The sequence below is a fragment of the Oncorhynchus clarkii genome, chromosome 8 (assembly GCF_045791955.1).
Source record: "Oncorhynchus clarkii lewisi isolate Uvic-CL-2024 chromosome 8, UVic_Ocla_1.0, whole genome shotgun sequence".
Taxonomy (NCBI): Eukaryota; Metazoa; Chordata; class Actinopteri; order Salmoniformes; family Salmonidae; genus Oncorhynchus; species Oncorhynchus clarkii.
This window is the reverse complement of record NC_092154.1, coordinates 4,995,927-5,056,874: the sequence shown is the minus strand read 5'-3', so window position 1 is coordinate 5,056,874 and position 60,948 is coordinate 4,995,927. Positions and strand designations below refer to the sequence as shown.

At 43.9% G+C, this 60,948-nt stretch overlaps 2 protein-coding genes across 2 annotated transcripts in view; one reads left to right on the top strand and one right to left on the bottom strand.

Annotated features, from left to right (window-relative positions):
* Nucleotides 1-2,272: 2,272 nt before the first annotated feature.
* LOC139415474 (zinc finger protein 513-like) lies at nucleotides 2,273-33,860 on the bottom strand. The gene is made up of 5 exons (XM_071163568.1): nucleotides 33,741-33,860; nucleotides 32,898-33,035; nucleotides 30,404-30,541; nucleotides 7,630-8,430; nucleotides 2,273-3,705 (listed from the first exon to the last, which is right to left on the bottom strand). Exons 2-5 carry the CDS (start codon nucleotides 32,935-32,937, stop codon nucleotides 2,783-2,785), a joined length of 1,902 nt encoding a protein of 633 aa, XP_071019669.1. The 5' UTR covers nucleotides 32,938-33,035; nucleotides 33,741-33,860; the 3' UTR covers nucleotides 2,273-2,782.
* Nucleotides 33,861-47,202: 13,342 nt separating this feature from the next.
* Nucleotides 47,203-60,948, top strand: part of LOC139415681 (low density lipoprotein receptor adapter protein 1-like) — an 80,499-nt gene continuing 66,753 nt past the window's right edge. The window contains exon 1 of the mRNA XM_071163801.1: nucleotides 47,203-47,287. Within this exon, the coding sequence (XP_071019902.1) occupies nucleotides 47,203-47,287 (85 nt within the window). The remainder of the gene's footprint in view (nucleotides 47,288-60,948) is intronic.

The following is a 60,948-nucleotide window of genomic DNA, read 5'->3' as shown; positions in this document are numbered from 1 at the left end:
GGTTATTATGGAGAGGGGGGAGGTTGAGGGTTATTATGGAGAGGGGGGGGGGGGGTTGAGGGTTATTATGGAGGGGGGGGGGGGTTGAGGGTTATTATGGAGGGGGGGGTTGAGGGTTATTATGGAGGGGGGGGGGTTTGAGGGTTATTATGGAGGGGGTTGAGGAGGGTTATGGGGAGAGAGGGGGGAGTTGAGGAGGGTTATGGGGAGAGAGGGGGGAGTTGAGGAGGGTTATGGGAGAGAGGGGTGGTTGAGGAGGGTTATGGGAGAGAGGGGTGGTTGAGGAGGGTTATGGGGAGAGAGGGGGGGTTGAGGAGGGTTATGGGGAGAGGGGGGGGTTGAGGAGGGTTATGGAGGGTTATGGGGAGAGGGGGGGGGGGGGGTTGAGGAGGGTTATGGGGAGAGGGGGGGTTGAGGAGGGTTATAGGGAGAGGGGGGGGGTTGAGGAGGGTTATGGGGGGAGAGGGGGGGGTTGAGGAGGGTTATGGGGGGAGAGGGGGGGGTTGAGGAGGGTTATGGGGAGAGAGGGGGGGTTGAGGAGGGTTATGGGGGGAGAGGGGGGGGTTGAGGAGGGTTATGGGGGGAGAGGGGGGGGTTGAGGAGGGTTATGGGGAGAGAGGGGGGGTTGAGGAGGGTTATGGGGAGAGGGGGGGGTTGAGGAAGATATAAGCTATGGAGGATGAAGTGGAGACTATAGAGGAGATTGAATAGGAGACTATAGAGGAGATGGAATAGCAGACTGGTAAGTGGAGACTATAGAGGAGATGGAATAGCAGACTGGTTAGAGGAGATGGAATAGCAGACTGGTAGGTGGAGACTATAGAGGAGATGGAATAGCAGACTGGTTAGAGGAGACTATAGAGGAGATGGAATAGCAGACTGGTTAGAGGAGATGGAATAGCAGACTGGTTAGAGGAGATGGAATAGCAGACTGGTTAGAGGAGACTATAGAGGAGATGGAATAGCAGACTGGTTAGAGGAGATGGAATAGCAGACTGGTTAGAGGAGACTATAGAGGAGATGGAATAGCAGACTGGTAGGTGGAGAGTATAGAGGAGATGGAATAGCAGACTGGTTAGAGGAGATGGAATAGCAGACTGGTTAGAGGAGACTATAGAGGAGATGGAATAGCAGACTGGTTAGAGGAGATGGAATAGCAGACTGGTTAGAGGAGGTGGAATAGCAGACTGGTTAGAGGAGATGGAATAGCAGACTGGTTAGAGGAGATGGAATAGCAGACTGGTTAGATTAGACTATAGAGGAGATGGAATAGCAGACTGGTAAGTGGAGAGTATAGAGGAGATGGAATAGCAGACTGGTAGGTGGAGACTATAGAGGAGATGGAATAGCAGACTGGTTAGAGGAGATGGAATAGCAGACTGGTTAGAGGAGACTATAGAGGAGATGGAATAGCAGACTGGTTAGAGGAGATGGAATAGCAGACTGGTTAGAGGAGACTATAGAGGAGATGGAATAGCAGACTGGTTAGAGGAGACTATAGAGGAGATGGAATAGCAGACTGGTTAGAGGAGACTATAGAGGAGATGGAATAGCAGACTGGTTAGAGGAGACTATAGAGGAGATGAAATAGCAGACTGGTTAGAGGAGACTATAGAGGAGATGGAATAGCAGACTGGTTAGAGGAGACGGAATAGCAGATTGGTTAGAGGAGACTATAGAGGAGATGGAATAGCAGACTGGTAGGTGGAGAGTATAGAGGAGATGGAATAGCAGACTGGTAGGTGGAGAGTATAGAGGAGATGGAATAGGAGACTATAGAGGAGATGGAATAGCAGACTGGTTAGAGGAGATGGAATAGCAGACTGGTTATAGGAGATGGAATAGCAGACTGGTTAGAGGAGACTATAGAGGAGATGGAATAGCAGACTGGTTAGAGGAGACTATAGAGGAGATGGAATAGCAGACTGGTAGGTGGAGACTATAGAGGAGATGGAATAGCAGACTGGTTAGAGGAGATGGAATAGCAGACTGGTTAGAGGAGACTATAGAGGAGATGGAATAGCAGACTGGTTAGAGGAGACTATAGAGGAGATGGAATAGCAGACTGGTTAGAGGAGACTATAGAGGAGATGGAATAGCAGACTGGTAGGTGGAGAGTATAGAGGAGATGGAATAGCAGACTGGTAGGTGGAGACTATAGAGGAGATGGAATAGCAGACTGGTTAGAGGAGATGGAATAGCAGACTGGTTAGAGGAGATGGAATAGCAGACTGGTTAGAGGAGACTATAGAGGAGATGGAATAGCAGACTGGTTAGAGGAGACTATAGAGGAGATGGAATAGCAGACTGGTTAGAGGAGACTATAGAGGAGATGGAATAGCAGACTGGTTAGAGGAGACTATAGAGGAGATGGAATAGCAGAGATGCATACCTAGTTAATAGAACAACTGAAATGTGGGTTGTAAGGCATAATGTAAATGAAGTTAGGATATATACGGCACTGTTGGTATGTGTTGGGGGGGAAAGAACAGCATATGGTGGACAATGCAGGCAGCATTTAGTTACGGACGTTAAAGTAGAACCCTCATCCCAGTCCATTCATCTGGCAACACAGCAGCAACCTTCCTTCACCCTCCTTACTTTCTGTCCAAAAGGCATCAAACATGTCCACTAATAATCACCATGTTCTAGAATTGTGCATGATTCTACATAGCAGCTGCAGAGAAATCATTGACAAAAACAACAAACAAAAAAATCTAGGATTTTGCTGGTAGTTTTAGCTGTCATTTCCCATGTTCTGTGGTACAGCTCTGTTCCTCTTCTATCTGGACATATACTGCATCACCGCCTCTTCCTCTTTCCTCTGCGGCTGTCCCGCCACCCTTTCTTCCTCATCCTCTTCCTCACCCCCCTCTTCCTCACCCCCGCCGGACATCTGAACTTTGACCCAGCCGTCGGTGGCGAGGCCATGTTTCTTCTGGTGTCGTTTGTAGTTGTCCCAGTGTCCCGTGGTGTATCCACACTGCTGGCACTTATAAGGCTTCTCTCCCGTGTGTCTCAGCATGTGTCTCTTCAGATTCATACTCTGGTTACAGCTGTAGCTACACACCGCGCACTGGAACGGCTTGGCGCCCGAGTGGACCCGCTGGTGACGTTTTAAGTTAGCCAGGTTCCCACAGGCGTAGTCACACAGGTGGCACTTGTACGGCTTCTCGCCCGTGTGCACGCGGTGATGGCGTTTCAGGTTGTCGAAGTGGGCGGAGGCGTAGTCGCACTGAGGGCACTTGTACGGCTTCTCTCCGCTGTGTGTCTTCATGTGTCGCGCCAGGTGGTTGGGGTAGTGGGTGAGGAAGGGACAGGCACTGCAGGTGTAGACCTTGTCCCCACGCTCTCCGGGGCTGTTGGGGCCAGATGACTCCTTGGTCAGCATGTCCAGGGTGCATTTGGCACAGATCTGTGCAGTGGAACCGTCCTCGTCCTCCAGGGGGGTACCACAGAGACGACAGGTAAAGGGGAAGAGCAGAGGAAGGAGAGAGTCTCTGTGTGTCTCCTCTGACTTCACTCCCACCACAGGTCTGACTCCAGACCTAGACCCAGTCAAACACCTTCCTAAAGTCCCAGCCCCAAGTCCAGGCCCCTCAAGAAGTCTTGGGGGCTGTTGCTCCAGTGGTGGTTGTAACCTTAGTCTGCTGTAGCGTGGCAGGTAGTCTCTGTTGTGGAGGTTTAGATCAGACCTCACCACTTCTGAAATCAGAGCAGAGGTGGGCCAAATTAGTCATCACACACACAGGGTTTTGGTTTAGTTTTACTATTTTCCACATTGTAGAATAATAGTGAAGACATAAATGATGGAATCATGTTGTAACCCCCCCTCAAAAAAGTGTTCGACAAAATCTAAATATATTTTATGAGATTCTTCAAAGTAGCCACCCTTTGCCTTGATAACAGCTTTGCATTCTCTCAACCAGCTTCATGAGATAGTCACCTGGAATGCATTTTAATTAACAGGTGTGCCTTGTTAAAAGTTCATTTCTTTCCTTCTGATTGGCTCAAACGCATTAAGTTGTGTTGTGACAAGGTAGGGGTGGTATACAGAAGAATGCCCTATTTGGTAAAAGACCAAGTCCATATTATGGCAAGAACAGCTCAAATAAGCAAAGAGAAACAACAGTCCATCATTATTTTAAGACATGAAGGTCTGTCAATGCGGAAGACTAAGAACGTCTCTTCAAGTGCAGTCGCAAAAACCACCAAGTGCTATGATGAAACTGGCTCTGAGGACCGCCACAGGAAAGGAAGACCCAGAGTTACCTCTGCTGCAGAGGATTAGTTAGAGTTTACCAGCCTCAGAAATCTGCAATTAACTGCACCTCAGACTGGCAGCTTCATAAAATAGTACCCGCAAAACACCAGTCTCAACGTCAACAGTGAAGAGGCGACTCCGGGATGCTGGCCTTCTAGGCAGAATACCAGTCTCAACGTCAACAGTGAAGAGGCGACTCCGGGATGCTGGCCTTCTAGGCAGAATACCAGTCTCAACGTCAACAGTGAAGAGGCGACTCCGGGATGCTGGCCTTCTAGGCAGAATACCAGTCTCAACGTCAACAGTGAAGAGGCGACTCCGGGATGCTGGCCTTCTAGGTAGAGTTCCTCTGTCCAGTCTCAACGTCAACAGTGAAGAGGCGACTCCGGGATGCTGGCCTTCTAGGCAGAGTTCCTCTGTCCAGTCTCAACGTCAACAGTGAAGAGGCGACTCCGGGATGCTGGCCTTCTAGGCAGAGTTGCAAAGAAAAGGCCATATCTCAGACTGGCCAATAGAATTCAAAGATTAAGATGGGCAAACGAACAGAGTCACCTCTTCACTGTTGACGTTGAGACTGGACAGAGGAACTCTGCCTAGAAGGCCAGCATCCCGGAGTCACCTCTTCACTGTTGACGTTGAGACTGGTATTCTGCCTAGAAGGCCAGCATCCCGGAGTCGCCTCTTCACTGTTGACGTTGAGACTGGACAGAGGAACTCTGCCTAGAAGGCCAGCATCCCGGCAGTCACCTCTTCACTGTTGATGTTGAGACTGGAAAGAGGAACTCTGCCTAGAAGGCCAGCATCCCGGAGTCACCTCTTCACTGTTGACGTTGAGACTGGACAGAGGAACTCTGCCTAGAAGACCAGCATCCCAGAGTCACCTCTTCACTGTTGACGGAGAGACTGGAAAGAGGAACTCTGCCTAGAAGACCAGCATCCCGGAGTCACCTCTTCACTGTTGACGGAGAGACTGGACAGAGGAACTCTGCCTAGAAGACCAGCATCCCGGAGTCACCTCTTCACTGTTGACGGAGAGACTGGACAGAGGAACTCTGCCTAGAAGACCAGCATCCCAGAGTCGCCTCTTCACTGTTGACGGAGAGACTGGACAGAGGAACTCTGCCTAGAAGACCAGCATCCCGGAGTCGCCTCTTCACTGTTGACGGAGAGACTGGACAGAGGAACTCTGCCTAGAAGACCAGCATCCCAGAGTCGCCTCTTCACTGTTGACGTTGAGACTGGACAGAGGAACTCTACCTAGAAGGCCAGCATCCCGGAGTCGCCTCTTCACTGTTGAAGTTGAGACTGGTGTTTTGAAGGGTACTATTTAATGAAGCTGCCAGTTGAGGACTTGTGAGGAGTCTGTTTCTCAAACGAGACACTCTAATGTACTTGTCCTCTTGCTCAGTTGTGCACCGGGGCCTCCCACTCCTCTTTCTATTCTCGTTAGAGACAGTTTGCGCTGTTTCATGAAGGGAGTAGTACACAGCGTTGTACGAGATCTTCCGTTTCTTGGCAATTTCTCGCATGGAATAGACTGACAAGTTTCAGAAGAAAGGTCTTTGTTTCTGGCCATTTTGATCCTGTAAACGAACCCACAAATGCTGACGCTCCAGATACTCAACTAGTCTAAAGAAGGCCAGTTTTATTGCTTCTTTAAATCAGCACAACAGTTTTCAGCTGTGCTAACATAATTGCAAACGGGTTTTCTAATGATCAATTAGCCTTTTAAAATTATAAACTTGGATTAGCTAACACAACACAGGAGTGATGGTTGCTGATAATGGGCCTCTGTACATCTATGTAGATAATCCTTTTTTTTTATCTGCCATTTCCAGCAACAATAGTCATTTACAACATTAACAATGTCTACACTGTATTTCTGATCAATTTGATGTTATTGTAAATGGACAATTAAAAAAAAAAAGGGCATTTCTAAGTGACCCTAAACTTTTGAACGGTAGTGTAATTGTATGAAAATTTACATGAACACATCTTTAAAGTATTCCAAATGGTGAAACTGAAGAACAGGCCTAAATCTTTCGTTCATGAGCTGACATAAAAGATCCCAGAAATGTTCCACACACACAAAAAGCTTATTTCTCTCAAATGTTGTGCACACATTTGTTTACATCCCTGTTAGTGAGCCTTCGCCAAGATAATCCATCCACCTGACAGGTGTGGCATATCAAGAAGCTGATTAAACAGCATGATCATTACACAGGTGCACCTTGTGCTGGGGACAATAAAAGGCCACTGTAAAATGTGCAGATGTCTCAAGTCGAGGCAGTGTGCAATTGTCATACTAATTGCAGGAATGCCCGCCAGAGAATTGAATGTTCATTTCTCTACCATAAGCCGCCTCCGTCGTTTCAGAGGATTTGGCAGTACGTCCAACCGGCCTCAGAACCGCAGACCACGTGTAACCATGCCAGCCCAGGACCTCCACATCTAGCTTCTTCACCTGCGGGATCGTCTGAGACCAGCCACCTGGACAGCTGATGAAACTGTGGGTTTGCACAAACTGTCAGAAACCGTCTCAGAGAAGCTCAACTGCGTGCTATTCTTCCTCACCAGGGGTCTTGACCTGACTGCAGTTTGGCCTCGTAACAGACTTCAGTGGGCAAAATGCTCACCTTCGATGGCCACTGGCACGCTAGAAACAGTGTGCTCTTGATGGAGGAATCATGGTTTTAACTCTACCGGGCAGATGGCGTCATGTGGGCGAGCGGTTTGCTGATGTTAGTGTTGTGAAAAGCCTTATTGAGGGGTTATGGTATAAGCTACGGACAACGAACACAATTGCATTTTATCGATGGCCATTTGAATGCACAGAGATGCCGTGATGAAATCCTGAGGCCCGTTGTGGTGCCACTCGTCCGCCGCCATCACCTCATGTTTCAGCATGATAACGCACGGCCGCATTAAGCAAAGTTCTGTACACACATCCTGGAAGCTGAAAATGTCCCAGTTCTTCCATGGCATGCATACTCACCAGACATGTCACCCATTGAGCATGTTTGGGATGCTCCGGATTGACGTGTACACGGAAGCCTGTTCCAGTTCCCGCCAATATCCAGCAACTGCGCAGAGCCATTGAAGAGGAGTGAGACAACATTCCACAATCAAGAGTCTGATCAACTCTATGTGAAGATGTGTCACTGCATGAGGCAAATGGTGATCACACCAGATATTGACTGGTTCTCTGAGACCAACAGATGCTTATCTGTATCCCCAGTCGTGTGAAATCCATAGATTAGAGCCTAATGAATTTATTTACATTGACTGATTTCCCTCTATGAACTAACTCAGTGAAATCTTTTAAACTGTTGTGTTTTATATTTTTCTGTGTAATTGAAAAATACCTTCAGCTGAAGCACTGGGCTCCTCCTTCCTCTTAAGACCATGCCCACTAGCAGGAGGACCAACAGCAGGAGGGCCATTAGCAGGAGGACCAACAGTAGAGGGATCAATAGGAGATCCGCAGGCAGGTCTCACTGCTTCCTGTCCCGCCCCCTGTCCCGGCTGTCCAGCCACATGCATCCTCTGATGCCTCTTCAGGTTGCCTAGGGAACTGCAGGCGAAGGAGCAGCAGTCACACCTGTATGGTTTCTCCCCAGTGTGAATCCTCAGGTGTCTCTGCAGGTTGACCAGCTGGGCCGAGGCGTAGGTACACAGGGGACAGTGGTACGGCTTCTCCCCGTTGTGAGTCTTCATGTGCCTCTTGACGTGATTGGCATAGCGTGAGGAGAACCCACATAACTGGCAGGAGTGGAGCTTGGAGTTGGGACCGTCGTCACCCATTATGGAGTTGTCGTCCGTTACGTCCCCTCCTTCCTCGCTATCGTCCGCTTGTGACCGCGAACCGGAGCGAAAGCCACCGAACGCGCCGCTGAATCCCCCCCCTCCTCCTCCTCCTCCCTTGCAGCAACGGTGGCAGTAGGGCCCCACCAGATCCAGACCACAGCCCCGGCAGGACAGGTAGGGGGGGAAGGGGGGCTCGAGGTCGGGCTGGGAGGTTGGACCATCCTCCTGGTCCCTGCAGCTCTCGGTGGCGGTGCGGGGCTCATCTGCGTCACTCTCCATACTGAGACGGCTGAATGCACAACTCTCTTCCTCATCCCCCAGAGGGTACACAGAGAAGCCGATCTCAGCCGCTACAGAGTCTGAAAGGCAGATAAAAAAGCTGTTATGATGAATCCTCACAGTCACAGGGTTAAATAAACTATCAGTAGACACGTTACAGACTGAGAACCCATCTACACAACAGGAGGAGAGACACGTTTCAGACTGAGAACCCATCTACACAACAGGAGGAGAGACACGTTACAGACTGAGAACCCATCTACACAACAGGAGGAGAGACACGTTACAGACTGAGAACCCATCAGGTTCATGGCATCAGACCGAGGTTCTGCATCTGTCCTCGTGCTCCTAGACCTTAGTGCTGCTTTTGATACCATCGATCACCACATTATTTTGGAGAGATTGGAAACCCAAATTGGTCTACACGGACAAGTTCTGGCCTGGTTTAGATATTATCTGTCAGAAAGATATCAGTTTGTCTCTCTGAATGGTTTGTCCTCTGACAAATCAACTGTAAATTTCGGTGTTCATCAAGGTTCCGTTTTAGGACCACTATTGTTTTCACTATATATTTTACCTCTTGGGGATGTCATTCGAAAACATAATGTTAACTTTCACTGCTATGCGGATGACACACAGCTGTACATTTCAATGAAACATGATGAAGCCCCAAAATTTCCCTAGCTAGAAGCCTGTGTTTCAGACATAAGGAAGTGGATGGCTGCAAACTTTCTACTTTTAAACTCGGACAAAACAGAGATGCTTGTTCTAGGTCCCAATAAACAAAGAGATCTTCTGTTGAATCGGACAATTAATCTTAATGGTTGTACAGTCGTCTCAAATAAAACTGTGAAGGACCTCAGCGTTACTCTGGACCCTGATCTCTCTTTTGAAGAACATATCAAGACCATTTCAAGGACAGCTTTTTTCCATCTACGTCACATTGCAAAAATCAGAAACTTTCTGTCCAAAAATGATGCAGAAAAATTAATCCATGCTTTTGTCACTTCTAGGTTAGACTACTGCAATGCTCTACTTTCCGGCTACCCGGATAAAGCACTAAATAAACTTCAGTTAGTGCTAAATACGGCTGCTAGAATCCTGACTAGAACCCAAAAATGTGATCATATTACTCCAGTGCTAACCTCCCTACACTGGCTTCCTGTCAAGGCAAGGGCTGATTTCAAGGTTTTACTGCCAACCTACAAAGCATTCCATGGGCTTGCTCCTACCTATCTCTCTGATTTGGTCCTGCCGTACATACCTACACGTACGCTACGGTCACAAGACGCAGGCCTCCTAATTGCCCCTAAAATTTCTAAGCAAACAGCTGGAGACAGGGCTTTCTCCTATAGCTCCATTTTTATGGAATGGTCTGACTACCCATGTAAGAGACGCAAACTCGGTCTCAACCTTTAAGTCTTTACTGAAGACTCATCTCTTCAGTGGGTCATATGATTGAGTGTAGTCTGGCCCAGGAGTGTGAAGGTGAACGGAAAGGCTCTGGAGCAACGAACCGCCCTTGCTGTCTCTGCCTGGCCGGTTCCCCTCTTTCCACTGGGATTCTCTGCCTCTAACCCTATTACAGGGGCTGAGTCACTGGCTTACTGGGGCTCTTTCATACCGCCCCTGGGAGGGGTGCGTCACCTGAGTGGGTTGAGTCACTGATGTGATCTTCCTGTCTGGGTTGGCGCCCCCCTTGGGTTGTGCCGTGGCGGAGATCTTTGTGGGCTATACTCGGCCTTGTCTCAGGATGGTAAGTTGGTGGTTGAGGATATCCCTCTAGTGGTGTGGGGGCTGTGCTTTGGCAAAGTGGGTGGGGTTATATCCTTCCTGTTAAGCCCTGTCCGGGGGTATCCTCAGATGGGGCCCCAGTGTCTCCTGACCCCTCCTGTCTCAGCCTCCAGTATTTATGCTGCAGTAGTTTGTGTCGGGGGCTAGGGTCAGTTTGTTATATCTGGAGTACTTCTCCTGTCCTATTCGGTGTCCTGTGTGAATTTAAGTGTGCTCTCTCTAATTCTCTCTTTCTTTCTCTCTCTCGGAGGACCTGTGCCCTAGGACCATGCCTCAGGACTACCTGACATGATGACTCCTTGCTGTCCCCAGTCCACCTGGCCGTGCTGCTGCTCCAGTTTCAACTGTTCTGCCTTATTGTTATTGGACCATGCTGGTCATTTATGAACATTTGAACATCTTGGCCATGTTCTGTTATAATCTCTACCCGGCACAGCCAGAAGAGGACTGGCCACCCCACATAGCCTGGTTCCTCTCTAGGTTTCTTCCTAGGTTTTGGCCTTTCTAGGGAGTTTTTCCTAGCCACCGTGCTTCTACACCTGCATTGCTTGCTGTTTGGGGTTTTAGGCTGGGTTTCTGTACAGCACTTTGAGATATCAGCTGATGTACGAAGGGCTATATAAATACACTTGATTTGATTTACACAACAGGAGGAGAGACACGTTAGACTGAGAACCCATCTACACAACAGGAGGAGAGACACTTTTCAGACGGAGAACCCATCTACACCACAGGAGGAGAGACACTTTTCAGACTGAGAACCCATCTACAGCACAGGAGGAGAGACGGAGACACGTTAGACGGAGAACCCATCTACACAACAGGAGGAGAGACACGTTACAGACTGAGAACCCATCTACACAACAGGAGGAGAGACACGTTACAGACTGAGAACCCATCTACACAACAGGAGGAGAGACACGTTACAGACTGAGAACCCATCTACACAACAGGAGGAGAGACACGTTACAGACTGAGAACCCATCTACACAACAGGAGGAGAGACACGTTACAGACTGAGAACCCATCTACACAACAGGAGGAGAGGTGGAGACACGTTACAGACTGAGAACCCATCTACACAACAGGAGGAGAGACACGTTACAGACTGAGAACCCATCTACACAACAGGAGGAGAGACACGTTAGACTGAGAACCCATCTACACAACAGGAGGAGAGACACGTTACAGACTGAGAACCCATCTACACAACAGGAGGAGAGACACGTTAGACTGAGAACCCATCTACACAACAGGAGGAGAGACACGTTACAGACTGAGAACCCATCTACACAACAGGAGGAGAGACGGAGACACGTTAGACGGAGAACCCATCTACACAACAGGAGGAGAGACACGTTACAGACTGAGAACCCATCTACAGCACAGGAGGGGAGGTGAACGACGAGTCTCTACAGTAAGGGGCGACATACTTTTTTCCCCCTTCATATTTACTTTTTGTGGGGGGGGGGCTTTCATTTTTATTACCAAAAAAAACAAACATTCTACATTTAAACAATTGTTATATTCAACAATGGATCTCCCATGTGAACACAGAATGCACGTTTTAAAAAAGCTATCCTTTCTATTCTGTGGGCCAACAATAACAAGCAATCCTCTTTCTCCTATTAGGGATGGAACCAATGATGGATATAAACCCTGGATTGATGATGCTATGTTTTAGCCATTGAGAGGCTTTGAATCCACCGGTCGGCCATGTTGGAACTCCCCAGTAGGAGCAGTCCTGCATCGGAACTAATGGACTTCTACAGTGTTTCAGTTAAAAATGACAAACATTTAAAAAAGTTTAACAATTGTAGACAGTCGCATTAGTAATCTATAATTAAAAAAAAATTTAAGGAAAATGTTTAACTCATGTTTATGTCTGTAATATAATAACATGTGGCAAAAACAAAATGTAGACATTAAATGCATTTCTATATCTTCCTAAATCTTTTTTTACACTGGTGAGGGAGAGCCAAGATGGAGGCACAGTGGCTTCAACACAATGGTGAGGGAGAGCCAAGATGGAGGCACAGTGGCTTCAACACAATGGTGAGGGAGAGCCAAGATGGAGGCACAGTGGCTTCAACACAATGGTGAGGGCGAGCCAAGATTATTTACCTTTATTTATTTAACTAGGCAAGGCAGTTAACAAGGCAGTTAACAACAAATTGTTAATTTCAAATGACAGCCTAGGAACGGCTGCCTTGTTCAGGGGCAGAACAACAGATTTTTACCTTGTCAGCTCGGGGATTCGAACTTGTTGGGATTCGATTAGTAGTCCAACGCTCTAACCACTAGGCTACCTGCCGCACCACAAGATGGAGGCAAGGTGGCTTCAAAACAGTGCCCCATATCAGGCACATCTAGTGTATGTATAAATCATTGGATGTGACAAATGGATCCTTTTTTAAAACTGTCAATAAGAAAAATTCCCAATGCATCAACAAGCATCGGGTCTGGGTGTCACGGTGCGTCCCTGTACTACCCTTTACTGTACCCCACCTCGCAAAGTTTGCATGTCCTTCTCATTTAACTTCTCAAAATATTGCCATACAGGACTTCACTGCTTCATCGCTAGCCTTTCTCTGCCATTTTGCCAACTCCAAAATAATTATTTCCTTGACTCCTTGTACGTCAACTCCCATTGGTGAGTGGCAAGATTCGACTCCTAAGATTCAGTATTTTTGGAACGGAAGAGACGGATCAGTTGCAGTAATTCCGCAGAACACAAACAATCACATATTTCATAGCGAGCGACGGAGAGAGAGAGAGAGGCGAGGGGCACAGTATAGGCAGGTCTTTAAAAAATTTTTTGTTGTTTTGTAGCAGGTTAGGAAAGCATTTTAGCTAACCTTATCCCTTTTCCTAACCTAAGTCTCCTACCTTCCACGTTAATTATTCTAACCTGCTACGAAAAGGTAACTTCCGGTCGCAGCTGTACTACGTCTGGCCAGAACTGTGGTAGAACCAGGGCACCAAATCAGTAGAGCAGTTGAGCCTCGTGCTTCAACGCTCTTTGTTGTGGAAATTGACCCACTAAGCAGTTAACTTTCTGCATCGACCAAAAAACATGTTTTTCTTTTGGTTAGGGATTTTTTTTCTTAACGTTTAAGGATCCCAATTTCGTTTAAACATTTACATCCTCCTATCAAGAGTGAAATAGCCAAACCTCCAAACCCAATAACCCATAGCAGATGTGCTGACAATACTTAGACAGTGTTAGACAGGTCAGACTAAACAGACAAGAATGCATCCCAACTGGCACCCTATTCCCTTTATAGTGCACCACTTTTGATTAGGGCCCATAGGGCTCTGGTTAAAGTAGTGCACTACTTTTGATTAGGGCCCATAGGGCTCTGGTTAAAGTAGTGCACTATATAGGGGAAAGGGTGCCATTTGGGACGGAGGTAAATCTGACAGACCTGCATTTGATTAAACCCTCAACAGAACAATTTAAAAGCCCTACTGTGAAACAGTGTCTTTCGAATCCTGGCTAAGACTGCATGCCCTAGACTCCAAATGACATTTCAGTGTTCACAAGAAGGTATCTAGATTCATCTCCGAGGTCAGACTAGAATACATTCAGAAGGTATCTGGCTTCATCTCCGAGGTCAGACTAGAATACATTCAGAAGGTATCTGGCTTCATCTCCGAGGTCAGACTAGAATACATTCAGAAGGTATCTGGCTTCATCTCCGAGGTCAGACTAGAATACATTCAGAAGGTATCTGGCTTCATCTCCGAGGTCAGACTAGAATACATTCAGAAGGTGTCTGGCTTCATCTCCGAGGTCAGACTAGAATACATTCAGAAGGTATCTGGCTTCATCTCCGAGGTCAGACTAGAATACATTCAGAAGGTATCTGGCTTCATCTCCGAGGTCAGACTAGAATACATTCAGAAGGTATCTGGCTTCATCTCCGAGGTCAGACTAGAATACATTCAGAAGGTATCTGGCTTCATCTCCGAGGTCAGACTAGAATACATTCAGAAGGTATCTGGCTTCATCTCCGAGGTCAGACTAGAATACATTCAGAAGGTGTCTGGCTTCATCTCCGAGGTCAGACTAGAATACATTCAGAAGGTATCTGGCTTCATCTCCGAGGTCAGACTAGAATACATTCAGAAGGTATCTGGCTTCATCTCCGAGGTCAGACTAGAATACATTCAGAAGGTATCTGGCTTCATCTCCGAGGTCAGACTAGAATACATTCAGAAGGTATCTGGCTTCATCTCCGAGGTCAGACTAGAATACATTCAGAAGGTATCTGGCTTCATCTCCGAGGTCAGATTAGAATACATTCAGAAGGTGTCTGGCTTCATCTCCGAGGTCAGACTAGAATACATTCAGAAGGTATCTGGCTTCATCTCCGAGGTCAGACTAGAATACATTCAGAAGGTATCTGGCTTCATCTCCGAGGTCAGACTAGAATACATTCAGAAGGTATCTGGCTTCATCTCCGAGGTCAGACTAGAATACATTCAGAAGGTATCTGGCTTCATCTCCGAGGTCAGACTAGAATACATTCAGAAGGTGTCTGGCTTCATCTCCGAGGTCAGACTAGAATACATTCAGAAGGTATCTGGCTTCATCTCCGAGGTCAGACTAGAATACATTCAGAAGGTATCTGGCTTCATCTCCGAGGTCAGACTAGAATACATTCAGAAGGTATCTGGCTTCATCTCCGAGGTCAGACTAGAATACATTCAGAAGGTATCTGGCTTCATCTCCGAGGTCAGACTAGAATACATTCAGTTGGAATCAAACCAATTCAGAAAGGCAAATACAATCTCTGTTCTAGCAAATAATCATTCATAGCTCTACGTAGATAGTGTTTCATACTCACAGTGCTGGCAGCTTGTATTACCGCTATGCTGTTTGCAGTATTTATCCAAATAATAAGGGGTGAAAGATAAATAAGATGCCTCTGTTGCAGTAGGCCTCCCCCCAAAAACAAGAAGAAAGAACAGACAGTTTGGCTAGGCCTCTGTTCTCTCCCTCTCTAAATCCTTCGCTCTCCGTCTCCCTTTCACTCCCTTTATCTCGGTCTGTGAAGAAGCAGCCTTCTCTGACCTAGTCGTGGCTAGGCCTCTTTAGTGTTTTTCTTCTCTCTCCTTCTTTCTGGCCTTATCTCTCTCTGAACTAAACCCAGCAGCAGTGAGGAATGGGAGATAAACCTCCTTCTCCCAGCCAGGCAGAGAGAGACTGTGAGCAGGGTGGGAGTCTGATACAGCCTTTTATTGAGCTTGTCTGTCCCTGCTCTGCTAGAAACTCTGCCTGCTGGATGATTACCAAGCCTAATGATGATGACTATAATGGCAGTGGCTGATGGTAATGATGATGATGATGATGATGATGACGATGACAGCGGGGGAGCAGGAGGCAGACAGGACATGATGATGATGATGATGATGAATAAATGGTTTCCAGGGTAATGGAGTCCTTGATGATAATGGTGTCCTTGATGATAATGGTGTCCTTGATGATAATGGCACTGCGTCTTTTTATCACCCTTATATAATAATGGCGGCTGCTTGCCACTGCTCTTTTTTATATATTTTCCTTTGCCATTTTTCAGATTGTTCTTTCTGACAAAGACGCCACAGAGGGAGGGAAGGAGGGAGGGAAGGAGGGAGGGAGGGAGGGAAGGAGGGAGGGAAGGAGGGAGGGAGGGAGGGAGGGAGGGAGGGGAAGGGGAGGGAGGGAGGGAGGGAGGGAGGAGAAGGAGAGGGAGGGAGGGAGAAGAGGGAGGGAGGGAGGGAGGGAGGGAAGGATGGAGGGAGGGAGGGAGGGAGGGAAGGAGGGAGGGAGGGAGGGAGGGAGGGAGGGAGGGAAGGAGGGAGGGAGGGAGGGAGGGAGGGAGGGAGGGAGAAGAAGGAGAGGGAGGGAGGGAAGGAGGGAGCAAGGGAGGGAGGGAGGGAGAAGAAGGAGAGGGAGGGAGGGAAGGAGGGAGCGAGGGAGGGAGGGAGGGAGGGAGAAGAAGGAGAGGGAGGGAGGGAGGGAGGGAGGGACGGAGGGAGGGAAGGAGGGAGGGAGGGAGGGAGGGAGGGAGAAGAAGGAGAGGGAGGGAGGGAGGGAGGGAGAAGAAGGAGAGGGAGGGAGGGAGGGAGGGAGGGAGGGAGGGAGGGAGGGAGAAGAAGGAGAGGGAGGGAGGGAGGGAGGGAGGGAGGGAGGGAGGGAGGGAGGGAGGGAGAAGAAGGAGAGGGAGGGAGGGAGGGAGGGAGGGAGGGAGGGAGGGAGGGAGGGAAGGAGGGAGGGAGGGAGGGAGGGAAGGAGGGAGGGAGGGAGGGAGGGAGGGAGGGAAGGAGGGAGGGAGGGAGGGAGGGAGGGAGGGAGGGAGGGAAGGAGGGAGGGAGGGAAGGAGGGAGGGAGGGAGGGAGGGAAGGAGGGAGGGAGGGAGGGAGGGAGGGAGGGGGAGGGAGGGAGGGAGGGAGGGAGGGAGGGAGGGAAAGAAATGTCCCTGAGCAGCACCCAACCAGCAGTGGGTTTATTTCTCTCTCTCTGTCTGTCATACTAAAGAAGCTGTCACCAACACAGAGATAGACAGCTCAATGTGTAGTCAAATGCATTCATGCAAATATTGTTCATGGCACATTGCTTTAGTAAACCTAATCAAGGATTCTCAAAGAATTTTCAGAAAGATATTTACTGCTGGTTATGAACTTTGTGTAAAAAACAATCTCACAAAATAGCCACGGACCTAATACTCATAGAAAAAGCAGAAATATAAAAATGAATGATAAAATGTAGGCAAGCGTTTAGTTTTCCAACAGACAGTGATTTTTCTTTCTCTATTTTTTAAGTGATAAACACCACTGACTACACCGTTACCTCGTGAACTACTTACAGCGTTACCTCGTGAACTACTTACAGCGTTACCTCGTGAACTACTTACAGCGTTACCTCGTGAACTACTTACAGCGTTACCTCGTGAACTACTTACAGCGTTACCTCGTGAACTACTTACAGCGTTACCTCGTGAACTACTTACAGGGTTACCTCGTGAACTACTTACAGGGTTACCTCGTGAACTACTTACAGCGTTACCTCGTGAACTACTTACAGCGTTACCTCGTGAACTACTTACAGCGTTACCTCGTGAACTACTTACAGCGTTACCTCGTGAACTACTTACAGGGTTACCTCGTGAACTACTTACAGCGTTACCTCGTGAACTACTTACAGGGTTACCTCGTGAACTACTTACAGGGTTACCTCGTGAACTACTTACAGCGTTACCTCGTGAACTACTTACAGCGTTACCTCGTGAACTACTTACAGCGTTACCTCGTGAACTACTTACAGCGTTACCTCGTGAACTACTTACAGGGTTACCTCGTGAACTACTTACAGCGTTACCTCGTGAACTACTTACAGCGTTACCTCGTGAACTACTTACAGGGTTACCTCGTGAACTACTTACAGCGTTACCTCGTGGACTACTTACAGCGTTACCTCGTGAACTACTTACAGGGTTACCTCGTGAACTACTTACAGCGTTACCTCGTGAACTACTTACAGCGTTACCGTGAACTACTTACAGCGTTACCTCGTGAACCACCTCGTGAATGACCCTTTTCAGGTTTCAGCACTAGATTTAAATTTGTGAAAGGGGCATATTCATAATGGTAAAACTAAATTGGCCCCCACAGGCACAACCAGTGTTAAACAACCTCTATGTCAGGCAGTGTCAGCGGAAGGCCCCAAAAAAAATCTCTCCTACCAACCGGCAAACTGTACCTGAGCATTGGCTTTTGAACCAACAGGCTTCGAGACAGCTTCTACCCAGAAGCCATAAAACTACTAAATAGTGAATTAATGGTTACACTATCTGCACTGACTTATACACACTCACCAGACTATATACGGTGCATTCGGAAAGTATTCAGACCCCTTAACTTTTTACACATTTTGTTACGTTACAAATTTATTCTAAAATTATTCATTTGTTTCCCCCCCCCTCATTAATCTACACACAATACCCCATAAAGAAAAATAAAAAACATGTTATAATTTTTTGCACGTGTTCAAATAAAACTGAAATATCACATTTACATAAATATTCAGACCCTTTACTCAGTACTTTGTTGACGCAGCGATTACAACCTCGAGTCTTCTTGGGTATGACGCTACAAGCTTGGCACACCTGTATTTGGGGAGTTTCTCCCATTCTTCTCTGCAGATCCTCTCAAGCTCTGTCAGGTTGGATGGGAAGCGTCGTTGCTCAGCTATTTTCAGGTCTCTCCAGAGAGTGTTCGATCGGACACAAGTCCGGGCTCTGGTTGGGCCACTCAAGGACATTCAGAGACTTGTCCTGAAGTCACTCCTGTGTTGTCTTGGCTGTGTGCTTAGGGTCGTTATCGTGTTGGAAGGTGAACCTTCACCCCAGTCTGAAGTCCTGAGCAGATTTTCATCAAGGATCTCTTTGTACTTTGCTCCGTTTATATTTTCCTCGATCCTGACTAGTCTCCCTGTCCCTGCCGCTGAAAAACACACCCACAGCAAAATGCTGCCACCACCATGCTTCACCGTAGGATTGGTGCCAGGTTTCCTCCAGACGTGACACTTGGCATTGTGAAAAATAGTTCAATCTTGGTTTCATCAGACCAGAGAATCTTGTTTCTTTTAGATGCCTTTTGGCCAACTCCAAGTGGGCTGTTGTGTGCCTTTTACTGAGGAGTGGCATCCATCTGACCACTCTACAATAAAGGCCTGATTGGTAGAGTTCTGCAGAGATGGAACTACTTCCATTTAAGAATGATGGATGCCACTGTGTTCTTGGGGACCTTCAATGCTGAATACATGTTTTGCTACTCTTCCCCAGATCTGTGCCTCGACACAATCCTGTCCCGGAGATCTAGGGACAATTCCTTCAACCTCATGTCTTGGTTTTTGCTCTGACATGCCCTGTCAACTGTGGGACCTTATATAGACAAGTGTGTGCTTTTCCAAATCATGTCCAATCAATAGAATTTACCACAGGTGGACTCCAATCAAGTTGTAGAAACATCTCAAGAATGATCAATGGAAACAGGATGAACCTGAGCTCAAAGCAAAGGGTCTGAATACTTATAAAAAACAAATACCTTATTTACATTTGTAATAAATGTGTAAACATTTCAAAAATGTTATCGCTTTGTCATTATGGTGTATTTTGATGTCATTATTTTAATTTAATCTTTATTCAACTAGGCAAGTCAGTTAAGAACAAATTCTTATTTTCAATGACGGCCTACCGGGGAACACTGCCTTGTTCAGGGGCAGAACAACAGATTTTTTCCTTGTCAGCTCGGGGATTCGATCTTGCAACCTTTCGGTTACTAGTCCAACGCTCTAACCACTAGGATACCTGCCGCCCCATTATGGGGTATTGTGATGTCATTATGGGGTATTGTGATGTCATGATGGGGTATTGTGTGTAGATTGATGGATGAAATAAGGTAAACATCTCTAATCTTAGAATAAGGCTGTAACGTAACAAAAGTCAAGGGGTCTGAAAACTTTCCGACTGCACAAATATCATTTACTGTTCTTTATTTTACTAATACCTAGTCACTTTACCCTGTCTTCCATGTACATATCTACCTCAAATACCTTGTACCGCTGCACATTAATCTGGTACTTCCTGTATATAGCTCCACATTGATCTGGTACTTCCCTGTATATAGCTCCACATTGATCTGGTACTTCCTGTATATAGCTCCACATTGATCTGGTACTTCCTGTATATAGCTCCACATTGATCTGGTACTTCCTGTATATAGCTCCACATTGATCTGGTACTTCCTGTATATAGCTCCACATTGATCTGGTACTTCCTGTATATAGCTCCACATTAATCTGGTACATCCTGTATATAGCTCCACATTGATCTGGTACTGGTACTCCCTGTATATAGCTCCACATTGATCTGGTACTCCCTGTATATAGCTCCACATTGATCTGGTACTTCCTGTATATAGCTCCACATTGATCTGGTACATCCTGTATATAGCTCCACATTGAGCTGGTACTGGTACTCCCTGTATATAGCTCCACATTGATCTGGTACTCCCTGTATATAGCTCCACATTGATCTGGTACTCCCTGTATATAGCTCCACATTGATCTGGTACTCCCTGTATATAGCTCCACATTGATCTGGTACATCCTGTAAATAGCTCCACATTGATCTGGTACTCCCTGTATATAGCTCCACATTGATCTGGTACTCTCTGTATATAGCTCCACATTGATCTGGTAATCCCTGTATATAGCTCCACATTGATCTGGTACTCCCTGTATATAGCTCCACATTGATCTGGTACATCCTGTATATAGCTCCACATTGATCTGGTACTCCCTGTATATAGCTCCACATTGATCTGGTACTCTCTGTATATAGCTCCACATTGATCTGGTAATCCCTGTATATAGCTCCACATTGATCTGGTACTCCCTGTATATAGCTCCACATTGATCTGGTACATCCTGTATATAGCTCCACATTAATCTGGTACTACTAATTCTTGTATAAACACAAACTCACTTAATTGACAACAGCTCTGCTAGGCGCAAGAAGTATGAATGTCCTGACTTCTACGGAGGCCCTATCAGTCAAATGCTGTACGGTCACCACAGATTCCACAATGACCATAAAATAGTCTTTTAGTGATTTACGCTTTGTGCTCAACGTTTGCGTGAAAATGTATGTGTTCCGGCAGAAGCCAATTAAATTCATTGGGAGGGAATCCGCACTGCTGCAAATCACCAGCCGGACTAGTGTGCAGTGTCGCATGCTTTAGATTTATTTAACTTGTGTGTTGTTTTGTCTACCAGTTAGTAAACCACCTTAGAATTGCTCATGTGTAACGCGATTCCTTTTGTTGTTATGCGGCGCGTGGATTGTGAAGACTAAGTCAAATAGGTAGGGCAATAACCACATGGCGTTATGCTTGATCTGGTAATGTGGAGCGGGAGGCGCCGTACAGAGTGTGTGATGCAATTGCAGAGCCTTCAGATGCTTGTTGCCAAATCAACGCTCCATAACGGAGATGCCGTGCGCCCCGCATAGCTCCACATCAACATGATTGTTTTGACGGTAGGTGGGACCGGTACATCCTATACAAACACATTTCCTTAACAATTTCCTTCACAACAAACACGGGAGAACTTTGACTAAAGGCCTCATCTGAACAAGTTTCCATAAATAAACAGATTTCTATATCTCGTGTAGGTGTTTTTTTTTTTTTTTATATAAACACGAAAATGAGTTTGAACTCCTGGAAAGAGATCGGGGAGGTAAATAGGGATTAATGCGGAGGAGGTCAAAGGAACATCGACCGTGGATTGGCGCACATTCAGGAAATGTAACAATGTGGATATCCGTCATGATTGATGTAAAACAATTCATTTAAAGAAATGGCCCACAATGGGGTTACTAACGTCCGATTTTGATATATTTGGCTGTTTTTGCTGCATAACATTTAGAAGGTGACCCTTTTCGGGATTTAGAAGAAGTGACTGCTAACTCCCGTTTGTATCAGCTGTTAGCATAGCTAGCATACAGAAATCGGTGGTGGTGGTAGTAAAGTTGTTTTTAACTGTAATGCAGTTGATTGATGACATGACATGTATTGGGGTTGGCATCTATACAATCATTATACTCCGATTTTTAATCTCAATATAGTGGGAAGTACAAATGTAGGCTAATTTTGCTGGAGGGGGGCAATGAAGAGATTCGGATATTTCCCCCATGGCTTCTCCGATGTTTTTGGTTGACCTCTTTACAGTATCTATGGAAACGTAAGCTTGCCACAAGTAGTGGACGCAGTTGCGGGACAAGTTCGCAAAACCACAAAAAATATATATAAATATATATTATATATAATCAAAAGGTTGAAATGGAGATGCATGTGGGAAATCGCCTTTTTACTTGATACCATCTTGTCTGAGCTCCTATGTCATGCACACGGGAATTGGAGTCCAACATCTCAGAAGTAGTAAGGTACTCTTTCGTTTAGCCAGTTGCTTGTCATTAGCTGGCTCTGGCTGGCTAAGGAGATTAGCCCTGAATGGTGCGTTTTAGGAGGAACTCCCCCGAAGCACAATAGGTATGGATGCTCTTAACTTTTGCGGAGGCCACGTTACTGTAGAAGCTGTATGGACACTGCAGACGCTGGATTGACCATACAATCTCTCTCACACTCACACACGCACACACACACACACACACACACAGCCTCCACTCCTTAATAGCCTACAGCTGCTAGCTCTGTGCCTCTCTCAAATCAAATCTTATTTATCACATGCGCCAAATACAACTAGCTATATACAGGGAGTAACAGTACCAGATCAATGTGGAGCTATATACAGGGAGTACCAGTACCAGTACCATATCAATGTGGAGCTATATACAGGAAGTACCAGTATCAGATCAATGTGGAGCTATATACAGGAAGTACCAGTATCAGAGCAATGTGGAGCTATATACAGGGAGTACCAGATGAATGTGGAGCTATATATACAGGGAGTACCATATCAATGTGGAGCTATATATACAGGGAGTACCAGATCAATGTGGAGCTATATACAGGAAGTACCAGTATCAGAGCAATGTGGAGCTATATACAGGGAGTACCAGATGAATGTGGAGCTATATATACAGGGAGTACCATATCAATGTGGAGCTATATATACAGGGAGTACCATATCAATGTGGAGCTATATATACAGGGAGTACCAGATCAATGTGGAGCTATATATACAGGGAGTACCATATCAATGTGGAGCTATATATACAGGGAGTACCAGATGAATGTGGAGCTATATATACAGGGAGTACCATATCAATGTGGAGCTATATATACAGGGAGTACCAGATCAATGTGGAGCTATATATACAGGGAGTACCAGATGAATGTGGAGCTATATATACAGGGAGTACCAGATCAATGTGGAGCTATATACAGGATGTACCAGATCAATGTGGAGCTATATACAGGGAGTACCAGATCAATGTGGAGCTATATACAGGAAGTACCAGATCAATGTGGAGCTATATACAGGAAGTACCAGATCAATGTGGAGCTATATTTTATTTATTTTTTTATTGAACCTTTATTTAACCAGGCAGGCTAGTTGAGAACACCTTTATTTAACCAGGTAGGCTAGTTGAGAACACCTTTATTTAACCAGGTAGGCTAGTTGAGAACACCTTTATTTAACCAGGTAGGCCAGTTGAGAACACCTTTATTTAACCAGGTAGGCTAGTTGAGAACACCTTTATTTAACCAGGTAGGCTAGTTGAGAACACCTTTATTTAACCAGGTAGGCTAGTTGAGAACACCTTTATTTAACCAGGTAGGCCAGTTGAGAACACCTTTATTTAACCAGGTAGGCTAGTTGAGAACACCTTTATTTAACCAGGTAGGCTAGTTGAGAACACCTTTATTTAACCAGGTAGGCTAGTTGAGAACACCTTTATTTAACCAGGTAGGCTAGTTGAGAACACCTTTATTTAACCAGGTAGGCTAGTTGAGAACACCTTTATTTAACCAGGTAGGCTAGTTGAGAACACCTTTATTTAACCAGGTAGGTTAGTTGAGAACACCTTTATTTAACCAGGTAGGCTAGTTGAGAACACCTTTATTTAACCAGGTAGGCTAGTTGAGAACACCTTTATTTAACCAGGTAGGCTAGTTGAGAACACCTTTATTTAACCAGGTAGGCTAGTTGAGAACACCTTTATTTAACCAGGTAGGCTAGTTGAGAACACCTTTATTTAACCAGGTAGGCTAGTTGAGAACACCTTTATTTAACCAGGTAGGCTAGTTGAGAACACCTTTATTTAACCAGGTAGGCTAGTTGAGAACACCTTTATTTAACCAGGTGGGCTAGTTGAGAACACCTTTATTTAACCAGGTAGGCTAGTTGAGAACACCTTTATTTAACCAGGTAGGCTAGTTGAGAACACCTTTATTTAACCAGGTAGGCTAGTTGAGAACACCTTTATTTAACCAGGTAGGCTAGTTGAGAACACCTTTATTTAACCAGGTAGGCTAGTTGAGAACACCTTTATTTAACCAGGTAGGCTAGTTGAGAACACCTTTATTTAACCAGGTAGGCTAGTTGAGAACACCTTTATTTAACCAGGTAGGCTAGTTGAGAACACCTTTATTTAACCAGGTAGGCTAGTTGAGAACACCTTTATTTAACCAGGTAGGTTAGTTGAGAACACCTTTATTTAACCAGGTAGGCTAGTTGAGAACACCTTTATTTAACCAGGTAGGCTAGTTGAGAACACCTTTATTTAACCAGGTAGGCTAGTTGAGAACACCTTTATTTAACCAGGTAGGCTAGTTGAGAACACCTTTATTTAACCAGGTAGGCTAGTTGAGAACACCTTTATTTAACCAGGTAGGCTAGTTGAGAACACCTTTATTTAACCAGGTAGGCTAGTTGAGAACACCTTTATTTAACCAGGTAGGCTAGTTGAGAACACCTTTATTTAACCAGGTAGGTTAGTTGAGAACACCTTTATTTAACCAGGTAGGCTAGTTGAGAACACCTTTATTTAACCAGGTAGGTTAGTTGAGAACACCTTTATTTAACCAGGTAGGCTAGTTGAGAACACCTTTATTTAACCAGGTAGGTTAGTTGAGAACACCTTTATTTAACCAGGTAGGCTAGTTGAGAACACCTTTATTTAACCAGGTAGGCTAGTTGAGAACACCTTTATTTAACCAGGTAGGTTAGTTGAGAACACCTTTATTTAACCAGGTAGGCTAGTTGAGAACACCTTTATTTAACCAGGTAGGTTAGTTGAGAACACCTTTATTTAACCAGGTAGGCTAGTTGAGAACACCTTTATTTAACCAGGTAGGTTAGTTGAGAACACCTTTATTTAACCAGGTAGGCTAGTTGAGAACACCTTTATTTAACCAGGTAGGTTAGTTGAGAACACCTTTATTTAACCAGGTAGGCTAGTTGAGAACACCTTTATTTAACCAGGTAGGCTAGTTGAGAACAAGTTCTCATTTACAATTGCGACCTGGCCAAGATAAAGCAAAGCAGTTCGACACATACAACGACACAGAGTTACACATGGAGTAAAACAAACATACAGTCAATAATACAGTATAAACAAGTCTATATACGATGTGAGCAAATGAGGTGAGATAAGGGAGGTAAAGGCAAAAAGGCCATGGTGGCAAAGTAAATACAATATAGCAAGTAAAACACTGGAATGGTAGATTTGCAGTGGAAGAATGTGCAAAGTAGAGATAAAAATAATGGGGTGCAAAGGAGCAAAATAAATAAAATACAGTAGGGAAAGAGGTAATTGTTTGGGCTAAATTATAGGTGGGCTATGTACAGGTGCAGTAATCTGTGAGCTGCTCTGACAGTTGGTGCTTAAAGCTAGTGAGGGAGATAAGTGTTTCCAGTTTCAGAGATTTTTGTAGTTCGTTCCAGTCATTGGCAGCAGAGAACTTGAAGGAGAGGCGGCCAAAGAAAGAATTGGTTTTGGGGGTGACTAGAGAGATATACCTGCTGGAGCGTGTGCTACAGGTGGGAGATGCAATGTTGACCAGCGAGCTGAGATAAGGGGGGACTTTACCTAGCAGGGTCTTGTAGATGACATGGAGCCAGTGGGTTTGGCGACGAGTATGAAGCGAGGGCCAGCCAACGAGAGCGTACAGGTCGCAATGGTGGGTAGTATATGGGGCTTAGGTGACAAAACCGATTGCACTGTGATACTGCATCCAATTTGTTGAGTAGGGTATTGGAGGCTATTTTGTAAATGACATCGCCAAAGTCGAGGATTGGTAGGAATGGTCAGTTTTACAAGGGTATGTTTGGCAGCATGAGTGAAGGATGCTTTGTTGCGAAATAGGAAGCCAATTCTAGATTTAACTTTGGATTGGAGATGTTTGATATGGGTCTGGAAGGAGAGTTTACAGTCTAACCAGACACCTAAGTATTTGTAGTTGTCCACGTATTCTAAGTCAGAGCCGTCCAGAGTAGTAATGTTGGGCAGGCGGGTAGGTACAGGTAGCGATCGGTTGAAGAGCATGCATTTAGTTTTACTTGTATTTAAGAACAATTGGAGGCCACGGAAGGAGAGTTGTATGGCATTGAAGCTTGCCTGGAGGGTTGTTAACACAGTGTCCAAAGAAGGGCCAGAAGTATACAGTATACAGATATACAGGGAGCACCAGATCAATGTGGAGCTATATACAGGGAGCCTCAGATCAATGTGGAGCTATATACAGGGAGCACCAGATCAATGTGGAGCTATATACAGGGAGTACCAGTACCAGATCAATGTGGAGCTATATACAGGAAGTACCAGATCAATGTGGAGCTATATACAGGAAGTACCAGATCAATGTGGAGCTATATACAGGAAGTACCAGATCAATGTGGAGCTATATACAGGGAGTACCAGATCAATGTGGAGCTATATACAGGGAGTACCAGATCAATGTGGAGCTATATACAGGAAGTACCAGATCAATGTGGAGCTATATACAGGAAGTACCAGATCAATGTGGAGCAACAGTACCAGTCAAACATTTGGACACCTACTCATTCAAGTTTGTATTTTTTTATTTTAAAATTTGACTATTTTCTACATTGAAGAATAATAGTGAAGACATCAAAACTATGAAATAATACATATGGAATCATGTAGTAACCAAAAAAGTGTTAAACAAATCAAAATATATTTTGGATTCTTCAAAGTAGCCACCTTGACAGCTTTCCACACTCTTGGCATTCTATCAACCAGCTTATCCTTCTTGGTCAAATATCCCTTACACAGCCTGGAGGTGTGTTGGGTCATTGTCCTGTTGAGAAACAAATGATAGTCCCACTCAGCGGAAATCAGATGGGAAGCGTATCGCTGCAGAATTCTGTGGTAGCCATGTTGGTTAAGTGTGCCTTGAATTCTAAATAAATCACAGACAGTGTCACCAGTAAAGCACCCCCACACCATAACACCTCCTCCTCCATGCTTCACAGTGGGAAATACACACGCGGAGATCATCCGTTCACCCACACCACGTCTCACAAAGACATGGCGGTTGGAACCAAAAATCTAATTTGGACTCATCAGACCAAAGGACAGTTTTCCACCGGTCTAATGTCCATTGCTTGTGTTTCTTGGCCCAAGCAAGTCTCTTCTTATTATTGGTGTACTTTAGTAGTGGTTTCTTTGCAGCAATTTGACCATGGAGGCCTGATTCATGCAGTCTCCTCTGAACAGTTGATGTTGAGATGCGTCTGTTACTTGAACTCTGAAGCATTTATTTGGGCTGCAATTTCTGAGGCTGGTAACTCTAACTAAGCCTCTGCAGCAGAGGTAACTCTGGGTCTTCCTTTCCTGTGGCGGTCCTCATGAGAGCCAGTTTCATCATAGCGCTTGATGGTTGTTGCGACTGCACTGCACAATTTTCCGGATTGACTGATCTTCATGTCTTAAATTAATGATGGACTGTCGTTTCTTTTTGCTTATTTGAGCTGTTCTTGGCATAATATGGACTTTAACCAAATAGGGCTAACTTCTGTATACCACCCCTACCTTGTCACAACACAACTGATTGGCTCAAACGCATTAAGAAGGAAAGATGGGCTCTCGAGTGGGGCAGTGATCTAAGGCACTGCATCGCACCTGTGCCACTAGAGATTCTGGGTTCGAGTCCAGGCTCTGTCACAGCCGGCCGCAACAGCAAAAGTGTCCCAGCGTCGTCTGGGGATATCCTTGTCCTATTGCGCACTAGCGACTCCTGTGGAAGGCCGGGCGCAGTGCACGTTGACACGGTTGCCAGGTGAACAGTGTTTCTCCTGAGTAGGTACGGGAGTTGCAGCGATGAGACGACTAACTACCAATTGAATATCATGAAATTGGGGAGATTTTTTTATTTTTTATTTAAAAGGAAAAAAATTACACAAATTACCTTTTAAGGCACACCTGGTAATTGAAATGCACTCCAGGTGACTACCTCATGAAGCTGGCTGAGAGAATGCAAAGAGTGTGCAAAGCTGTCATCAAGGTAAAGGGTACTTTGAAGAATCTCAAATTTAAAATATATTTAGACTTCTTTAACACTTTTTTGGTTACTACATGGTTCCATATGTTATTTCATAGTTTTGCTTCATTATTATTCTACAATGTAGAAAACAAAGAAAAACCCTGGAATGAGTAGGTGTGTCCAAACTAGTAGGCGTGTCCAAACTAGTAGGCGTGTCAACTAGTAGGCGTGTCCTAACTTTTGACTGGTACTGTATATCAGCTGTGATGACATGTTATGACCGTGTTACGACACCGAGTGTCAAATAAAGTGTTAGTGAAAATAGCTTTTCATGCCAGGAGAGGCAGGCCTACCGTATCAGGCCAAATGGGTTCCGGAACGAAACAGTCAAAAACAGAGGAGCTGGATCCTGTTCCGGCAGGACACAGCTCAAATGAAGCACTGGATGCACCGCTAAAACAGTCCAACCTAAATTCCAGCACTATCGGGAAACCAGGCCATTAACGAGGGCTGTTATGAAGTTTGGTCGACTACCCATCAGTGTCATTCATTTGCACAGTTTTGGATCGGATTACCGTGAAAAACGGTCGCAGGGAATTTGACTGCGGTCAGGACTTGTGACTGCCGTTGTGGCGGTAATACAGTCACCACAACAGCCCTTAGCCTGGAGGTAGCAAACAGAGCCATCATACCTGACATGATAAAATAACAAAGGAGCCGTCTAAAGCCCAACAAGGCAACAGTCTAAAACCCAACAAGGCAACAGTCTAAAACCCAACAAGGCACCAGTCTAAAACCCAACGAGGCACCAGTCTAAAACCCAACGAGGCACGTGTCTAAAACACAACGAGGCACGAGTCTAAAGCCCAACAAGGCACAAGTCTAAAGCCCAACAAGGCACGTGTCTAAAGCCCAACAAGGCAACAGTCTAAAACCCAACAAGGCAACAGTCTAAAACCCAACAAGTCTAAAACCCAACAAGGCACGTGTCTAAAACCCAACAAGGCACCAGTCTAAAACCCAACGAGGCACCAGTCTAAAACCCAACGAGGCACGTGTCTAAAACCCAACGAGGCACGTGTCTAAAACCCAACGAGGCACGAGTCTAAAGCCCAACAAGGCACGAGTCTAAAGCCCAACAAGGCACGAGTCTAAAACCCAACAAGGAGCCAGTCTAAAACCCAACAAGGCTAAAATCCAACGAGGCACCAGTCTAAAATCCAACGAGGCACCAGTCTAAAACCCAACGAGGCACCAGTCTAAAACCCAACGAGGCACCAGTCTAAAACCCAACGAGGCACGTGTCTAAAACCCCACAAGGCTAAAGCCCAACAAGGCACGTGTCTAAAACCCAACAAGGCACCAGTCTAAAGCCCAACAAGGCACGAGTCTAAAGCCCAACAAGGCACCAGTCTAAAGCCCAACAAGGCACCAGTCTAAAGCCCAACAAGGCACCAGTCTAAAGCCCAACAAGGCACCAGTCTAAAACCTAACAAGGCACCAGTCTAAAACCTAACAAGGCTAGTATGCAGGTTATGCAGATAACTCAGGCCTCAAGACCTTGACATAGGACTGGGTGATACGGCCAATATATAATTTTACAATATTCTTCAAATGTTTGGCAGTATTTCAACAATGAAAGCTCTAAATATGTTTTATGAGTAGTCCTGTGCGTGACCCTAGAATGGCAACAAATGAATCCTAAGTGTTTTTAATTGGCTTTCTCCAATCTGATGGTTACATACTCAACCAAACTAGGACCGAACTGACAGTGAAGTAGTCCAATTTGCATAACTTTTCATTTCATTCAGCACCGCATCAAAATACCGTTATAGAAGATATTGTAAAAAAAAATAAAATCATACCAGTATGTATATTACCCAGCCGTACCTTGACCCCGACTGTTCTAGGTTTGTTGGTCTCCAGAACATCTCAAATGTGTCTGGCAATGCAAGATTTATTCAGCGGTAAACGTTTTGACATGCTTCTATCATGGAACAGGTCTCGGTTATAAAATAGATTTGATTTCAATCGCCCATCAAGGCATTACATTTTTAGTCATTTAGCAAGACGCTCTTATTCAGAGCAATTTACAGTAGTCAGTGCATACATTTTCATACTTTTTTGTACTGATTTAGGCCTAAGAGTTGTCTAGTTAAGTGCTCTACATCTCAAGTTATATTTCTGTCCAACAAAACCAACCTGTGTGAATAAAGCTTTCATACATTTAGTACCAACCTGAGTACTTGTCGTCCAAGCCTAGGATCTTGTCATGGCCCGGGTCACCAAACTCAAGGTCGTGTCCCAGAAGGAAATCTGCCTTCAAGGTCAGGCTTCCTGGAGCGCCAATGGTTAATACACCATCTTCAGAATCCACTGAAACACAAAAACGACCTTTATTTTTATTCGTCAGGGAACTAATACTCAAGTATAATAATCTAGTATAATAATCTAGTATTAATAATCTAGTACAAATAATCTAGTATAATAATCTAGTATAATAATCTAGTATTAATAATCTAGTATTAATAATCTAGTATAAATAATCTAGTACAAATAATCTAGTATTAATAATCTAGTATAAATAATCTAGTACAAATAATCTAGTATTAATAATCTAGTATTAATAATCTAGTATTAATAATCTAGTATTAATAATCTAGTATAAATAATCTAGTACAAATAATCTAGTATAATAATCTAGTATTAATAATCTAGTACAAATAATCTAGTATAAATAATCTAGTATAATTAAATAGTTTCCTAGAAAATAGCTTTATATGAAGGTTAGAAGTCATAAGGATGTGAGGAAGTATGAATATTAATCAAGCCATGTTTTCCTAGCTTTACTGACAGAAAACACCCTTGACACACAGCTATGAATATTCAATAGTCAAAGACACCACCTGCCAGTAATTTCCAAGACAGTCTGCCACAATTAAAGGGATACTTCGGGATTTTGGCAATGACTGGAAGTCTACAGGTATTTTGTTTTTTAACCTTTATTTAACTAGGCAAGTCAGTTAAGAACAAATTCTTATTTACAATGACGGCCTACCCCGGATGATGCTGAGCCAATTGTGTGCCGCCCTATGGGACTCCCAATCACAGCCGGATGTGATTCATTATGTATAGATTAGGTATGTAGACTTCCAGCCATTGTGCTAACGCTAGTTAGCATTGGCTCGGGAAGGTACCACTAACTTCCTTCATACTGGACACAGAGACATGAAAATTGTATCCACAAGTTCATCTGACTCTGGAGAAGTAGTGCCAAAATCCCAAAGTATCCCTTTAAAGGCCTTCTGAGTGAACTAATACTCTGCTGCCCTCTAGTGGAGAATGTGATGCATGACAGTACATGAGTCAGTGGCTGCCTCCCTGTATAATTCAGAGCCATATGGGGCCCTGGTCAAAAGTTGTGAACTATCTAGGGAAGAGGGTTTGCCTAGCTATCCATTCCAGACTCCTTGTTCGGGCCAAACGCTACACCACGCTCACGGATGTTAGTTTCTTCTCTGCAATGAGTGAATCCCCGAGCTGACAAGGTAAAAATCTGTCATTCCGACCCTGAGCAAGGCAGTTAATCCACTGTTACCTGCGGAAGACACATTTCAGTTGGACAACTGACTAGGTATCTCCCTTTCCGAGAGTCTTCCCCCGACTCTTCACCGAATGCCAACATATTCGAGGCCGTCTGATTTCTCCAGAAACCAATGGGTTTGGCCAGAGCCAATCACACAGGTGGGTAAAGCTGCGTTTTTTTTGAAAATCAGTCATTGGCTTTGATACTCTGATTGGTTAGAGACGACCAAAAGCGTTGAGGACTTTGTTTTGTACAAAACGGCCCTCGTGCCCCTCAAAAACCACAAACGACTTAAATGACGTCAGGCTCAGACTGAAGTATGTATCGAACGACAGCAGAAAAAAATGATTTAGTGTGAGTCGTCAGGCTAGACTAGAGTACCATTTGAGACGTAGCCTTAATTGGTCTTTGACCATTGGAGAGGAGGTTTAGTTAAGGCAGTAGCCAATGTTAATGACAAGATCCCATCTGCTGCCATCGATGAGAAACCAAGACGCCTGGTAAAGTGTTTCTATGATGTTTCCTGTATCTTAAATCATATTCAAGTCACTGCATTTCTTAATTCACCTTTCCTGAATTCCCATCTCCTCACCACCTCCTCAAAACACATTGGAAGGAAGGACCGCTGACATTTTTTCTCCAATATTGGTGAGGAGGTGAGGCGATTGGATGTGAGTAATCACAGGAAGTCAAATTGGGACAGAGCCACTTCCGGCATCTTACCTAATAAGTCATTTCCTGACTGATAGTTTTAAAAAATATTTGTTTTCTTACACATGTGTTCCTCAAAGATTATAAAGTGAAAACAACTGTTTAAGCACAGCCAGGCTCTCCAGTAAAATGTCCATGTGGGGACAGATTGTTTGTGTCCATTTCTATGTCTCTGGCATTTTTTGGTCTCTAGCTACATGAACTTGATGATCCCCCTCTTCAGCATGTTAGAAAGTGGTCACCATTAGTTCCTACCCTAGAACTGGTCCAGTAAACAAAATTCTCTAGTGAATGAATACAGTTGTTCCTGTATTTCATATTTGACCATCTGCTCTCATAAAGGAAACGTTAAAACCAGAGCACAAAGATCAGGAACGTCATTAGCATAACATGCATGTTGCCCTCTAGAGAATAGATCAACGTTTGAGCCCTTACACTTGACAGGTTGAGGATTCTGTTGTTTTCTTCTTGGCATCTTCCGGTCAGCCTCTCTCTTCTGCCACCTCTTCTGAAAGACCACTGGAACTATCAGCTCATTCTGTTTTTATCCATGAAACCGCTTCTCCAGTGGTTCTAATAGTCACACAAACACAGATACATATCGATGACAATCAACCAGATATGACAATGCATTTTCAAGCAATTCAGGCATAATTAGCCAAAGCTATCTCTATTGCCCTGGTATGGGCATTTATTAGTTAGCTACCTAGCTAGCAAACCAAACGTGTGATACACGGACCTGCCAGCTCCACACCAATGATTAAAATGACATTTTAAATAACTAACGCTAGTTAGCGAGCTAACGTTAGATGGCTTGATAAGTAGAGTATGATAATGCAGGCAGATCGAATCGCTGGCTATCGTGTGGATGTTGTTGCAGCTTGCTCCTGGCCCTTAATGATCCTTTGTAGACAGCTAGCCAGCTGGTTAATGATGTTAGCTAACTAACATGAACGAATACACAACGTTACCAGGCTAATTTGTCTGAAAGAGCAAACAAAACAATAACGTGATAATTATAGCTAGCCAATGTTAGATATGTATGTCCGGTTTGTTATATATGAAGTACTCTGAAAGCTTGATAGTTAATGATAGCGTGAAGGTTAACATTAGTAGCTAGTTAGCTAAACAGCAAGTACAGTATGTGCTAAATTAGCCAGCTAGCTAACGTTAGCTATCAAGCTACCGTTTATTTACAAAGCTACATTTAGTAAATACCCCTCTCGATTGTAGCCAGTAAAGCTCCATGTACCCGTGCATAAACGAGACCTAAATTACCGTGTCTATATATCCGCCATTTCTTTATCTGCAGCGGCGACAAAGAAAGGCAATTAATATTGTTTTTCATAACTTAATTGTTTTTTTTATTTCCATTGTATACATTCGCTTCCGCTGTTGTACGTATTTCCGCTTCCTAAATTAATTTCCGGTCGTCTGAGTCATGGTACTTGTAGTTATTGTGTGTTTCTAATCATTTTAGCCATGTGAAATGTATATTTTTGTGTATTTCATGTGCTGTGACAGGAGAAGAAGACGTTATTATATTCTTATACATTCTTATTCGATGTCTTAAAAATGTATGTTGGGGAATTTATCAAGATCGCACATTTTAACCTATTTTTTGGGGAAGTTTGAGGTTAAGCCTGATGGTTGCAGACTTCTACGCTACATTTTGGGGCAATTGCGTGACACTTAATGTTTAACCCATTTGAAAATGAATGAACGAGGCTGTGTTGTAACGTTTGACGAGGCTGTGATATTTATGAATCGGAGAGTGATCCCATCGGTCTATCGGTCCCATCGGTCTCACTAGAGCGTGCCACCCGCAGGCAGCCGTACGGTTGCACCCACCCTCCCCAATATGAACCAACAGGCGCCCGCGAGTGAAATAACGGGTAAGCTCGCTCTACAAAGGGTATGGGGATCTCCTCCGCAGCGTCATACGCTACAATTTCTCCGATCGTGGGATTCTGCGAAATTCACTCTGACTCATTTTGTAGCTAAACTTTGATGTCCAGATATGTTTTAGAACAGTGGGAGGTTCGCGCTACTCCGCTGTTCGAGGAGACGAGTTAGTTGTTGATTCTCGAAGACAACACGCTGGAGAGAGAGAAGTAAAGGTGCCGGTTTACTACTATTAGACATATATTGGTGATGTGCGTAATGTCAATATCACTCGTTTTGAGTAGAACGAACCAGAAACCGTTATGATTTATGCATATAACCGGATGAAGGTAACGTTTTTTATTTTTTTATTACAAATTCTGCATTTTTTATTTTATTTATCCGTTATTTTACCAGGTAAATTGACTGAGAACACGTTCTCATTTACAGCAACAACCTGGGGAATAGTTACAGGGGAGAGGAGGGGGATGAATGAGCCAATTGTAAACCGGTCCTTTGAACCGGGTATGGTAGTAGGTGACAGGCGGTTTGGGTCAAGAACTGCAATGCTGCTGGGTTTTTCACGCTCAAGTTTCCTGTTTGTTTCAAGAATGGTCCACCATCCAAAGGACATCCAGCCATCCAGCCTTGACACAACTGTGGAAAGTGACGGAGTCAACATGGGCCAGCATCCCTGTGGAACGCTTTCAACACCTTGTGGAGTCAACATGGGCCAGCATCCCTGTGGAACGCTTTCCACACCTTGTTGAGTCAACATGGGCCAGCATCCCTGTGGAACGCTTTCAACACCTTGTTGAGTCAACATGGGCCAGCATCCCTGTGGAACGCTTTCAACACCTTGTGGAGTCAACATGGACCAGCATCCCTGTGGAACGCTTTCAACACCTTGTAGAGTCAACATGGACCAGCATCCCTGTGGAACGCTTTAGACACCTTGTTGAGTCAACATGGGCCAGCATCCCTGTGGAACGCTTTCCACACCATTTGTGTATTTTTGTGAATTGTTAGATATTTCTGCACTATTTGAGCTAGAAACACAAGCATTTACAGTGGGGCAAAAAAGTACTTAGTCAGCCACCAATTGTGCAAGTTCTCCCACTTAAAAAATATGTCATTTTCATCATAGGTACTACACCCGCAATAACATCTGCTAATCAAATACAATTTGATTTGATTTATAGAGTCCATAGCACGACAAGTTGAGGCTGATTTGATTTATAGAGTCCATGCCAAGACAAGTTGAGGCTGTTCTGAGGGCAAAAGGGGGATGTGCTTGTTATTGCTGTAAGACCGAGTTGGCTAGCATGCTCTAATTATAATGGTCACATTAGCTCCCTGCTAATTCATAGTTATTTCCATGCCGACAGATGAATCACGAATCTACAACCATCAACATACTGTTGACCTTCACATCTAATGTGCTTCCTTATGTCTTTAGTCAGAATAAACACCAATCAACTGGGCTCTCTGGCTCTTTATAAACACAACACATCACATGTCTTACACAGCCTATATCTCTCTATTCCGCCCTAAAGCCTTGATAAGAAGCCAAAGTTGGCAGCATTTTTACAAGCTATGCCTTTAATGACCCCTTTGTCATGCCACTTTTTACAAAAGGAGGATGAACATAATTTGGACAGTTGCTTGTTATGTAATAACCCATCTGTCATTAACATTAGATGGGTCATCATTAAAGACAGGCCCACAGCCTCATAACATTAGATGGGTCATCATTAAAGCCAGGCCCAGATCCTCATAACATTAGATGGGTCATCATTAAACCCAGGCCCACAGCCTCATAACATTAGATGGGTCATCATTAAAGCCAAGCCCAGAGCCTCGTAACATTAGATGGGTCATCATTAAAGCCAGGCCCAGAGCCTCATAACATTAGATGGGTCATCATTAAAGCCAGGCCCACAGCCTCGTAACATTAGATGGGTCATCATTAAAGCCAGGCCCACAGCCTCATAACATTAGATGGGTCATCATTAAAGCCAGGCCCACAGCCTCATAACATTAGATGGGTCATCCAATGAATCAGGTAGTGAGGTTGTAATGGTAAACCATGTACTGTATGTCTCTAATAATAACTATTTTCTTGTGTACCAAATGACAACCTATTCCCCTATATAGTGCACTACTTTTGACCAGAGTCTCATAGGCCCTGGTCAAAAGTAGTGCACAATATGTGAAATAGGGTGCTGTTTCTGACAGTACCTCCCCAAAGGCGCAACTCCGGCCGCAAAACCTAACCCCACGGGGGAGGGTCTGGGTGGGTATCTGTCCGCGGTGGCGGCTCTGGCGTGGGACGTGGACCCCACTCCTCCTTAGTCTCGGCCCACTTCCCGGCTGTTCCCACTTCCCGCCTTAGGAGCGGCAACCCTCACCGCCGACCTCAGACTGGGGACCCTTGCAGCGTGCCCCGAATAGACAGGAGACTCCGGCAGCGCCTGAGTGAAGGGTGACTCATTGTCCAGTGTGTGCGATTAGCGTCCACTTGGATTGTAGGGGAGATCGGGCAAGGGTGTCTTGCTCTTCACTCACTGGGTTACCACCCTTGGAAAAGGGTGGGACTTTCTTTGCTCACTGGGTTACCACCCTTGGAAAAGGGTGGGACTTTCTTTGCTCACTGGGTTACCACCCTTAGAAGAGGGTGGGACTTTCTGTTTCCCGCTTCACCCTGCCGGATCATGGAGACCGTTTTAGATTTATTTATAATGGCGAGGGGGACTACTGACTGTTTCCTGGTTTCCTAATCTGATGCTGACTGTTTAGTAGTCCTAATCTGATGCTGACTGTTTAGTAGTGTCCTAATCTGATGCTGACTGTTTGCTGGTGTCCTATTCTGATGCTGTCAGTTTCCTAATCTGATGCTGTTTCTGAACTTCCCTTGAAGATCTTCTATTCTCTCATGTAGTCAGCGACCACTGTCTGGAACTGGGCGGCCAGACCAACCCCACTCTCAGCGACACCAGCGTCCAGGAAGTCCTACAGGATGTTAGGATCAGCGGCCAGGAAGTCTGTGTGCTCCCCAACACCAGCAGTGCCGCCACGACCTCGGAACCAGAAACCTGCGTGGGATTGGATGAGCAGCAGGACAGCCAATCAGACTGTGAAGGAGCTGGGGTTGGGGGTGCTGGGATGCTGCATGACACAAAGACATTCTCCTTGCGGTGAGTGTCTCTTGTCATATTTTTCTCAATTATTTATATATTGAGCCTATTTTCTTATTTTGCTATGTTTCAATACAAGTCAGTAATGTATCCCCTCAGTTAAGAGAAACCAGTCAGTTCGATACAAATTAATGTATCCCCTCAGTTAAGAGAAACCAGTCAGTTCGATACAAATTAATGTATCCCCTCAGTTAAGAGAAACCAGTCAGTTCTATACAAATTAATGTATCACCTCAGTTAAGAGAAACCAGTCAGTTCAATACAAATTCAATCGATTACAGAGACGGAATGGGGGTAGGCCTCACCTCCGAGGTGCTGATGACAGGTTGCCCTATTCTGGGCAGCTGGCATCGAAACCCCCACACACGGGCCTGAATGCCAAACGTCTCGTCAAATGGAATGGCAATGACTCTAAGCACATAGCCAACACAACACAGGAATGGCTTCAGGACAAGTCTCTGAATGTCCTTGAGTGGCCCAGCCAGAGCCCGGACTTGAACCCGATCCAAACATCTCTAGAGAGAGCTGAAAATAGCTGTGCAGCAACACTCCCCATCCAACCTGACATGAGAGGATCTGCAGAGAAGAATGGGAGAAACTCCCCAAATACAGGTCTGCCAAGATGTCATACCCAAGAAGACTTGAGGCTGTAATCGCCGCCAAAGGTGCTTCAACAAAGTTCTGAGTAAAGGGTCTGAATACTTATGTAAATGTATTATTTCAGTTTTTTTTTATTTTTTTTTATAAATATGCAAACATTTCTGAAAACCTGTTTTTGCTTCATCATTATGTTCTATTGTGTGTAGATTGATGAGGGGGGGACTATTTAATCCCTTTTAGAATAAGGCTGAAAAATGTGGTAAAAGTCAAGGGGTCTGAATACTTTCTGAATGCTCTGTAGATATCATTTCAACATCCTTCTCTGACTCAGTTATTCCTTTGATGCAATCTGCCCCATTTAATATATACAGTGGGGCAAAAAAGTATTTAGTCAGCCACCAATTGTGCAAGTTCTCCCACTTAAAAAGATGAGAGAGGCCTGTAATTTTCATCATAGGTACACTTCAACTATGACAGACAAAATGAGAAAAAAAAATCCAGAAAATCACATTGTAGGATTTTTAATGAATTTATTTGCAAATTATGGTGTTTTATATAATAATAATAATACCGTAATACATGTCTGAAATGTAGCAGACCCATTCTTAATGTTTTTCACTGTTTTAGGGAACAAACGTTGAGGTGCGTGTGGAGATCGAGGCCCAACCTCGAGGTGCCCGCCAGTCCAGCCTGAGTAGTGTCTTGTCCAGTCCCTGGACCGCACCCACTCAATAGGCCATGCACACTCGCAAGATCACCTTGGCCACTCCCACTCCAGGGAACATCTGGACTCCTCCCACTCCCAGGAATACCTTTGTCCCTGTGAACATGAAGGAGAGGGAGGAGAAGAGACAGAGGAAGCAGGGACCACCTGCCTGTTTGAGTCGGACAATATCTGTGCTCCGCCTACTCTGTAGACCACACCCTGGTTCCATTACAGGCTCCTCCCACCAGCTCCAACCTCTGAGGAAGAGAAGGGGGACATGGGGAGAGAGAGAGGAGGGAGAAATTGAAATAGAGAATGAAAGAGAGAGTGTGTGTGTGAAAGAGAAAGTCTCTGGGTGAGGGAGGGAGAGAGAGAGAGAGAGAAAGAGAGAGAGCCACGCAAGGATGGACAGAAAACATTGACACAAACCAGAAATGACTGAACTGTTGATTAACTAGTTTAGGTGGCTGTTAAACCTCCAGTTTATTTTACTGTTGTCCTTTCAGCAGATGCTGCTTCCCCCTGATCTGACCCTGGTCTATTTGAAATTATTATGACCAAGCCCTTACCCACGTATTTATAGTGACGTGGCCGTGGGTCTCATAGATGAGGCCCTGACCCTAGGTCAGTCCTGCTACCGTGCGAGAGACGCTGGATGAATATGTCTAATAAAACATGTAAGAGGATTTTATGTTAATAGGTTTGTTCTGTAAAAGGGTTAGCCTTGTACCGTGACGCTGCAACTCCTCATGTCCTGACACCGATTTGAATCCCCGAGCTGACGAGGTAAAAATCTGCCGTTCTGCCCGCTGAGCAAGGCAGTTTAACCCACTGTTTCCCGGGTGACGAAGACGTGGATGTTGATTAAGGCAGCACCCCCCCCCCCCCCCCCCCCCCCCCCCCCCCACGCACCTCTCTGATTTAGAGGGGTTGGCTTAAATGCGGAAGACACATTTCAGTTGAATACATTCAGTTGTACAACTGACTAGGTATCTCCCCCTTTCCCTCCCACCCCACACTGATGATGACGTGCTGTGAAACGCTGTGAGGTGATTCGTTGTTTTTTTAATCTGCATCTGAAATGGCACCCTATTCCCAATCGAAGGATAGATCCCTATGAGCCCTGGTCAAAAGTAGTGCACCATATAGGGAATAGGGCTCTGGTCTATAGTAGTGCACCATATAGGGAATAGGGCTCTGGTCAAAAGTAGTGCACCATATAGGGAATAGGGCTCTGGTCTATAGTAGTGCACCATATAGGGAATAGGGCTCTGGTCTATAGTAGTGCACCATATAGGGAATAGGGCTCTGGTCTATAGTAGTGCACCATATAGGGAATAGGGCTCTGGTCAAAAGTAGTGCACCATATAGGGAATAGGGCTCTGGTCTATAGTAGTGCACCATATAGGGAATAGGGCTCTGGTCAAAAGTAGTGCACCATATAGGGAATAGGGGTGCCATTTCAGATATAGCTTAATGTGGGGGATTTTACTAACAAAGTTTATTTGAGTGTTTGCAGATACAGTTAGTGTTAACTTGATTTTATGCAAACAGACCAGACGGGGACGGACAGACGGACGGACGGACGGACAGACAGACAGAGCTAGGGTTGGTCTGCTTTCGAAATGGCACCCTATTCACATGATATGGGACAAGGTGCCTTTTGGGACCAAATCTTGACCATCCCTGGCTTAGAACATCTCTCTTAGAGTTGCAAGTTTCTGCTCCACACTCACTGTGTATCCAGGCGTTAAACACCTCAACACACACAGTCGCTATTGCACTGCAGTACTTTTGCTGTCGACAAACAGGAATCACAGGAAACACCACCCACACCCAAACAGGAAACGCAGGAAACACCACCCAGACCCAAACAGGAAACACAGGACTCACCACCCAGACCCAAACAGGAAACACATGATTCACCACCCACACCCAAACAGGAAACACAGGAATCACCACCCAGACCCAAACAGGAAACACAGGATTCACCACCCAGACCCAAACAGGAAACACAGGAAACACCAACCAGACCCAAACAGGAAACACAGGAATCACCACCCCAGACCCTCTCATTTGATCATAGAGCAGCTCAGTTCGACAAAACCCTTCTAAATGATTATTATAAGGGCCTTAACACAGCCGTGGTATAATGTGTAATAAGGTCCTTAACACAGCCGTGGTATAATGTGTAATAAGGGCCTTAACACAGCCGTGGTATAATGTGTTATAAGGGCCTTAACACAGCCCTGGGATAATGTGTAATAAGGGCCTTAACACAGCCGTGGTATAATGTGTTAAATCATTGTGAATTTGAAGAGGAAAAAAACATGAATAAAGGTTTCACCATGAAGTACAAAACTTCATCTGTCTATTTGTATTTTATCAGTCACCTAATTTCATCCAGGCTAGTCCTAGACTGTGTCCCAAGTTGCCCTATGGGTCCTAGTCTAACGTAGTGCACTATAGAGAATAGAGTGCCATTTGGGACATAACTTTATACCCTTGTAACTCCAGTCTGGACCTCCAAGCCAGTTCCATTGCATTTCATCATTGTTCCACTCTAATCAGGGACTGATTTATACCTGGGACACCAGGTGGGTGATTCCCCTCTAATCAGGGACTGATTTAGACCTGGGACACCAGGTGGGTGATTCCCCTCTAATCAGTGTCTGATTTAGACCTGGAACACCAGGTGGGTGATTCCCCTCTAATCAGTGTCTGATTTAGACCTGGGACACCAGGTGGGTGATTCCCCCTCTAATCAGGGACTGATTTAGACCTGGGACACCAGGTGGGTGAGTCCGCTTTAATCAGGGACTGATTTAGACCTTGGACACCAGGTGGGTGATTCCCCTCTAATCAGAGACTGATTTAGACCTGGGACACCAGGTGGGTGATTCCCCCTCTAATCAGGGACTGATTTAGACCTGGGACACCAGGTGGGTGTAATTAATTAGTGAGGTAGAACAGAAAACCAGCAGGTTCCTGACCCAGTAAGGTGGAGTTGAGTATCCCTGCCCTACACTATAAATATAGCATGAAACATTTGACTTCCAAAACATATGTATTAAAACATATTTGTTTACCTAAAGACTAGAACATCGTTATTTAGTTACATTGTGGCCTACATTATTTCCACTGGTCTGAGCAAAGTGTAGTAGGGTTGCACGCCCTGGCCTTAGAGCTTTTTATGTCTCTTTTTTGGTTTGGTCAGGGTGTGATTTGGGGTGGGCATTCTATGTTATTTTTTCTATGTTTTTGTATTTCTTTGTTTTGGCCGGGTATGCTTCTCAATCGGGGACAGCTTTCTATCGTTGGCTCTGATTAGGAATCATACTTAGGTAGCTTTTCCCCACAGGGGTTTTGTGGGTAGTTATTTTCTGTTTTGTGTTTCTGCACCTGACAGGACTGTTTCGGTTTTCGTTCATTCTCTTTGTTAATGTTGTTATTTAGTGTTAATGTTGTTATTTAGTGTTAATGCTGTTATTTAGTGTTTAGTTGAAATATAAGTATGAACACTTTTCCACTCTGCACCTTGGTCCTCTCCTTTCATCAGCCGTGACATAGGGACAGGAACAGGAGACACAGATAAGAGGGTACAGGGATCTCCTGTAATGACTGCTCATATTCAACAGAGGGCGCTGTGGCACTGATACTGATCCAGTCACTTCAGAATAGCGGTAGAGTTTGGCAAATTCTATTATCTGCATGCAAGGACAGAATTTGATTTGGATCGAACAATTATTTAATACGTTATTCTAAATGGCTGACTTATTCTAAGTCTTGTCATTAAATATAATTTGATACAGGGTATAGTTTTGATCATAAAGAGACCATGCAATTAGCATTCTATTATATAGTTGATGTGTACGTTGATAGATTGGGTTAATTAATTAGTCAATATGCCTACTAGGTTAAATAAATAATTATGTTTGGGTTCGGTAGGTTATGTAGCCTAGTAATAATTGCAAGAGGTGGCAGTGCTTGTATGGGTAACATAGACAAATGAAAGGGGACACAGGTTACAGGGACACGGTTACAGGGACACGGTTACAGGACACGGTTACAGAGACACAGTTACAGGGACACGGTTACAGGACACGGTTACAGGACACGGTTACAGGGAAACGGTTACAGGGAAACGGTTACAGGGACACGGTTACAGGGACACGGTTACAGGACACGGTTACAGGGAAACGGTTACAGGGAAACGGTTACAGGGACACGGTTACAGGACACGGTTACAAGGACACGGTTACAGGGACACGGTTACGGGACACGGTTACAGGACACGGTTACAGGGTTACAGGGAAACTGTTACAGGGACACGGTTACAGGACACGGTTACAGGGACACGGTTACAGGACACGGTTACAGGGACACGGTTACAGGACATGGTTACAGGGACACGGTTACAGGGAAACGGTTACAGGGAAACGGTTACAGGGACACGGTTACAGGGACAAGGTTACGGGGAAACGGTTACGGAGACACGGTTACGGGGACACGGTTACAGGACACGGTTACAGGACACGGTTACAGGGACACGGTTACAGGGACACGGTTACAGGGACACGGTTACAGGACACGGTTACAGGGACACGGTTACAGGGACACGGTTACAGGACATGGTTGCAGGACACGTTCCCTGACTCAGACCTTTACATGCAAACTGTCATGTTGTTGCAAGTTGGTCACTTGATTGACCAGGTTTCTGGTCAAGGGATGATTGTTTCAAATGTTTGTTTTGCTGTTTGTGACTTTGATTTTAAGATTTTAGGCCCTCTAGTTGTTATTTTCTTCATGTTTTAAGTAATCCTAGCTACATAGTCTGGCTATGCACTAGTTTTTATAATTTCACACTATTCTATCAGATTTAAAGTTGTAGCTTCGGCTATAGGCGATCTACTCTTGTTCCATTCAAAATGTACCGCTGCGCTTTAAACACGTCACTCTTTGCTTCAAGCCACACCCCACCAAACGGAGCAAACGTTCAAGCCACACCCCACCAAACGGAGCAAACATACCACAAAGTCTGTTCAAGCCACACCCCACCAAACGGAGCAAACGTACCACAAAGTCTGTTCAAGCCACACCCCACCAAACGGAGCAAACGTACCTCAAAGTCTGTTCAAGCCACACCCCACCAAACGGAGCAAACGTACCTCAAAGTCTGTTCAAGCCACACCCCACCAAACGGAGCAAACATACCACAAAGTCTGTTCAAGCCACACCCCACCAAACGGAGCAAACGTACCTCAAAGTCAGTTCAAGCCACACCCCACCAAACGGAGCAAACATACCACAAAGTCTGTTCAAGCCACACCCCACCAAACGGAGCAAACGTACCTCAAAGTCTGTTCAAGCCACACCCCACCAAACGGAGCAAACGTACCTCAAAGTCTGTTCAAGCCACACCCCACCAAACGGAGCAAACGTACCTCAAAGTCAGTTCAAGCCACACCCCACCAAACGGAGCAAAAGTTCAAGCCACACCCCACCAAACGGAGCAAACGTACCACAAAGTCTGTTCAAGAACATACATGAGAGCTTGGGGGAAACGTGTCGTTCAGTACAAACCGTTCCGCAACGTAGCAAACATTCAAGCGAATTGAACGCTCAGCGAATCTACCCGCCGAGCCGAGCCGAGCCGAGCCGAGCCGAGCCGAGCCGAGCTGCCTTGCTTTTATTCATCCACAACGGTTTGTCGTTGTCCATCGAATTCCATATATAAGCTATGTCCATCAACATGGCCATAATTTAAATGATTTTAAAAAACAAACTAGCTAGATCAGGTACTGGGTAAAGCTAAATGGGGGTGGGGCCACACAACATCTGAACTCCTCATGAGGGGCGCAGAAAGCGCTGACATGGGCTCATTGAGTATTATCTGACATGGGCTCATTGAGTATTATCTGACATGGGCTCATTGAGTATTACCTGACATGGGCTCATTGAGTATTATCTGACATGGGCTCATTGAGTATTATCTAACATGGGCTCATTGAGTATTATCTGACATGGGCTCATTGAGTATTATCTGACATGGGCTCATTGAGTATTATCTAACATGGGCTCATTCAGTATTATCTAACATGGGCTCATTCAGTATTATCTGACATGGGCTCATTGAGTATTATCTAACATGGGCTCATTGAGTATTATCTAACATGGGCTCATTCAGTATTATCTGACATGGGCTCATTGAGTATTATCTGACATGGGCTCATTGAGTATTATCTAACATGGGCTCATTGAGTATTATCTAACATGGGCTCATTGAGTATTATCTGACATGGGCTCATTCAGTATTATCTAACATGGGCTCATTCAGTATTATCTAACATGGGCTCATTCAGTATTATCTGACATGGGCTCATTGAGTATTACCTGACATGGGCTCATTGAGTATTATCTAACATGGGCTCATTCAGTATTATCTAACATGGGCTCATTGAGTATTATCTAACATGGGCTCATTCAGTATTATCTAACATGGGCTCATTGAGTATTATCTAACATGGGCTTATTGAGTATTATCTAACATGGGCTCATTCAGTATTATCTGACATGGGCTCATTGAGTATTATCTGACATGGGCTCATTGAGTATTATCTGACATGGGCTCATTCAGTATTATCTAACATGGGCTTATTGAGTATTATCTAACATGGGCTCATTCAGTATTATCTAACATGGGCTCATTGACTATTATCTGACATGGGCTCATTGAGTATTATCTAACATGGGCTTATTGAGTATTATCTAACATGGGCTTATTGAGTATTATCTAACATGGGCTCATTCAGTATTATCTAACATGGGCTTATTGAGTATTATCTAACATGGGCTCATTCAGTATTATCTAACATGGGCTCATTGACTATTATCTGACATGGGCTCATTGAGTATTATCTAACATGGGCTTATTGAGTATTATCTAACATGGGCTCATTCAGTATTATCTAGCATGGGCTCATTCAGTATTATCTAACATGGGCTCATTGATTGACTATCAGTCACAGACATACAGTAGTGGAAAAAGTACTCTGTTTTCATACTTGAGTAAAAGTCAAGATCCCTTAATAGAAAATAACTCAAGTAAAAGTCAAAGATTCCCAGTAAAATACTACTTGAGTAAAAGTCTAAAAGTATTTGGTTTTAAATATACTTAAGTATCAAAAGTAAATGGAATTACTAAAATATACTTAAGTAGCAAAAGTAAAAGTATAAATAATTTCAAATTCTTTATATTAAGGACACCAGACGCACTATTTTCTTGTTTTAATTTTTTTTTATTTAGGGATAGCCAGACACACGCTCCAACGCTCAGACATAATTTACAAAAAAAAAGCCTGAGTCCTCCAGATCAGAGGTAGAAGGGATGACCAGGGATTTTCTCTTGACAAGTGCATAAATTTGACTATTTTCCTGTCCTGCTAAGCCTTCAAAATGTAACTTGTACTTTTTGGGTGTCAGGGGAAAATGTCTGGAGTAAAAATACATCATTTTATTTATGAATGTAGTGAAGTAAAAGTTGTAACAAAAAATATATATATAATAGTAAAGTACAGATACCTCCAAAAACTACTTAAGTAAGTACTTTAAAGTATTTTTTACTTATGTACTTTACACCACTTTTGACCTAACAAGAGAAACTGCTGAAGCACAACTACATTTTGAAATGGTCCCTCGTGTAATTATTCTATTCTAGCAGTACTTTGAGACCTGGACTGATTTGATTTGATCCGGGGGGGGGGGGGGGCTTTAAAACGCGCCGTGCAGTTACCCATCCCTGAGCTAGATGATGTACACGATGTATTTTGCGCATAGGTTTTACCCCGCCCGCATCCAATGTAACATCCCTCCAGAAATGGGTGTGGCACACATTTCATTCGTGACCGCCCCCTATGTTCCGCCGTTCCTCGGTTCAGCAGTAGCCTACCGAAAAACAACGGGGTTAAATGGAGGCTGCGTTGCCCATGCTTTCACCAGACCCTTGTTTCAGACAACGGGAGTTGGTCGGAACTAGGAAACACGGACATTTCTGACATGCTAAATGTTTGTAGTTATACACGTGCCGCGTTCAACGAATCAGCATTTCTGAGTTATCTGAGTTTCCTAGTTCCGACTGGATGTGAACGCCGCACAAATCCTATACCCGGGCGGTTCATTCCGCGCATCACTCACTCGTAGTCGACTATTGTATGTAGGCTGGCTACTAGTCTACTGTTTATGTTTCGGAGCCAAAGCAAGCGCAGGTTAAAGTAGGCTATCCACTTACCGCTGTCAGAGTTTATTTTACGTCTGCTACGCTGGGTTAGGCTACTGTCAGAGACACACCTAAAGCATGGATGCTCTGAAATCAGCTGGAAGAGCGATTATCAAGAGTCCCGGAGTTCCGCGGCACACATGGGGCACCTCCAAGCACGACAGTAAGTGTAGTATTCATGTCTACAGGATGTAGTTATATCGTTGCGCAGAAATGGTAACACGACAGCGCAATGCAACGAGACTAGGGAAAGGAAAGCGCTGACAATAGGCGATTTATGTAGCTGCCGTTCTATTCTCACCTCTCTTGTTGGTATAGGAAGTGAAGAACAGTTCGATTATGAGGTGTGATGGAAAAGAATAGGTTGTAAGTGTGACTATACAGTCGTGAATTGCAATAGTATAACGTTTTTAATTCTACATTATCAATTCAACACCTATTGCTTTTTTTTCTTTTTTCTGCCCGAGTGCACCAGGGAACTTGGCCACATTCCACATGTCCTAATGGTGTCCCAATGACTTGGGTTACCTAATTCCACCGTTCCCATAGCGAAAGCCCCATTGTCGGCTCATGTGTGATGAATCCGTTGTTGAAGCATGTAAGCAACCGTAAGAGAGTATTCATACCCCTCGACTTACTTTCACATTTTGTTGTGTTTACAACCCAAATTCAAATTAAATAGATGTTGTTTTTTTCTCTCTCACCGATTTACACACAATACCCCATTAATGACAAAGTGAAAACATGTTTTTTAGACATTTTTTGCTAATTAAAAAAATACATAATACAGAAATATCAAATTTACATAAGTATTCACACCCCTGAGTCAATACTCTTTAGAAGCATATTTGGCAGCAATTACAGGGGTGAGTGTTTCTGGGTAGGTCTCTATAAGAGCTGTGAGTGTTTCTGGGTAAGTCTCTAAGAGCTGTGAATGTTTCTGGGTAAGTCTCTAAGAGCTGTGAGTCTTTCTGGGGAAATCTCTAAGAGCTGTGAGTATTTCTGGGTAAGTCTCTAAGAGCTGTGAGTCTTTCTGTGTAAGTCTCTAAGAGCTGTGAGTCTTTCTGGGTAAGTCTCTAAGAGCTGTGAGTGTTTCTGGGGAAATCTCTAAGAGCTGTGGGTGTTTCTGGATAAGTCTCTAAGACTTTCAACACTTGGATTGTGCAACAATTATTATTTTCTAAATTCTTCTTCGCTCTGTCAAATTGATGCCTGCATCTATTATTGCACAGAGTGAGTCCATGCAACTTATTATGTGACTTGTTAAACACATTTTTACTCCTGAATTTATTTAGGCTTGCCATAACCAAAGGGGTCGAATACTTATTGTCTGAAGACATTTCAGCTTGTCATTTTTTATTAATTTCTGAACATTTGAAAAAACATAATTCCACTTTGACATTATGGGGTGTGTGTAGGCCAGTGACACAACATCATTTTAAATTCTTGCTTTTACACAACAAAATGTGGAAAAAGTTAAGAGAAATTCCTTCTGGAACATGTGATCTTTCATGTGCTGTAATAACAAATTTGTATTCCATCCATAAATACGAATACCTTTGTTAAATTACGAGCCAAGTTAGTTTAGCCACGGAAAAATACAGGAACCTTTCCACTAGCCATGATTGGCTGAGATAATGAGCGGGCTGGATATGCCGGGAGATGAGTTTGGATTGGTCCGGCATGTAGCATGATTCTGTCGATAACGTGAGTTGCTCAGTATGTGTTGAGAGTCCTTTCTACCGCACCGTTTTTGAAAGATATGTAGTTAGCCATCGAGAAATACAAAGGTTTTGCTACTTTTCTCAACAACATAGAGCATCAATCGACAAATCAGTTGGGAAAAGTGATGGGCTACTTTCTGCACATGTCACGGTCAGTGTGAACCGGAGGGACTTGACACAACGCCGGCACAAACAAGATGTAGCTACAAACAAAACAGAGTTAATATCACACCCTGACCATGTTTTGCTTTGTATATTTCTATGTTTTGGTTGGTCAGGGTGTGAGCTGAGTGGGCATTCTATGTTACATGTCTAGTTTGTCTAGTTCTATGTTTGGCCTGATATGGTTCTCAATCAGAGGCAGGTGTTCGTCATTGTCTCTGATTGGGAACCATATTTAGGTAGCCTGTTTGGTGTTGGGTTTTGTGGGGGGGATTGTCCTGGTTCCTGTCTCTGTGTTACTTTGCACCAGTATCAGGCTGTTTCGGTTTTCATGTTACGTTTATTGTTTTTGTATTTGATTTGTGTTTACCTTGTTTTATTAAACATGGATCGCAATAGCCACGCCGCATTTTGGTCTGACTCTCTTTCACATACAGAAAACCGTGACAGTTAAATGGTTCCAGTCTGCCATGAAGCGTTCATCCATGTATATGGATAAGAGTCTAGCTTACATTTTCAAATATTATAAGTTTCTAATTTAGTCAGAAAGTCATTTTCATTGCAAGTGAAAGTGTACTGTTAACTAGCTAGCGAACGTTAGCTTGCTGGGTCGCTAGCTTACGTTTTGTGTATGATCTGTGTAGTAATATTATTTGTATCTCAGAGCCATTTGCATTGCAAGTTATAGCCTAATGTTATCTATCTAGCTAACATTGAACCTAGTTGGTTAGCTTTAGCTACCTGCAGATTTATTCTACAGCATTTCATGCATGGTGGCTAGCTATGACAATATGGTTGTACTGTAGCTATGGTTTCGGATTATGGTTCATTGTTTAGCTAGCTAGCTACATGTCTAAACAAAATACTCAGATGATGACATGACCCATCAAGTTAGCCAGATGTATCTGGGGGTGATTACGGCCATCTGTTGTATTTCATGAACCTGTGTACATGTCTAGACAATAGTGACCCATCCACTTAGCAAGATGTGGCTGGGGGTGATTACGGCCATCTATTGTATTTCATAAACATGTGAACATGTTAGAGAGGGAGATATAGTTTTAGAGAATATTGCAATTCGTTCCAGTCATTGGCAGCAGAGCTTTGAGTTGTCTTGGGTTTGTTTGTATCAGCTTTGAGTCATCTTGGATATGTCTGTATCATCTTTGTACATCTGGATTTGTGTATTTGCTCCCATTCTTCCTTGCAGATTTTCTCAAGCTCTGTTAAGTTAGATGGGGAGCAGCGGTAAACAGAATATAACAAATATTGTACAATCCAGGTGTGCAAAGCTCCTAGAGACGTACCCAGAAAGAATGACAGGTGTAATCGCTGCCAAATGGGATTCTAACATGTACTTATTGACTCAGGGGTGTGAATACTTATGTAAATGAGATATTTCTGTATAAAAAAAAAATGTTCTAGAATGTTTTCACTTTGTCATTATGGGGTATTGTGATGTCATTATGGGGTATTGTGATGTCATTATGGGGTATTGTGTGTAGATGGATGAGAGAAAAACATATTGAATCCGTTTTAATTTCAGGCTGTAACACAACAAAATGTGTAATAAGTCAAGGGGTAAACACACTGTATAACCTATAGGTAGGCATAAAGTGACTAGGCAACAGGATAGATAATAAACAGTAGCAGCAGCGTATGTGATGAGTCATATAGTCATGTATGTAATGGTGGGAGTCGTGGCAAAAAACGTATTCAAAAGCAGGTGTGAAGAGTCAGTGAAAATAGTCTCTAATGGGCACAATCAGATAGGGCTGCGGTGGACGGCTGCTTCTTTCTTTTTTCTCATTCTGACGGTGCTTTTTTTCCTCCCTGTTGGCTATTCTTCACCGGTCTGCTGACACAATCATGTCCTCAAACTCAGAGGAGCGCCAGGGTGAGGAGGTTACTAAAAAAAGATGCACAACGTTGGCCATCGGGGTCCACTGGGTCTGTCTCCACATCAGACAGCATGTCTTCAGTTTGCCCCTGGAAATCACTACTCCTCTTCAGCAGAGGTATTTTCACTCACTGGTCAGTGCCTGTGAAAATACAGGAAAGGTATCACATTACCAGTTTATGCTTCAAAACCAACTTTTATAAAAATAGGTTATATTTGATAAAAAATAAAAATAAAATCCATGACAGTACAGTAAGACATTGTTGGCAGACTAGATGAATGCAGTTCAATGCATGATTAATATAATTCACCAATATATGTCTTGTTAGTCCAAAAAAACATTTGCTATCAGGTTGTAAATCACTGCTGGCCTGGTACTTTGTTGGCTGCCTCCATTCAGGATGCAACTGTTTCAGTTTCAACGACTCAATATTCTGGACAAAAAAACGGACGAATGTAACTAAGGCTGGGAATGTCAATACAATCATCCTAGCAACGGTCACAAGTCAGTCATAACATGGATAATAGACTAGTGTACATGTGTCAAACTCAAGGCCCGAATAGCAAAAAAAGTGGAGTGGGAGGCCCCGGTGCACAACTGAATAGGACTCAGAAATGAGTATAAATGGCCGTGTCTAGACTTGACAGTTCCAGCAGATTTAGTATTCTGATCAGAGAGTTCTTATCATGGAATTATGAATGTGTCATGCATCTGCACCTACATTTAAATGTGTCTACCGTGTCCACAGTGTGTCCGGAGTCCCTTTTTCCCCACACCATATTCAAATGCCACTATGCATTCTACAAATGGTGGAATAGGCAAAATATGATAACACAACAACGACTGATGGCAGTAGCTAACTACTGTACTGTAGCTAACTAGCCATCTAACCTCTGTAGCTAGCCAGCAAGCAATGCTAAAGGGATTGCAAATGGGTTAGTATAACTATTTCTTTCTTTAAATATTAGCTAGCTGGGTAGCATTTATGAGGCCAGCAAACACATCCTCACAAGCCAGAAACGTATTTCCTCCAATAGAAAGAGGAGTGGGAGGCCCCGGTGCACAACTGAGCAAGAGGACAAGTACATTAAAGTGTCTAGTTTGAGAAACAGACGCCTCACAAGTCCTCAACTGGCAGCTTAAAGAGTACCCACAAAACACCAGTCTCAACGTCAACAGTGAAGAGGCAAAGCCTGGATGCTGGCCTTCTAGACAGAGTTGCAAAAAAAAAAGGCTGGCCAATAAATCTCAGACTGGCCAATGAAAATAAAAGATTAAGATGGGCAAAAGAACACAGACACTGGCCTGAGTTGCACGTTTTTCTGTAAGAAACAAATATGTCTGGCCTGTGGAAAAAAAATATATAAATATGGCCCGTGCGTTGAGTTTAACACCCCTGGGCTAGCGTATCTATTTATGTAGCTAGCTATTTATTTAGCAAGCTAAAAACACAGAGCCTACAGTTAGATAGCTAGCTATCTGCTGGGAGGATGTCACGTCATTGGTTGAGTAGGTGAGTGACCAACTTTTTCCCATCGTCGTTTTTCAGTGGCTACAGCTAGAGGCAGATGTCATTTGCTTAGCTAGCAAGAAATGTGAATCGGTTTGCTAGCTAGGCAACTAGCTATGCTGAACTTGAACAGTTAGCATATCTCTTAGTTGTCAATCAAATTCCTTTGGTATCGATCAAATGGGCAGTTCCCATGACGTTGTCAAAACGTGGGTTTGGGGGCAAACATGGATTGGCAGGCAAGCTGCAGAAGACGAGCAGGCTACTATTCCCCATCGTTTGTCAGTGCAATTTTGACGGTCAACTAGCTGAAAAAGTTTGAGAGCGTTTATCTAACGTTCCCTTGTTAGGTTTTAGCTTATCTCGCTCTGGTTAGCATTAGTTGTTGACTTTGTTTTTGTTGATGTGCATAGGCAACTGAGGGAGAGAGAGACGACCTTTCCGTGTTTGTTTGATTGATAGGACTGTGAAGTTCCCAAATGTAAGAGGACTCCCCTGGTATTTACATATTTACAGAAATCCATTCATGTGGCTTTTTTTTTTGGCGAATGCGTTCGAATGATCTAACATCGTGATGATGCTACTGCCTGTAAACACACGGTCAAGTTCAAAGTGGATGATGGCCTGGCCCGTGTGGCAAATGGCTTATTTGCATATAGGCCTACTGTATTTGCATATAGGCAAATATGCCTTATTTGCATATAGGCCTCTGATTGGCTATGGCGCACCGGTCTGCATAATCTCCGGTCCTGGACGAGACAGATGTTTTATTCACTGCAGTATCTATAAATTGTCCAATCACACGGCCGTTTTCCCACTCGATATTGCTATATAATTTTTTACAAATGTCTTAGTTTAAGTCATTCCCAAACATTCTATGAATTCATGATAATGTGAAAATGCCCATATCTTAAAGTGCTCACTTGTAAAAAAAATAAAAAATAATAATAAAATAAAAAATAGTGTCATATTCTTCCTGGGGGTTTATATGAACAGATTTGAATAAGATTTCATGTTGTTTAAAACGCTGTCGGTTCCACTTTAATCTCAGCTGATTTACCAGCAGATAGTGACACTGGTGTTGTGTGGACTGTTCTTCGCAAGACGACAAAGGAAAACACACGAAATGAACCTTATGCATGGTATTCTCACCACTATTTCACCTCACACATTTAACAATACTAAGATGACTATCGTACAGCAACTTACCCTGGTTGCTCGCTTTTGACTTTATTTTGTCTTAATTCAAAGTCGTAAACAAATACAAAATGTATCCTCACTTTTCTTGCAGCTTATATTTGTCACATTTATTTCATGTCTCTGTGTGTCCAGTAAGCAGGAAGTTAAGAGGGCGTTTTAGGAGCCAATAACATCTACCTTTTGGTCTGTTTAGAGAACACTGGTGGTTGTACTATAGCCACACCTTGCCTAACAGATTGAGAAAAAGCCCAGCTTCCACGTCGTCACTTCAGCCAAGTGAAGAAAGCACCAAATCAGCACTTTCTGTTGCCATTTTTCTGGTGGCTGTCATCTGTCGAGGTCACAGGTTACTGGCCGGGACAGATAGATCTTTATGACTGGCCCAGGCAGAGAGTACGGAGAGGACACAGCACGTGGTCAGAAGAGCAAGCTGTCACCTTGGATCGTGTCAGAGGAAATAGGAGTGAGGCGACCTCTAAATGTTCCAAAAGGTCAAACCTGACCAGCGACCATAAGGGACAAGGCTGCTCCTTGCTGTGTACAGTAGACACAGCCTTCAGCACAGCTCCAGGGGGAAGGTATAACAGGAACAGCCTTCAGCCCAGCTCCAGTGGGAAAGTATAACAGGAACAGCCTTCAGCCCAGCTCCAGTGGGAAAGTATAACAGGAACAGCCTTCAGCCTTCAGCGCAGCTCCAGAGGGAAGTTATATCAGGAACAACCTTCAGCACAGCTCCAGGGGGAAGGTACAACAGGAACAGCCTTCAGCCTTCAGCACAGCTCCAGAGGGAAGGTATAACAGGAACAGCCTTCAGCACCGCTCCAGGGGGAAGGTATAACAGGAACAGCCTTCAGCCTTCAGCCCAGCTCCAGAGGGAAGGTATAACAGGAACAGCCTTCAGCACCACTCCAGGTGGAAGCGGAACAGCCTTCAGCCTTCAGCCCAGCTCCAGGTGGAAGGTATAACAGGAACAGCCTTCAGCCTTCAGCCCAGCTCCAGGTGGAAGGTATAACAGGAACAGCCTTCAGCCTTCAGCACAGCTCCAGAGGGAAGGTATAACAGGAACAGCCTTCAGCCTTCAGCCCAGCTCCAGGGGGAAAATATAACTGGCATGTACAGTACAGTATATGTCTTTAGGTAAAGAGAAGGAACCGAGCTGATTGTCTTCAAAGATAATGAACCCAGCTGATTGTCTTCAAAGATAATGAACCCAGCTGATTGTCTTCAAAGATAATGAACCCAGCAGATTGTCTTCATAGATAATGAACCCAGCTGATTGTCTTCATAGAGAATGAACCCAGCTGATTGTCTTCATAGAGAATGAACCCAGCTGATTGTCTTCATAGAGAATGAACCCAGCTGATTGTCTTCATAGATAATGAACCCAGCTGATTGTCTTCATAGATAATGAACCCAGCTGATTGTCTTCATAGAGAATGAACCCAGCTGATTGTCTTCATAGAGAATGAACCCAGCTGATTGTCTTCATAGAGAATGAACCCAGCTGATTGTCTTCATAGAGAATGAACCCAGCTGATTGTCTTCATAGAGAATGAACCCAGCTGATTGTCTTCATAGAGAATGAACCCAGCAGATTGTCTTCATAGATAATGAACCCAGCTGATTGTCTTCATAGAGAATGAACCCAGCTGATTGTCTTCATAGAGAATGAACCCAGCTGATTGTCTTCAAAGAGAATGAACCCAGCTGATTGTCTTCAAAGAGAATGAACCCAGCTGATTGTCTTCTAAGATATTGAACCCAGCTGATTGTCTTCAAAGATAATGAACCCAGAAGATTGTCTTCAAAGAGAATGAACCCAGAAGATTGTCTTCAAAGATAATGAACCCAGAAGATTGTCTTCAAAGAGAATGAACCCAGAAGATTGTCTTCAAAGATAATGAACCCAGCTGATTGTCTTCAAAGATAATGAACCCAGAAGATTGTCTTCAAAGATAATGAACCCAGCTGATTGTCTTCAAAGATAATGAACCCAGCTTATTGTCTTCTAAGAGAATGAACCCAGAAGATTGTCTTCAAAGATAATGAACCCAGAAGATTGTCTTCAAAGATAATACACCCAGAAGATTGTCTTCAAAGATATTGAACCCAGCTGATTGTCTTCAAAGATAATGAACCCAGCTGATTGTCTTCAAAGATAATGAACCCAGCTGATTGTCTTCAAAGATAATGAACCCAGAAGATTGTCTTCAAAGATAATGCACCCAGAAGATTGTCTTCAAAGATATTGAACCCAGCTGATTGTCTTCAAAGATAATGAACCCAGCAGATTGTCTTCAAAGATAATGAACCCAGCTGATTGTCTTCAAAGATAATGAACCCAGAAGATTGTCTTCAAAGAGAATGAACCCAGAAGATTGTCTTCAAAGATAATGAACCCAGAAGATTGTCTTCAAAGAGAATGAACCCAGAAGATTGTCTTCAAAGATAATGAACCCAGCTGATTGTCTTCAAAGATAATGAACCCAGAAGATTGTCTTCAAAGATAATGAACCCAGCTGATTGTCTTCAAAGATAATGAACCCAGCTTATTGTCTTCTAAGAGAATGAACCCAGAAGATTGTCTTCAAAGATAATGAACCCAGAAGATTGTCTTCAAAGATAATACACCCAGAAGATTGTCTTCAAAGATATTGAACCCAGCTGATTGTCTTCAAAGATAATGAACCCAGCTGATTGTCTTCAAAGATAATGAACCCAGCTGATTGTCTTCAAAGATAATGAACCCAGAAGATTGTCTTCAAAGATAATGCACCCAGAAGATTGTCTTCAAAGATATTGAACCCAGCTGATTGTCTTCAAAGATAATGAACCCAGCAGATTGTCTTCAAAGATAATGAACCCAGGAGATTGTCTTCAAAGATAATGAACCCAGGAGATTGTCTTCTTGAATGTAGTCCCGTTTGAGCTCAGCAGCAGCAGCAGCAGCCGCTCCCCTCAACAAGCAATACAATACAGCTAGGAGAGGAAGCTAACTCACCAGGGTATGGAACACACGGCAAACCTGGAGTGATCTGATCTGAAATAATAGTTGGACTCAGACATGATTAACTGTCATTAGATCAGAATAGAGGGAACTGGGGGTATAGGGAGTATTGAGCCTAAGGTACTATTAACTGTCATTAGATCAGAATAGAGGGAACTGGGGGTATGATGGTGATATCTTGTCGCTCTGAAGGTCGAGGAGAGAAAGGGTTATAATATGGTCCATGTAACTGCCTGGTGGCAGAATGGTGTTGCTGCTCACATTGTCATTCTCCCAATTACCAAGTGGATTGGACACACACACACAGCTTAGTTTACCTCCACATACTGTGTACATTCTCACAAATAAGGCAAACACACACACACACACATTGCCTGCACAGGGATCTGGTCAAAGGGATCTGGTCATAGGGATCTGGTCATAGGGAGCTGGTCATAGGGAGCTGGTCATAGGGATCTGGTCATAGGGATCTGGTCATAGGGATCTGGTCATAGGGATCTGGTCATAGGGAGCTGGTCATAGGGATCTGGTCATAGGGAGCTGGTCATAGGGATCTGGTCATAGGGATCTGGTCATAGGGATCTGGTCATAGGGATCTGGTCATAGGGATCTGGTCATAGGGAGCTGGTCATAGGGATCTGGTCATAGGGATCTGGTCATAGGGATCTGGTCATAGGGATCTGGTCAAAGGGATCTGGTCAAAGGGATCTGGTCATAGGGATCTGGTCATAGGGATCTGGTCATAGGAGCTGGTCATAGGGAGCTGGTCATAGGGAGCTGGTCATAGGGAGCTGGTCATAGGGAGCTGGTCATTGGGAGCTGGTCACAGGGATCTGGTTAACAGGGATCTGGTTAACAGTAGTCCACCATAGTGAATAGGGTGCTATTAGGGACACAGCATATTCCCATTAATCTTTGACAACCATTACAATCCAATATGTCTGCAAAGCTTCAGCGTATGAAATTGTTTAATGTTAAGAGGTCCTATCTGAGATCTGTACAGGGCATTTTTCATATTCAACATCAGCCAGACTACCCTCTGTAGTGCCTTGCGGTCAGAGGCTGAGCAGTTGCCATAACAGGCAGATACAACCATTCAGGATGCTGTCGATGGTGCAGCTGTAAAACCTTTTTAGGATCTGAGGACCCATGACAAATCTTTTCAGTCTCATGAGGGGGAATAGGTTTTGTTGTGCCCTCTCCATAACTGTCTTGGTGTGTTTGGACCAAGGAACTTGAAGCTCTCACTCAACCTGCTCCACTGCAGCCCCGTCGATGAGAATAAGGGCGTGCTCTGTCCTTCTTTTTCCTGTAGTCCACGATCATCTCCTTTGTCTTGAACACGCTGAGGGATAGGTTGTTGTCCTGGCACCACACGGCCAGGTCTCTGACCTCCTCCCTATAGGCTGTCTCGTTGTTGTCAGTGATCAGGACCTACCACCAGGTCTCTGACCTCCTCCCTATAGGCTGTCTCGTTGTTGGTGATCAAACCACTGTTGTGTCATCAGCAAACTTAATGATGGTGTTGGAGTCGTGCCTGGTCGTGCAGTCATGAGTGAACAGGGAGTATTGGAGGGGACTGAGCACGCACCCCTGAGGGGTCAACGTGTTAAGGATCAGCGTTGTTTCAATATTGTTTCTAATGAGTTTTATAGAATGATACATTGTTTCTAATGAGTTTTATAGACTGATATGTTGGTTCTAATGAGTTTTATAGACTGATATGTTGGTTCTAATGAGTTTTATAGACTGATATGTTGGTTCTAATGAGTTTTATAGACTGATATGTTGGTTCTAATGAGTTTTATAGACTGATATGTTGGTTCTAATTAGTTTTATAGATTGATATGTTGGTTCTAATTAGTTTTATAGACTGATATGTTGGTTCTAATGAGTTTTATAGACTGATATGTTGGTTCTAATGAGTTTTATAGACTGATATGTTGGTTCTAATTAGTTTTATAGATTGATATGTTGGTTCTAATTAGTTTTATAGAATGATACATTGTTTCTAATGAGTTTTATAGACTGATAGAATGATACATTGTTTCTAATGAGTTTTATAGACTGATAGAATGATACATTGTTTCTAATGAGTTTTATAGACTGATAGAATGATACATTGTTTCTAATGAGTTTTATAGACTGATAGAATGATACATTGTTTCTAATGAGTTTTATAGACTGATAGAATGATACATTGTTTCTAATAAGTTTTCTAGAATGATACGTTGGTTGTAATTAGTTTTATAGAATGATAGAACAATATGCTGGTTGTAAATTAGTCTTATAGACTATTATAGGTGCTGTGGAGACGGGTTCCTTGTCTGCAGAGTGAAATCCAGGAGGTGTCCAAGTGGTTTCCAAACCTTTTTGAATCTGTGATCTGTACGTAGAGTGTCCTCAGCTTTATTCTGAGACCCGGGAGAGGAGCTACCCGTTTTAATGGGTTTCAACTCACCATTGGATTTGGGAGACACTGTCTTCCACCCTGAAGGAAGTTTGTGACAGAAATGCAGATATGGTTGATGTAGTATTTTATTTAACTTGGTATTTATCCAGGAAGTCCCGTTGAGGTCTGAAGATCTGTTTTACAAGGGAGACCTGAGCAGCTCAATAAAATAGTGTACCTGTTGCCAACTTTCTATTTCCTCCCTGCTCTTAGTTACCAATAAATCTGATAGGGTTTGTCATGTACATGTGCGGTACTGACCATCTCCCCTATTCTTCAGTCATGACTTTTCTCCCTACGGAACCACAAAGCACTGTTTCATTACAGACTGGGACGCTGGGACTGCTTCACCTGCACCTCTATGGGCCCTGGTCAAAAGTAGTGCACTACTACCCTATAGACCCTGGTCAAAAGTAGTGCACTATGTATGGAATAGGGTGCATTTGGGATGCAGACTGGGACTCAATGTACTCACTGTTCAATTCCAGCTTTATGTAGTTGAACGGAAAACGAAAAAGAGAAAAGGTTTTATTTTTAGCACTTGGCCTTTGAACTCTCTTTACTTTGACAGGAGAGGAGAGAGGAGCTGAGATTTCCGGGGAATGTGTGATTTAGTTAGATTAGCGTCAATTGGAAACAGTGGCTAGCTGACAGCTAGCGCTGCGTTGACTCAACTTTCTCTGGTCTCCTTTTTTTTTACCGGGCTTGAACTTGGCTGGGGGGTGTTTTTTCTCCTGTTTTTCGACTTTTATTGGATTGGCATCAGACTGAATTCATTGGTAGATAATTGATGTAGAAAACAAAGATTAGAGAGAGGATACATATTTTCTGGAATGTAGCTTTTGTATTAAGGAAAGTGATTTCCTTTTCTCATACTTGATGCGTTATGACTATGACGTCAGTTACTAAGCTACTCCAATGTCCTCGTGAGAATATTTTAAAAGCTTGTTTTCCACCACTTTTATCGGATCAAATTTAGATTTATTTAGCTAGCAGTGGTGTAAAAAGGTTAAGTACACATATTTTGGGTGTATCTGTACTTTACTATTGATATTTTCGACCATTTTTATTTTTTGCCTCTGATCTGGTGGACTCACTAAACAGAGAACATCCTTGGTTGTCCTCTACTGCCTCTGATCTGGTGGACTCACTAAACACATGCTTAGTTTGTAAATTATTTCCGATAGTTGGAGCGTGCCCGTGGCTATTCATAAATAAATAACATCAAGAACATGTGGCCAGCTGCTTTGATTCATGTAAGGAATTTGAAATGATTTATACTTGTACTTTTACTTTTCATACTTCAGTATATTTAAAACAGAATTATTTTAGACTTTTACTCAAGTCGTTTTTTACTGGGTGACTCTCACTTTTTTTTAAAATTATGTTTTATTGAATATTTAATAATCTACTTGCAGTGAAGCCACTCAACAACTACATCACATTAGTCATCTAACAGACTCACATCCAGACCCACAATGCAACCAGGGTCAACTCCCTGCTGAAGGGCACGTCGACAGACCTCCCACAAGGTGAAAAACGGAGACCCGAACCAGTGATCCATCAGCCCCCGGTCCAAGCTCCCAACATCAAGGCCACCAGCCCTCCAAGATCCCCCCCAGTCACAGTTCCCCGAGAGCTGCCGTTCAACCATCTGCAACTCCACTCCCACTTGTCTCCAATTCTACATCCCAACCCCCAGCTACTCTCAGCCCATCCCATCTATCTCTGCTGGCCAACCTCTTCGAATTTTCTACGCAAAATATATCTTTCAACTATGCTGTGATGTTTAACATACAATTTCTATCTAATTGAATCAAATCTACAGATTGCGAGTTGAAGATAAATACTTCTACTAAGAATATTAG

Coding starts and splice junctions, on each gene's coding strand:
- LOC139415474 (XM_071163568.1), bottom strand. CDS start 32,937: ATGCCAAGAAGAAAACAACAGAATCCTCAACCTGTCAAGT. Junction 30,542..32,897: donor GAATCCTCAACCTGTCAAGT/GTAAGGGCTCAA, acceptor TTTGTGTTTCAG/TGGATTCTGAAGATGGTGTA. Junction 3,706..7,629: donor GCCCAGTGCTTCAGCTGAAG/GTATTTTTCAAT, acceptor CTCTGATTTCAG/AAGTGGTGAGGTCTGATCTA.